Source organism: Oncorhynchus mykiss, chromosome 10 (genome assembly GCF_013265735.2).
Source record: "Oncorhynchus mykiss isolate Arlee chromosome 10, USDA_OmykA_1.1, whole genome shotgun sequence".
NCBI classification, from domain to species: Eukaryota; Metazoa; Chordata; class Actinopteri; order Salmoniformes; family Salmonidae; genus Oncorhynchus; species Oncorhynchus mykiss.
This window is the reverse complement of record NC_048574.1, coordinates 58292437-58363129: the sequence shown is the minus strand read 5'-3', so window position 1 is coordinate 58363129 and position 70693 is coordinate 58292437. Positions and strand designations below refer to the sequence as shown.

General features: G+C 41.9%; 6 protein-coding genes across 14 annotated transcripts in view; 2 read left to right on the top strand and 4 right to left on the bottom strand.

Annotated features, from left to right (window-relative positions):
• The window catches only part of LOC110534368 (butyrophilin subfamily 3 member A1), a 19281-nt gene extending 18732 nt beyond the window's left edge, over positions 1-549 (bottom strand). Inside the window, exon 1 of the mRNA XM_021619206.2 lies at positions 297-549. Within this exon, the coding sequence (XP_021474881.2) occupies positions 297-339 (43 nt within the window). The 5' untranslated portion in view covers positions 340-549. The remainder of the gene's footprint in view (positions 1-296) is intronic.
• Positions 550-24492: 23943 nt separating this feature from the next.
• On the bottom strand, positions 24493-41499 carry LOC110534364 (butyrophilin subfamily 3 member A1). 6 transcript variants are annotated; one of them, XM_036933464.1, is made up of 19 exons: positions 41236-41499; positions 40144-40206; positions 39589-39942; positions 38853-39017; positions 33333-33467; positions 33068-33157; positions 32864-32905; positions 32741-32770; positions 31951-31971; positions 31788-31853; positions 28808-28873; positions 28496-28561; positions 28173-28238; positions 27850-27915; positions 27540-27605; positions 27217-27282; positions 26893-26958; positions 26430-26456; positions 24493-25802 (listed from the first exon to the last, which is right to left on the bottom strand). In XM_036933464.1, the coding sequence occupies exons 1-19, from the start codon at positions 41273-41275 to the stop codon at positions 25282-25284; spliced, it is 2016 nt and encodes a 671-aa protein (XP_036789359.1). In that variant the 5' UTR covers positions 41276-41499; the 3' UTR covers positions 24493-25281. The 6 variants fall into 6 exon arrangements, with proteins under 6 accessions (XP_036789359.1, XP_036789362.1, XP_036789360.1 ...); XM_036933467.1 differs by lacking the exon at positions 26893-26958; XM_036933465.1 differs by lacking the exon at positions 28173-28238 and having other exon boundaries at positions 41236-41498.
• A 336-nt stretch (positions 41500-41835) lies between these two features.
• cdk2ap2 (cyclin-dependent kinase 2 associated protein 2) lies at positions 41836-47772 on the top strand. 2 transcript variants are annotated; one of them, XM_021619205.2, is made up of 5 exons: positions 41836-41979; positions 42767-42924; positions 44687-44778; positions 45120-45240; positions 46320-47772. In XM_021619205.2, exons 2-5 carry the CDS (start codon positions 42870-42872, stop codon positions 46385-46387), a joined length of 336 nt encoding a protein of 111 aa, XP_021474880.1. In that variant the 5' UTR covers positions 41836-41979; positions 42767-42869; the 3' UTR covers positions 46388-47772. The 2 variants fall into 2 exon arrangements, with proteins under 2 accessions (XP_021474880.1, XP_021474879.1); XM_021619204.2 differs by having other exon boundaries at positions 41922-42074.
• Positions 47773-49529: 1757 nt separating this feature from the next.
• On the bottom strand, positions 49530-56844 carry aip (aryl hydrocarbon receptor interacting protein). 2 transcript variants are annotated; one of them, XM_021619167.2, is made up of 8 exons: positions 56708-56844; positions 56063-56210; positions 53193-53375; positions 52763-52951; positions 52144-52320; positions 51762-51903; positions 51193-51425; positions 49530-50806 (listed from the first exon to the last, which is right to left on the bottom strand). In XM_021619167.2, the coding sequence occupies exons 2-8, from the start codon at positions 56159-56161 to the stop codon at positions 50801-50803; spliced, it is 1029 nt and encodes a 342-aa protein (XP_021474842.2). In that variant the 5' UTR covers positions 56162-56210; positions 56708-56844; the 3' UTR covers positions 49530-50800. The 2 variants fall into 2 exon arrangements, with proteins under 2 accessions (XP_021474842.2, XP_036789357.1); XM_036933462.1 differs by lacking the exon at positions 49530-50806 and having other exon boundaries at positions 51194-51425; positions 51758-51903.
• Positions 56649-59694, bottom strand: LOC110534363 (transmembrane protein 134). Its single transcript, XM_021619168.2, has 8 exons — positions 59507-59694; positions 58659-58910; positions 58497-58564; positions 58274-58360; positions 58048-58124; positions 57562-57606; positions 57405-57458; positions 56649-57019 (listed from the first exon to the last, which is right to left on the bottom strand). The coding sequence occupies exons 2-8, from the start codon at positions 58857-58859 to the stop codon at positions 56937-56939; spliced, it is 615 nt and encodes a 204-aa protein (XP_021474843.2). The 5' UTR covers positions 58860-58910; positions 59507-59694; the 3' UTR covers positions 56649-56936.
• Positions 59695-63590: 3896 nt separating this feature from the next.
• On the top strand, positions 63591-69924 carry LOC100135924 (complement C1 inhibitor). Of its 2 annotated transcripts, XM_036989316.1 has the most exons (10): positions 63591-63765; positions 64119-64148; positions 64539-64827; positions 65304-65627; positions 67384-67599; positions 67832-67975; positions 68125-68328; positions 68504-68643; positions 68745-68967; positions 69367-69924. In XM_036989316.1, exons 2-10 carry the CDS (start codon positions 64119-64121, stop codon positions 69612-69614), a joined length of 1818 nt encoding a protein of 605 aa, XP_036845211.1. In that variant the 5' UTR covers positions 63591-63765; the 3' UTR covers positions 69615-69924.
• The last annotated feature ends 769 nt before the right edge of the window (positions 69925-70693 follow it).

Below are 70693 nucleotides of genomic sequence, written 5' to 3'. Positions count from 1 at the left end.
CTGAAAATACAATATTTTTGGTTATGGAAAAGATTATTCACAGCTTTTTAGATGGTACAATGATTATATACACTATAATTGCTTGTTTGCTACATAAATTGTAATTTGGCAAAACTGTTAGAATTTTAGCAACCAGGAAATGGAGGAGTGATTTCTTCATAGTGCATCTTTAAACCAATGAAGCAGCATCTCTTTCTAAATACAACTAAACAAGGGGAGGAGATGAGAGAAAGTGAAGGGAGATACAACGTTCTTCAAACAACGGCAGCAGTTTATCTAGTGAAATTAATTTCTACCTGAATGCATGATTCCTCCTTCCATTTCCAGCTGTTGTAACATCAAAGTTATCTTCGGCTATGGAATCCTCAGATGACAATGTGACATATCCACAGTATATTTTAATTCTACTTTGTAATCAAAAATGAAGATGGAGCAGCTTCTCCTCTCTCCTGTATGTCCACTCCCTCTCCTTATCTCATTATATTCCCCTATAAAAAAAAAACTTTTGTGGTAGGTTCTCTTCAGGAAATGTGTAGGAGGAGTTAAGATGGAGTGTCTCCTTGTTAAAGCGAAATACCACTCAAAAACTCTTGGTATTTTTTTTCATTAGTCCACTTGTCACGTTCTGACCTTAGTTCCTTTATTATGTCTTTGTGCTAGTTTGGTCAGGACGTGAGTTGGGGTGGGTAGTCTATCTTCTTTTTTCTATGTAGTATTTATGTGTTTGGCCTGGTATGTTTCTCAATCAGTGCCAAGTGTCATTCGTTGTCTCTGATTGAGAATCAAACTTAGGTAGCCTGTTTTCCCAATTTTGGTTGTGGGTGTTTCTGTTTAGTGTTTTCTGCACCTTACAGGACTGTTTCATTTTTTTTCGTTTATTCACATTGTTGTTTTGTATTTCAGTGTTCAGTTAATGAAATCATGAACATGTACCACGCTGTGCTTTGATCCACACCTTCTTCCATCTACGAAAACCATTACACCACGGTTGATACAAAATGTTGCATCGTCATGTTCATGTGGCTGGAGACACTCTTCTTCTTAAAAGTCCAATATCTTGACAACTTGACTGCTGACATGCAAAATATGTTGGGACTGTATCAACAGTGGACAAAGGAAAAAATATAGTTTTTGAGTGAAATTCCCCTTTAACGTCCAAAAGCAGAAGTCATGTGACAGGCTCTCTCTTCTCCCCTGAAAAACAGAATTTCCGGTTTTTGGCAACTCTGCAAAAGCTCATGCCCCTGCTATCTGTAATCCATCTCTACCTTCCCGCTGTACAGACTAAAGCCATACACAAACATGAAAAGGGGTCAAACCTCCTTTAAAAAAATATATACATACAGAGTCATAGCTGTAGTATTGGCCTAATTTAAAATACATGTGTAATTACAGTATGTCTCATTTGACAGGTTTTCACCGTCATCTCCTAGGACTCAATCAACATATTATTTTTTTCCTTGAGTCACGTTGTCCAGAACTGAACACAGGAAGAAAGAGTGATGCTTTCACATCAGTAAAAGTCTAGTAAAATTATAAATAGACAGAGTGCGTCTGGTCCAGTCTAGAAACACTCCTACTGTAAATAAATAAAATCTAATTTTGTTGGTCACATACACGTGATTAGCAGATGTTATTGCGGGTGTAGCAAAATGCTTGTCCTTCTAGCTCCGACAGTGCAGTAATATCTAACAAGTAATATCTAACAAAGTGCTCAACATACACCCAATACACACAAATCTAAGAGGGAATGAATTAAGACCATACACATATGGGCGAGCGATGTCAGAGCGGGACAGACTAAGATACAGTAGAATAGTATAGAATACAGTATATACATATTAGATGAGTAATGCCACATATGTAAACATTATGAAAGTGACTATTGTTCCATTCCTTAATTCCTTAAAGTGATTTCTAGGCTATGCCTATAGGCATCAGCCTCTAATGTGCTAGTGATGGCTGTTTATCAGTCTGATGGCCTTGAGATAGAAGCTGTTTTTCAGTCTCTCGGTCCCAGCTTTGATGCACCTGTACTGACCTCGCCTTCTGGATGGTAACGGGGTGAACAGGCAGTGGCTCGGGTGGTTGTTGTCCTTGACGATCTTATAGCTCTTCTCTTACAGTTAGTGGTGTTGAAGGGTCAGTAACCACATGGAAACCTTGTATTTTATCGTAAACATTGACGTGAAGTTAGAACATGCAACATGCAAGTTATATTGAAAGGAAATACAGTGCACTAATTTATCTTGTCCACTAAGGACCTGGGTAAGCGTTGCATGGGAGAGAAGAGAAGTATGTAGCTCGCAACATTTTTTTTAAGTAGCTCTCATGGTAGCTCTCCCTGCCATACAGTTGAAAAAAATCGAGCCAATACAATTTCATTTGAATAACATTGTTTGTGAACTTCAGAGCTGTAATGCTTTGACACTTTAGCGTTGGTTGATGTCCATGCTATCGCAAAAATCTAATTAGCATAATAATTTTAAAAAGCCCCTTAAATCTGTCAGTTTAAGCTAGAGATATCTGTTTTTTAGCATTGGATATGTCTCAGTCCACCGCATCCGGCCTATGTCGCACTTCTGCATCTGCAGTGAAAGGTGACAGAGCTAGAGTGGTGTTTGTCAGACCATGACGCATCCTGAAAATCTATCTTTTCACAAAATTGTCTGTAGCGCACGAACGGTTTGTCCTATGGTTTGACTCTCACAAACACGGTGGTTATTATGGATGTATCCAAATAAATGTCACTAGAAAACAGCTTAAACAGATGAAAGTGTGTCTACTTTGCTGTCATTCGAACGACTGGGTCACGTCTCTAGCAACCGAATGACCAGCCGGCTTGGGTATCAACCCTAGATTTGTGTCGGGACTATATATTGTGGAAGGATGAAATAATATGAAAAAAAATTCATCAAAATAACATGTTGATAACCCGTTGTATAAACGCTGGAGCTCTGTCAGAGTGACCATCGGTTTCTAGGTCACCTCCCTGACCAAGGCCTTTCTCCACCGATTGCTCAGCTCTAGGAAGAGTCTTGGTGGTTCCAAACTTCTTCCATTTAAGAATGATGGAGGTCACTGTGTTCTTGGGGACCTTCGATGCAGCAGACATTTTTTGCTACGCCTCCCCAGATCTGTGCCTCGACACAATGCTGTCTCGGGGCTCTTCTGACATTTCCTTCAACCTCATGGCTTGTTTTTTTCTCTGACATGCCCTGTCAACTGTGGGACCTTATATAGACAGGTATGTGCCTTTCCAAATCCTGCCTGATCAATTGAATTTACCACACGTGGACTCCAATCGAGTTGTAGAAACATCTCATGGATGATCAATGGAAACAGAATGCACTTGAGCTCAATTTCTAGTCTCATAGCAAATGGTCTGAATACTTATGTAAATAAGGTATTTCTGTTGTTTTTTTCCATACATTTTCAAAAATATCAACCTGTTTTTGCTTTGTCATTCTGGGTTATTCTCTGTAGATTGCTGAGATTTGTTGTTCATTTAATCTGTTTTAGAATAAGGCTGTAACGTAATACAATTTGGAAAAAGTGAAGGGGTCTGAATACTTTCCAAGCCAGGACTTGAACATGATCGAACATCTCTGGAGAGACATGAAAATAGCTGTGCAGTGACGCTCCCCATCCAACCTGACAGAGAGGATCTGCAGAGATGAATGAGAGAAACTCCCCACACAGAGGTGTAGCAAGCTTTTCTATTTATTTAACCTTTATTTAACTAGGCAAATCAGTTAATTAAGAACAAATTCTTATCTACCCCGGCAAAACCCGGACGATGCTGGGCCAATTGTGCGCCGCCCTATGGGACTCCCAATCACGGCCGGATGTGTTGCAACCTCTTGCACTGGGAGCCCAAGCTTGTAGCGTCATACCCAAGAAGACTCTAATCGCTGCCAAAGGTGCTTCAACAAAGTACTGAGTAAAGGGTCTGAATACTAAATGTAAAAGTGATATTTTTGTTTTAAAAAATTGTTTTGATGCTAAAATGTCCAAAAACCTGTTTTTGCTTCGTCATTATGGGGCATTGTCTGTACATTGATGAGGGATGGAAACAATTTAATCCATTTTAGAATAAGGCTGTAACGTAGCAAAATATGAAAAAAGCCAAGTGGTCTGAGTACTTTCCGAATGCATTGTATGTATGTGTTGAACTGAGCATCCCTGAATAACATTTCAGTCAAAATGATACCCTAGTCATGGTTTTTCTACATCTGCCTCATGTTAAACATACCGTAGCTGTAGTGTTGGCCTAATTTAAAACACATTGTGTACAGCATGCCTCATTTGACGTGTTTTAACCTTCATCTCTTGGTATTTATTCAACATAACACGTTTATCACTTTTTCCAGGGCTGAACACAGGGAGAAAGTCATTTGATACCACATCAGTAAACGTGTAGAGATGTGACTGTGTCTCAACATGATAAAAAGACCAGAGTCTGTCTGTCACCGTCTAGAAACACTCCTACTATGGAAAGATATTCTGCCACAGCTACTTGTTTTGGAGGGTTAGTTTAGTTAAAGGAATGACAGAATGTTCTCTCAGCATTTTCTCTGGCCACACCGATATACCATGACATCGTTTCTGTAAAATGACCCCCCCCCACCTTCACTTCCCAGTAGTGCTGTCCAGAGTCAAAACGCTCTTTACCCAACACATGGGGATGCCTGTTTGAGTAATCTTTATCTTCCCCTGTGCTGTACTGAGCCTTTTTTCCCCCCTTTTTCACTTACTCTAAAAGCAAGGGAAGGAGTCTGGACATCCATGGTGACGTTCTCTGAGGGAATATGGTTTCATGAACTCAGACACAATGTTGACATGGGATAGTCTCGCAATTTAGGCTAATACAATAATAATTATCATCTAATAAACATCTGGTAAAAAAAATCTTACCTTTGAATCCTTTCACCTGGAGCCAGTCTGCATGAAAGCAAATACGAAGTCAATGGAAAACACTGAGATGATACAATTTAGATTCACATTGTTAGGAACATTAGATTCAAGTAAACTTTACTTAACTTTCGACTATTAACTTTTTCAACAGGTTGTTTCTCATCGATGTGTCCTGCCTCTACAAGCATAAATACCATGAACACACTTAGGTAATTCTACTGAAATGTATAAGAATATTAGTGACTCAAGGCAGACTTTTGGATATGAAGCGTGGTTATCAAACATAGGAATGTTATACATCCTAATCATGGCCAGTCATTGATTACCTTCAAATTAGGTGCCTTGTATCTGTTGAATGGGGAAGGTGGAAGGCAGTATAAAAAGGTGATATTTACTTGCGATGTGTGTGTATTTGCACAAACATTTGACTTAGTCACATGAACGGTATCTGTTATATCAACCAAATGCAATGGATTAAGAATGACAACGTCACCTGGCCTCTGCTCAAGCTCAACTTCTGCTGAAATGCAGAGAAAAACCACACATCCTATTTGATGACACAACATATCTGATATCTCATTAGATACACATCATATTTCTATTTATTGAATGTCACACAGATCACATAACAATGTACATTACCTGGGCTGCCTTTGCTTTTTTTGTGTGGTGACAGCCATGCCAGAGACTCTAAAATAAAACATAATGATTGTTGAAATGCTTTCTAAGATAAAAAAAATAAGCTATTGATAAATATTGATAGTAACAATTTACAGTATATACTTCATTGTTTGCCCAGTATGATGACCACAGATGCGAGAGCAGAGAGGAGGAGTAGAGACAGGACCAAATGTGCAATAAATGCTTCTCTCCAGGCTTCTGCACACAGGAAAATCAAATTCACAAGCGCTCATAAGGCGGAAAGATAGAACGATAGAGACACATCTTCAGCATGTTCACATTCCTCTTACAGCAGATCATTTCTGGGATGGGAAGTAAGTGGGATCTGAATGTGTGAATGCTGTTTGTAGGACACTCATTCACCAGGCTGGCATATCTGTGGCAGGATTCTGCTCTCTCTCTCTCCTCCTCAGACAGGGAGATTGTACAGGAGAGCCAATCGGAGAGCCAATCGGAGTCTGAGGGAGAATACAGCAGCCAACTACTGACACTCAACAAGCCCTGAGGATCTGATACAGTGGAGAGAGTCAGAGAGAGACAGAGAAAGAGAGATACAGAGACCGAGATAGATAGTTTTGATTTTGGTTTTGATTTTCACTATCAACATTTTACATCAATTTGTGTTTTATCATTGCAAGTAATGTTATTACCATGTGTGTAGAGTACTTCTTGTACATTTCTGAGCTCTGCGCCTTCTTTGTTTTTCCAGGTGAGTGTAGGTTGAGGTGACCAGCCCACTGATGAACAGGTGATGTTCACCTGGCCTCCTCCTCCTCTTGCTTCAGCAAGAGACAAAACTGGGATACCACCTAATACTATTGGAAAGATAGGCAGTTCAACCCCAAAAATAGATAGGACTGTTAGAAGTTTTGTTCCATTTTCCAGAAATGTTCACAAGTTCAACAAAATGAGCAATAGTAGTTTGATTCTGAACTAGATTCCCACCAAAAGCACAGTATCTCTCCCTAAATAAGTTTACATCATGTGTTATGTTTGTTTACAGGTTCATTGATTGCAGAAACATAGTCATCTGCTCCTTACCAATCAGTGTGAGGGACACACTGGCCTTTTCATACCACTGTTCGCTGCTGACACGGCACACATACTCCCCCCTGTCTTCCAGTGTGACCCTCTCCAGTGTCAGGGACACGTTCCCTCTCTCCAGACCCCCAGTTAGAGACACCCTGCTCCTGTAACGGGGGTCCATAGATGCCTGGATGCTGTGGTCCTTGTATAACAAGGCAGGTCGGTTGAAGTTACCAGGCCGGTACCAACGCACCTCCAACGGCTCTGCACTGAAGAGAGGTGAGAGTTCACAAGGTAGGGAGAGGGAGGTCGTTTATCCGGGTCAAGATCGGACCATGAGCGACCACCAAAGTGAAGACCTCTGGGGTAATGGGTAACAGAAAGAAGAATGTACAGTGAAGAATGATCATACTCTTTGCCCTGTTTATGTACTCGGTGTTGTTACATTGGACAAGGAAGAGTAGTTATTACTCAAAAATGCTTTGTAAACATTCTTACCAGGGTTTTGAGGTGGGATAGGATCAGTGACAACTGACAGTATCAGCACCATCATAAATACCACTGTGTTGAAGAGACAGGACAACACTGTTACATTACCCAGCTACAGTACATGTACAAATCAATCAAACGATCATGTGAACACAGTTTCATGTGTGTTGGGAAAATATCTCTAAAAAAAACAGGGCATTTACATTATGCACTTTGGAATTTCAGACAAAGGGACAGTGTGTCTGACAGTGTTATGTATTCATTGCCATTCACATGCCAACTTCAACCCACATAAAAGGCAATGAAATGACTACCGGACAATGTTGCAACGATCATGTGACTTTCACTGATCACAGTAGAGATTGAAACTAAAATTGGACTAAAAGTCTTGAACAAAACATAAAATGCTGTACGAACGAAATCCTTATTTTGTTAAATTGGTTAACAAACTACTAATTTAAACACCATCTCTACGCACATGATCTTTGATCAGAAACTAACCTGAAACTGGGAAACAAGCAAAACAATCATAATGACAAGATTGAAACAAGGAAAGAGGGGAGTAGGACACCATTCTTTCATGATACTGTAACGGTTCTCGTCCTCCTCTTCTGAGGAGGAGTAAGAAGGACCGGACCAATATGCATCGTGGTAAGTGTCCGTCATAATCTATTGACTGAACGCACAAAAACAAAATAACAAAGTGAAATGGAAGAAACGAAACAGTTCTGCAAGGTGACATACACTAAACAGAAAATAACCACCCACAAACAAGAGTGGGAAAACAGGCTACCTAAGTATGGTTCTCAATCAGAGGCAGGTGTCGTTCATTGTCTCGGATTGAGAATCATACTTAGGTAGCCTGTTTTCCCCATTTTGGTTGTGGGTGTTTAATTTACTGTTTAGTGTCTGTTCGCCTGGTATAATTGTTTCATTTTCTCTTCGTTATTATTTTGTGTAGTGTTCAGTTTGTTCAATTAAAACATGACGAACACTTTACCACGCTGCATTTTGGTCCTCCTCTCCTTCCACCAACGAGAAGCGTCACAGATACGTGAACTCTCAATTCTAGAGAACCATCATATTACTATATATTTTATATAGGAAGGCTGCAACTCATACAGTGTAATGGAATTCATTTGTACCCGAGTGCATGGTTCCTCTCCCTTGATTTCCTGTTATTGCAAAACCAAAACGCCTGGGATTTTCTGGTAATCCTGTAGATTCAAGACAATCCGAATATCACAATGTATTTGAATGATACTTTGAGTTCCACTTCGTAAATGAGAGAATAGACCAGTAAGAATAAGACGTAGGTTTTGCCTCTACAGCCTGTCCACTTGCATGACATCATCTGTGCGTTCACTTTCACCACCAAGGGTAACTGATTTACAAGTTAGCTGCCTACAGTTTCTACTAAGCATGAAGGGGACCCATTGTGGAGACCCATTGCCTTGACTGACCATGCTTATTTGATACCATCCATACAGTGTGTAACAAACAGTACAACATTTGTTTTATGAATAAATAATACATCAAATTACCAGCTCTATGACTTGATCAAAACCCCAGCGGTAATAAGGAGACAATCCAGAAAAATATGCATTTGTAAAAAAAAAAGAAGACAGACAAGGGGAGGAGAGAAAAAAGGAAAGTGAGAATCCCATTCTTTAAAGAGGGCAGAGTTGTTAATCATAGAGTGAAGTTTGTATGTACCTGAGTGCATGGTCCCTCTCCTTCGCTTTTCCAGCCTTCGTGACATCAAAACATTCTGTAGGTAATTGGAATGCTGTGGCAAAACGTATGACCACGGTGTATTAAAGCCCAAAATTATAATAGAAAAGAAAGTTCTCCCTCTCCTGTCTGTCCACTCCCTGCCTTTTAAGGTCGTGGACTTACCTTTCACATTCTCCGTGGTGCACTATAAAACCACGCCCAACACCTGTCATTCAGCAGTTTGACTGTTAATGAGGGATGCGAATAGTGTAGCTTGTCCCTGAGCTGGCCGACAAAAAATAGGTTTCTCACGTCTCTGCCTGCTGTAGGTACTGCAAGTTGGTTCTAACCTTACAAGTAACAACAAAGAATGTTATCAGGCCTGTTAGGAAATGCCTTTGTCACACCATCTGGATAAGGGCATGTCTGTGCTGCTCCAGAAATACTCTTAATGGGGAGATGGGAAACTCCTTTTAATTTGGACTATTAAATTCCTCTTTCATTTACAAATTCATCATTAGGCACACCTGGAGTCCATTACCTCACTCATTACCTCCCCTTTATCTGGCACTCCCTTGGGTGTTTTCCCCAGGCAGTATTGTTTCTGTTGTCTAGACTCTACTCCTACGTTGCATCGGTACATGTTATATTAAACTTACCACCTGCTTCAAGACTTACAGCGTCTCCCAGCGTCTACGTTACATTAAATTGTTTGAATTAACAGTTGAGGTGTTATGTTATCTAACTCAACGCTTAACTAAATCAAATGTATTTATACATCCCTTTTTACATCAGCAGGTGTCACAAAGTGCTGTACAGAAACCCAGCCTAAAACCCCAAACAGCAAGCAATGCAGATGCAGAAGCACAGTGGCTAGTAAAAACTCCCTAGAAAGGCAGAAACCTAGAGAGGAACCAGGCTCTGAGTGGCCAGTCGTCATCTGGCTGTGCTGGGTGGAGATTATAAGAGTACATGGCCAATAAGGCCAGATTGTTCTTCAACACATTAAAACGCTCATAGTTGACCAGCAGGGTCAACAGTGGTTGTAGAGGATGCAACAGGTCAGGAGTAAATGTCAGTTGGCTTTCATAGCTCAGCATTCAGAGGTTGAGACAAAAGGTGTGGTAGAGAGAAAGTCGGAAACAGCAGGTCGAGGGACAAGGTAGCACGTCAGGGTTCCATAGCCGCAGGCAGAACAGTTGAAATAGAGCAGCAACGCGACCAGGTGGACTCTGGACAGCCAGGAGTCATCAGGCCAGGAAGCCGTGAGGCATTGTCCTAGGGCTCAGGTCCTCCAAGAGGGAGAGAGAGAATGAGAGGGAGTATACTTAAATTCATACAGGACACCATATAAGACAGGAGAATTACACCAGAAATAACAGACTGACCCTAGCCCCCCGGCATATAGACTATTGCATCATAGATACTGGAGGCTGAGCTAAGGGGGGTTCAGGGGACACTGTGGCCATGTCCTACGATACCCCCGTACAGGGCCAACCAGGTAGGGTATAACTCCACCCACTTTGCCAAAGGACAGTCCCCACACAACTAGAGGGATATCAACAGACCACCAACTTACTACCTTGAGACAAGGCTGAGTATAACCCGTAAAGATCTCCTCCACCGCAAGAGCCCAAGGGGGTGCTCCAGTGCCTTGCCATTCACCTTCGCACCCCTGGGCCAGACTACACTCAATCATAGGACCTACTGAAGAGATGAGTCTTCAGTATACTCAAAGGTCGAGGCCGAATCTGAGTCTCTCACATGGATAGGCAGATCATTCCATGAAAAATTTAGCTTTATAGGAGAAAGCCCTGCCTCCAGCTGATTGCTTAGAGATTTTAGGGACAATAAGGAGGCCTGCATCTTGTGATCGTAGTGTACATGTAGGTATGTATGGCAGGACCAAATCGAAGAGAAATAGGTAGGAGCAAATCCATGTAAGGCTTGTACAATGCAAGGTCCCACAGTTCACAGTGCATGTGAGTAAAAACCAAACGAAGAGGTCAAAGGAATAGTACATAGAGCTCCGAGACAGGATTGTGTTGAGGTCTGAGGAAGGGTACCAAAACAACCGCAACATTGAAGGTCCACAAGAACACAGTGGTGTCACGACTTCCGCCGAAGTCATCTCCTCTCCTTGTTGGGCGTCGTTCGGCGGTTTTTAGCCATCGCCGATCAATTTTTTCATTGTTCCATTTGTTTTGTCTTGTTCCCTGCACACCTGGTTTACATTCCCTAATCACACTGCATGTATTTATCCCTCTGTTCCCCCCCATGTCTTTGTGTGAAATTATTTTTGTTGTGTTATGCGCCAGGCTGGGTTTCCCCCTGTATTTCCGTGGTATTTCATGAAGGATGTTTAAATTGTTTAACATCTGCTTATTTTTTGGGACTATTTCGCGCCTTGCACTTTTTACCTTTGACTGGAGGTTTTGACACAGTGGCGTCTGTCTGTTTTATTGCCTCTGCCTAAATAAAGTGTGCGCCTGTTCACAACTCTCTGCTCTCCTGCACCTGACTCACCTGACTCAGCACTCAACCAATTAATCCTTTCTGGTAGAGTGGCCAGACAAATCAAAATGTATTAGTCAAATGCTCAAAATACAACAGTGAAATGATTACTTATGAACCCCTAACCAACAGTGCAGTTTCAAAAATATATATGAATAAGATGAAGAGATAAATGTAACAAGTAATTAAAGACCAGCAGTAAAAAATAATAAAACAATAGGGGGTTGCCGGTAAGAGTCAATGTGTGGGGGCACCGGTTAGTTGAGGTAGTATGTACATGCAGGTAGAGTTATTAACGTGACTATGCATAGATGAGGGGGGGGGGGGGTCAATGCAAATAGTCTGGGTAGCCATTTGACTAGATGTTCAGTAGTCTTATGGCTTGGGGGTAGAAGCTGTTTAGAAGCATCTTGGACCTAGACCTGATGCTTCGGTACCGTTTGCCGGTAGCAGAGAGAACAGTCTAGGACTAGGGTGGCTGGAGTCTTTGACAATTTTAGGGCCTTCCTCTGACACCGCCTGGTATAGAGGTCCTGGGTGGCAGGAAGCTTGGCCCCAGTGATGTACTGGGCCATTCGCACTACCCACTGTAGTGCCTTGCGGTCAGAGGCCGAGCATTTTCCATACCAGGCAGTGATGCAACCAGTCAGGATGCTCTCGATGGTGCAGCTGTAGAAATTTTAGCGTATCTGAGGACCCATGCCACATCTTTTCAGTCTCCTGAGAGAGAATAGGTTTTGTCGTGCCCGCTTCACGACTGTCTTGGTGTGCTTGGACCATGTTAGTTTGTTGGTGATGTGGACACCAAGGAAATCGAAGATCTCAACCTGTTCCACTGCAGCGCCGTCGATGAGAATTGGGGCGTGCTCGGTCCTCCTTTCCCTGTAGTCCACAATAATTTCCTTTGTATTGATCATGTTGAGGGAGAGGTTGTTGTCCTATAGGCCTACTGCAGCTCTGACCAGGTCTCTGACCTCCTCCATGTAGGCCGTCTCGTTGTTGTCGGTGATCAGGCCTACCACTGTTGTGTCATCGGGAAATGTAATGATGGTGTTGGAGTCATGACTGGCCGTGCAGTCATGAGTGAACAGGGAATAAAGGAGGGGGCTGAGCATGCACCCCTAAGGGGCCCCTGTGTTGAGGATCAGTGTGGGGGATGTGTTGTTACCTACCCTTACCACCTGGGGGCAGCTGTAGTCAATGAATAGCATTCTCACATAGGTTTTCCATTTTCCAGGTGTGTAAGGGCAGTGTGGAGTGCAATAGAGAATGCGTCATCTTTGTGTCTGTTAGGCTGGTATGCAAATTGGAGTGGGTTTAGCGTTTCTGGGATGATGGTGTTGATGTGAGCCATGACCAGCCTTTCAAAGCACTTCATGGCGACAGACGTGAGTGCTACCGGTCGGTAGTCATTTAGGCAGGTTACCTAAGTGTTCTTGGGCACAGGTACTATGGTGGTCTGCTTTAAACATGTTGGTATTACAGACTCGGACAGGGAGAGGTTGAAAATGTCAGTGAAGACAATTGCTTGTTGGTCAGCGCATGCTCGCAGTACACGTCCTGGTAATCTGTCTGGCCCTGCGGCCTCGTGAATGTTGACCTGTCTAAAGGTCTTACTCACATTGGCCTCGGAGAGCGTGATCACACAGTCTTTCAGTACAGCTGGTGCTCTCATGCATGTTTCAGTGTTATTTGCCTCGAAGCGAGCATAGAAGTAGTTTAGCTTGTCTGGTAGGCTTGTGTCACTGGGCAGCTCTGGGTTGTGCTTCCCTTGTAGGCTGTAATAGTTTGCAAGCCCTGCCACATCCTGCAAGCCCTGCCACATCCTTAGTCCTGTATTGACGCTTTGCCTGTTTGATGGTTTGTCGGAGGGCATAGCGGGATTTCTTATAAGCTTCCGGGTTAGAGTCCCGCTCCTTGAAAGCGGCAGCTCTAGCCTTTAGCTCAGTGTGGATGCTTTTGTAATCCATGGTTTCTGGTTGGGTTATGTACATACTGTGAGGACGATGTAATTGATGCACTTATTGATGAAGTCAATGACTGATGTGGTGTACTCCTCAATGCCATTGGAGGAATCCCGGAACAGATTCCAGTCTGTGCTAGCAAAACAGTCCTGTAGCTTAGCATCTGCTTCATCTGACCACTTTTTTATTGATCTTTTCACTGGTGCTTCCTGCTTTAATTTGGAATTATGGAATTATGGTCAGATTTGCCAAACGGAGCATGATGGAGAGCTTTGTATGCATCTCTGTGTGTGGAATATAGGTGTTACAGAGTTCTTTTCCATCTGGTTGCACATTTAACATGCTGATACAAATTTGGTAAAACTGATTTAAGTTTCCCTGCATTAATGTCCCCGGCTACTAGGAGCGCCGCCTCTGGGTGACCGTTTTTTGTTTGCTTATGGCGGAATACAGCTCATTCAATGCTATCTTAGTGCCAACCTCTGGCTGAGGTGGTATGTAAACAGCTACGAAGAATACAGATGAGAACTCTCTCGGTAGGTAGTGTGGTCTACAGCTTATCATGAGATACTCTACCTCAGGCGAGCAATAGCTTGAGACTTCCTTAGATATAGTGCACCAGCTGTTATTTACAAAAATACATAGTCTGCCGCCCCTTGTCTTACCAGACGCTGCTGTTCTATCCTGCCGGTACATCGTAAAACCAGCCAGCTGTATGTTGATATTGTCGTCGTTCAGCCACAACTCCGTGAATCATAAGATGTTACCGTTTTTAATGTCCCGTTGGTAGTTTAATCTTCCCCATAACTCGTTACCAGAAGCCACTCCTCAATTAAAAGCACATGACAGCCCACTTGGAGTTTGCCAAAAGGCACGTAAATGACTTTCAGACCATGAGAAACAACATTCTCTGGTCTGATGAAACCAAGATTGAACTCTTTGGCCTAAATGTCAAGAGTCACGTCGGGAGGAAAAACATGGTGGTGGCAGAAGGGTGCTCAGGACCTCAGACTGGGGCGAAGGTTCACCTTCCAACAGGACAACAACCCTAAGCACACAGACAATGCAGGAGTGGCTTCGGGACAAGTCTCTGAATGTCCTTGAGTGGCCCAGCCAGAGCCCAGACTTGAAACCGATTGAATATCTCTGGAGAGACCTGAAAATAACTGTGCAGCGACGCTCCTAATACAACCTGACAGAGCTTGCCAGGATCTGCAGAGAAGAATGGGAGAAACTTCCCAAATACAGGCATGCCAAGCTTGTAGCGTCATACCCAAGAAGACTCAAGGCTGTAATCGCTGCCAAAGGTGCTTCAACAAAGTACTGAGTAAAGGGTCTGAACACTGAATACTTATGTAAATGTGATATTTCCGTTTTTTACCTGTTTTTAGTTTGTCAATATTGGGTATTGTGTATGGAATTACAACCAATGTTCCCTCTATGCTGTGCGAAGAACAAATATCAGCACGCGCAGAGAAGCACAAGATTGAGCTTCACTCAACTTTCTAGTTTTCACTTTCAATGTAACACACCGAAACAAAAACAACTATGAAAGAGATTTTCTTGTAGGCAGAGTGCATTGACTAGGATTTTCTATTAACCTCTACGGGATTGGTGTCGCTAAACCGGGATGGTTGTTGCTAACGTGCACTAATGTGATTAGAATGATGTAAGTAACCGGCAACTTTCCAGGACATAGACATGTCTTACATGGGCAAAAAGCTTAAATTCTTGTTAATCTAACTCATGTCAAATTTACAATAGCTATTACAGTGATACAAATACCATGCTATTGTTTGAAGAGAGTGCACAACAACAAAACACTTTTCACTCCAACTGGTTTGATACATTCACCTCTGAAGGTACAGTGCCTTGCGAAAGTATTCGGCCCCCTTGAACTTTGCGACCTTTTGCCACATTTCAGGCTTCAAACATAAAGATATAAAACTGTATTTTTTTGTGAAGAATCAACAACAAGTGGGACACAATCATGAAGTGGAACGACATTTATTGGATATTTCAAACTTTTTTAACAAATCAAAAACTGAAAAATTGGGCGTGCAAAATTATTCAGCCCCCTTAAGTTAATACTTTGTAGCGCCACCTTTTGCTGCGATCACAGCTGTAAGTCGCTTGGGGTATGTCTCCATCAGTTTTGCACATCGAGAGACTGACATTTTTTCCCATTCCTCCTTGCAAAACAGCTCGAGCTCAGTGAGGTTGGATGGAGAGCATTTGTGAACAGCAGTTTTCAGTTCTTTCCACAGATTCTCGATTGGATTCAGGTCTGTGGGGATGGTGGGGATGGTGTGTTCAGCTGTGTTGTTTTTACGCCAAACATAACGTTTTGCATTGTTGCCAAAAAGTTCAATTTTGGTTTCATCTGACCAGAGCACCTTCTTCCACATGTTTGGTGTGTCTCCCAGGTGGCTTGTGGCAAACTTTAAACGACACTTTTTATGGATATCTTTAAGAAATGGCTTTCTTCTTGCCACTCTTCCATAAAGGCCAGATTTGTGCAATATACGACTGATTGTTGTCCTATGGACAGAGTCTCCCACCTCAGCTGTAGATCTCTGCAGTTCATCCAGAGTGATCATGGGCCTCTTGGCTGCATCTCTGATCAGTCTTCTCCTTGTATGAGCTGAAAGTTTAGAGGACCGGCCAGGTCTTGGTAGATTTGCAGTGGTCTGATATTCCTTCCATTTCAATATTATCGCTTGCACAGTGCTACTTGGGATGTTTAAAGCTTGGGAAATCTTTTTGTATCCAAATCCGGCTTTAAACTTCTTCACAACAGTATCTCGGACCTGCCTGGTGTGTTCCTTGTTCTTCATGATGCTCTCTGCGCTTTTAACGGACCTCTGAGACTATCACAGTGCAGGTGCATTTATACGGAGACTTGATTACACACAGGTGGATTGTATTTATCATCATTAGTCATTTAGGTCAACATTGGATCATTCAGAGATCCTCACTGAACTTCTGGAAAGAGTTTGCTGCACTGAAAGTAAAGGGGCTGAATAATTTTGCACGCCCAATTTTTCAGTTTTTGATTTGTTAAAAAAAGTTTGAAATATCCAATAAATGTCGTTCCACTTCATGATTGTGTCCCACTTGTTGTTGATTCTTCAACAACAGTTTTATATCTTTATGTTTGAAGCCAGAAATGTGGCAAAAGGTCGCAAAGTTCAAGGGGGCCGAATACTTTCGCAAGGCACTGTAAATAATGTACTAACATTCAGTAACCTTGCTCTGATTTGTCATCCTGAGGGACGCTGAGATAAAATGTAGCATAGTTTTGTTTGATAAAATCTATTTTTATATTCAAATGTAGGAACTGGGTCCTACAGTTTGAACCCCTGCTGTCTCCCTCTCCTGTAAACTCCCTCTTTTAGTTTTTTTTTCACCAACATCAATCAATTGTGAGCTTCAAGCTATCTCTCGTAAAACCCATGTCCTCAACACCCAGACGAGCTACTAGAGTGGAGACCATAAAACACAGCATAAGACAGATATCTTACTGTAAAGTAAATAATTGTTACATATCCAACAAATAAGTTGAATACATCATTTTCTATCACAATGCACAACTGTATGGGTATGTCAGTCTGTTTCATTAGTGGCATCCTGGTCCAGTCTGTTCAATGCACTGAAAAGACCACTGAGTGGAGGTGTTGCACAGGAGTTTTTCAAACTACTAATATATTCATTAAATATCAGGTTATGTCAATACTCAATACAGAAATCAACAGTGTTGATATTCAAAACATTTATTACAGATTTACATCAATGATCTTGCTAAAGGTAATAAATATACATTTAAAGTAGGTGTCAACGCAGTTTAATTTCCTGTTAGTGTCTCATAGTGTTACAATGGTATTTGATTGAATATGTATTTCCACCTTTGTCATCCAGAGTCATTTAACTGTTAAGGGACAGGTGTCACGTAACCCAGGGCTGAATACAGCGAAGAATGTGTTAGATGACACAACGTTAAACAAACTGTAAAGATGTACCTTTGATTCAGCATCATAAAAGGAACGCATCTGTCTGTCGAAATCTAAGAACACTCCCAGTGTTGTAAGAAATGCTTTTCCAGATTCTTGTTGGCTTAGAAATAAATAAAGGGCTTTCATTTCCCAATTCTGGTATTTGAGGGTCATCAGGGACATGATAACCTTTTCCTTTTTCATATGTAAAAACCCAGAAACCATTAATAGGGGTTAAGAGCCCTTGTCAGAGTGGCTATGTCTGTGGCTACAATAACATACCATGACTGTTTCTCTTTGCTAAAAATGGAATCTTCCCTCACCTTCACTTCCCAGTATAACTGTCCGGAGCTGAATCTGTCCTCACTAAAGACATTAAGAGCTGTGGGAACATCAGTTACTTTTGTGTCCCTACAATAAACCTTTCTACCTGCATACACGTCTAGGTTAGGGTGAGCAGACGTTGGGTCCAGAGTGATGTCCACAAAAAAAGAGGGAACAAGTTTTGGTGAATTCATTCACTCACATGGTTTGCTGATATGGATGTAACTTGAAGGTACAGCCATGTAATGATACTATGTTAGTTATTTGTTCATGTGTCCTACCTTTGAATCGCTTCACTTCACCCCATGCAGCAAATGATCAAATCAGAGAAACATTTAACCACTAATATTATCAACAGAAAATAGATTTTGGGTTGTAACACCTTTTCTTCTTGTGGGTGTTCTTCAGTAAATGTTATTAACCCTGAATGACTGTTCTTGTGGGGTGAATAAGATCTAAGAACGTAGATTAAAAAATAATAATAATAATGAAAAGGTATGTCAATAGAAATGTACCATTAGGGACACATTTCTTCTGTGTAGTTGTATCCTTGGCAGTTTGCATACCACGTTCTGCATGAGATAAACATGTGATTATTGACATATCATGTATTAATAATAAATCAACCATATTGATCTCTCTATATGTTCAATGCATGATAAATTACTAATTGAGTTAAAGAGAATTCTTAGCTGCTACATCAACTTTTTACATATAAATTAATGATATACAGCACATTCGGAAAGTATTCAGATCCCTTCCCTTTTTCCACATTTAGTTACGTTACAGACTTATCCTAAAAATGAAATACTTTTTTCCCCTAATTCTTGACACAATACCCCATAATGATAAAGCGAAAACAGGTTTTCTGAAATTTTGGCAAATGTATTAAAAATAAAAAACTGATAACTTATTTCCGTAAGTTTTCAGACCCTTTGCTATGAGACTCGAAATTGAGCTCAGGTGCATCATGTTTCCATTGATCATCCTTGAGATGTTTCTACAACTTGATTGGACTCCACCTGTCATAAATTCAATTGACTGGACATGATTTGAACTGTCTATATGAGGTTCCACAGTTGACAGTGCATGTCCGAGCAAAAAGCAAGCCATGAGGTAGAAGGAATTGTCCATAGAGCTCCTAGACAGGATTGTTTCAAGGCACAGATCTGGGGAAGGGTCCCCAAGAACACAGTGGCCTCCATCATTCTTAAATGGAAGAAGTTTGGAACCATCAAGACTCTTCCTGGAGCTGGCCGGTCAGCCAAACTGAGCAATCGGGGGATAAGGCTTTGTTGAGGGAGGTGACCGAGATCCCGATGGTCCCGCTGACAGAGCTCCAGAGTTCCTCTGTAGAGATAGGAGAACCTTCCAGAAGGACAACCATCTCTGCAGCACTCCACCAATCAGGCCTTTATGGTAGAGTGGCCAGACAGAAGCCACACCTCAGTAAAAGGCTCTTAACAGCCTGCTTAGAGTTTGCCAAAAGACTCTCAGACCATGAGAAATAGTGCTCCAACTGTCTGCAATAGGCTGAGAGAGGCTGGACTGAGGGCTTGTAGACCTGTTGGAAGGCAAGTCCTCATCAGACATCACTGGTAACAACGTCGCCTATGGGCACAAACCCACCGTCGCTTTACCAGACAGGACTGACAAAAAGTGCTCTTCACTAACGAGTCACGGATTTGTCTCACCAGCGGTGATGGTTGGATTCGCGTTTATCGTTGAAGGAATGAGCGTTACACCGAGGCCTGTACTCTGGAGCGGTATTAATTTGGAGGTGGAGGGTCCGTAATGTTCTGGGGTGGTGTGTCACAGCATCCTCGGACTGAGCTTATAGTCATTGCAGGCAATCTCAACGCTGTGCGTTACAGGAAAGACATCCTCCTCCCTCATGTGGTACCCTTCCTGCAGGCTCATCCTGACATGACCCTCCAGTATGACAATGTCACCAGCCATACTGCTCATTCTGTGCATGATTTCCTGCAAGACAGGAACGTCAGTGTTCTGCCATGGCTAGCGAGGAGCCCGGATCTCAATCCCATTGAGCATGTCTGGGACCTGTTGGATTGGAGGGTGAGGGCTAGGGCCATTCCCCCCTGAAATGGGAACTTGTAGGTGCCTTGGTGGAAGAGTGGGGTAACATTTCACAGCAAGAACTGGAAAATCTGGTGCAGTCCATGAGAAGGAGAAACTGCAGTACTTAGTACAGCTGGTGGCCACACCAGATACTGACTGTTACTTTTGACCCCCCCCCCCCCCCCCCCCCATTGTTCAGGGACACAGTATTCCATGTTATTCCATGTTCAGTTTAAGTCTCAGTTGTTGAATCTTATATTCATACAAATATTTACACGTTAAGTTTGCTGAAAATAAACGCAGATGATAGTGTGAGGACATTTATTTTCTTGCTGAGTTTACAGTAAGGCAGGTCAGTTGAAGTCACCGGACCAGTACCAGTGCACCTCCAATCTCTCAGCATTAAAGAGAGGATAAAGATAGAGGACCGGGTCAAGACCGGACCATGAGGGAACCACAAGGTGAAGATGGCTGGGGTAGGAGGGAGAAGTATTGCTTGTAAGAGGAAGTGCAAATCAATTCATTAGGGCATTATAACACATTGCTTCACAAGGCTTTATAAAGCCTGATCTGAATCCTCTATGACTATTGTTATAGATGTTGATAAGCAGTTATTACTACCTGTGTGGTGCATTGTAATTCATTATGTATAGTTCATAAGGCATACATGTGCATGAAGAGGATAAGTGTTACTAAACAATATGTGTATGGAAGAAATAGGAGCTTTTGCAACTAGCAAACAGTTGATATGCTCACCAGGACTTTGAGCTGCCATGAGGACTGTGAGAGCTGCCAGTTTCAAACTCAGCCACACTCCTGTCGTAAAGATCAGAACATCACTGTGATGACGATATCATAATTGCAGGTATTAGAAGAAGTTTAATCAATTGCGCCATTAAACACAGGGTGTGATTTTCACTATGTTACACATCCCTAAATGTGACCCTGGTCATTTCATTCAATTCCACCTTCTGTCTCAAAGCTAAAACCAGTAGGTCATACAACCAATGTGTAGGAACCCTTGAACAAATAGACTGTGTTATACTGAACTTTGAACTTTCAGCTGTTGGATAAGTTTTATCTTATAACTGCTATTATTACTGCTATAAAAACATACACAATGGGAGCCATTGTGGAAATATACAGTCGATAGTGAAAGTCTACACACCCCTTGCACAGTGTCGTGTCTTTGGCTATGCTGGATTAAGTAGTAGGACATGCTATTCTATAAAATAATTAGTCCGTAATTAATATTTCCTGATTGAGCTAATCATGTAAATGTAATTAACTAGAGAGTCCGGGACCACAAAATATTATTTATAGAGATGTTATCTTCCGAATAAACTCTTAAAGACCTAGTAATATTTTATATCAATAGCAGTCAATAATAATCGTCACCTTAATTCAGTCTCATCTGAAATGTGTAAATTCTTCATGAACCCTGGCTATCGTAAATACAGTATTTTCTGCATTCTAAATTACCGCCCATTTGGAAAAGGAAAATGCAATACATATTTACTCCGAGCTGCGCTTCGGTAGGTTGGTGGTAGATGGAAGGCCGTGTTGCCAAACCAAGTCCTTTGCCCTTTGAAGAATGTCTCTGGTGGTCAATTGGATACGTTGTAGTAACGTCGTTGTGTGATAGATGGGATACTTTGTCTGTTCCTTCCTGACCCTCGTTTGCAGCTGCTGTTGCTAACTCAACGGCTAGGAGGTATCACTTCTGTAGTGAATAAGAGTTCAAAGTTCATACCATTCGCAACCGAACCTCATGCTGATGTTGGCTTCGTTCTGTAGTTATTATCTGAACCATTCTGACATCGGACCGTTGTCCTCACATCCTCGGAACAGGTTACATTTTCGTCAAGGCTTTATATAGTGGAGCGAGAAGGGTGTGTCTGAAAAGTTGTATAACCCATGACTCTTCACAGGGGCGGGTCACTGATTGAGCAGAGCCCTAACCTTATGAAAACCCAATTCTCACATATTAGAAGCTAAAATCACATTTCATCCCATCGCGAATAATTTCATAATCAAACGTTTAAATTGAACAACAATTCCAGGTGAATCCGATAACTCTGATGTGTAGACTTTCCACTGTAGAGTTTGTCATCTTATCATTGATGAGAATGTCTCAGATGACAACCGAACTGACATCATATTCATTAAGTACTACCGCATATGTTCCATTGTTAGGATTACCAGAATATAGTTCATTTCCCCCCACCTTCTGATGTTCCCAGAATCTCTATGTTAACCAAGGGGTTTGCAAATGTAACATCAGTAGGGTAGAGAGAGGAAAAAGGGTGGAAGAGGTATTTATGACTGTCATAAACCCATCCCCAGGCCTACGTCATGACAAGTCTTCACATTTTTCTGCCTTAAAATTCTACGTACAAAGTGATTGAATTAGATGTTTTCCTACCCATCTACACAACCTACTCCACATTTTTACAGTGAAGAAAAGTTATAGAAAATGTTCCGAATGAATGAAAAATGAAAATGTATTGACACCCAGAGTTAATCCTTGGTGGAAGGACTTTAGGCAGCCATTACAGCTGTGAATCGTTTTGAATAAGAAGTTACTAACCTTGTAAAACTCTTAGGGCAAAATACAGTATATCCATTGTTTTTATCAAAATTGGTCTTTGGGCCAATAACCCTAAAGGTTGCTGGTTCGAATCCTGAGCCGACTAGGTAAAACATCTATCGATATGCCCTTCAGCAAGGTACTTAATTTCTCCTGTAAGTCACTCTGGATAAGAGCATCTACTAAAATATCAAATCTAATTCTCAAGCTCAGTCAATTTGGTTGGGAATTATTGATGACAGCAACATTCAAACTTAGTCTCTTATTGTCAAGCATTAAGTCAGGAATGACAACATCTCCAGTCCCTACCGGTGACAAGCATAGCCATAACATGATGCTGCCACCATTTACTCCACATTACTGGCCTGTATAACACAATGAACAGGAAGCCTGTGTTACAAAATCCACTCCAAAGGCCATGTAAACAGTGAAAACCTGACCCTGGGAAAGTTGTATTTTTAGCAGGACAATTAGACAAAGGTTAATGCCAAAGACAGACCATAGTGACTTAGTGTTCCTCAGTGGTCTAGTCTCTCATTAGGTGCAAAAACTTGCCTAATACGGCCCACTTCTTGGAGGCAGGCCACTCGATTTCGCCTATGTGTTATATTGGCATTGAACATGTCACCCTCCCTAGGAGAGGGGGTGACCTTGATAATTTATAGTTAAAACGAGAGGCTGCCTGGATCTTTAACTTAAAGACCCTTGTTCCCTTAGGTCTCAATGTAGACTGATCTGAAGCCATTCTTGTGATTATTGTGACTTTGCCATTGTAATTGTTTGTAAGCTTGTGTAGTCTAAAATGAATTTATGATCGTATGCTATCCATTTGTTGTTTGTATGCTGTTCTTTGTAGGCCATTTTAATTTTTGAGAATTAACCAATGATATTAGGCCATTCTTGGCCATGATTACAGACACCTGTGCCTTTTGACACTATATAAACAAGTCATCCCGCAGTGTTTGTGATTATACCCTGACTTGGCTGTCGAAACGTTGGTAATTACATTTTTGCATCTGAGCTCCTAGAGTGTGCTTTTATTTTCTAGTCTCAGTCCTGACATAAATTTGCTTAAAAATCCACGTTTAAATATTGCTGTCCATGAATGACTCCCAACCAAATTTACTGAGCTTGAGCAATTTTGACTAAAACAAAGGATATATGCTTCCCTGAGTTGTGCTGAGTATAATTTTATTCTAAATGATTCACTGCTGTGATGGATGTCAATGGTGCTTCCACCAAGTATTCGCCACTGGCGCCCTGTGCTCTTCACAGATGAAAGCTGGTTCACACTGAGCACATGTGACCGACGTGACAGAGTCTGGAGACGCCGTGGAGAACGTTCTGCTGCCTGCAACATCCTCCAGCATGACCGGTTTGGCAGTGGGTCAGTCATGGTGTGGGGTGGCATTTCTTTGTGGGGCCGCACAGCCCTCCATGTGCTCGCCAGAGGTAGCCTGACTGCCATTAGGTACCGAGATGAGATCCTCAAACCCCTTGTGAGACCATATGCTGGTGCGGTTGGCCCTGGGTTCCTCCTAATGCAAGACAATGCTAGACCTCATGTGGCTGGAGTGTGTCAGCAGTTCCTGCAAGAGGAAGGCATTGATGCTATGGACTGGCCCGCCCGTTCCCCAGACCTGAATCCAATTGAGCACATCTGGGACATCATGTCTCGCTCCATCCACCAACGCCACGTTGCACCACAGACTGTCCAGGACTTGGCGGATGCTTTAGTCCAGGTCTGGGAGGAGATCCCTCAGGAGACCATCTGCCACCTCATCAGGAGCATGCCCAGGCGTTGTAGGGAGCTCATACAGGCACGTGGAGGCCACACACACTACTGAGCCTCATTTTGACTTGTTTTAAGGACATTACATCAAAGTTGGATCAGCCTGTAGTGTGGTTTTCCACTTTTAATTTTGAGTGTGACTCCAAATCCAGACCTCCATGGGTTGAATTTGATTTCCATTGATAATTTGTGTGATTTTGTTGTCAGCACATTCAACTATGTAAAGAAAAAAGTATTTCATAAGAATATTTCATTCATTCAGATCTAGAATATGTTATTTTAGTGTTCCCTTTATTTTTTGGAGCAGTGTATTTCAATTGACTAATTTCCTTATATGAACTGTAACTAAGTACAATCTTTAAAATTGTTGCATTTTATATTTTTGCTCAGTACATTCAAATGTTAAACTTTATCAACAGATTTATTTTATTTATTAATTGGGACAACATTTTAACAGAACTGAAGAATGCAAAGTATATTGCTAACTTGTACTAAGAGTAGCTTCACAGTATACATTCATAATCTAGCTACAGATAGAAAAAAGTCAAAGATATTTGGTTGATTATATAAAACTGCAATTTTTAGTCGTAAAAGATTTGTTTGAGTAAGCTTTGGTTCATTCAGCCATTCTTAGGGGGAAAGAATAGGGTTTTTGGGAAAAATGCAAAATAGCATCTGAGGTTAACACAGGCTTAGGGGATGTTATACATTTTGATCTGAGATAATATCCAACAGTTAATAGGAACGTTATGAATGTAGCCTTTTGTGTTTTTTCTAATTACATAAATGCTTTCAAAAAAATCTAAGTGACGTTAGCTGATGACGATTAGCTCCTAAGCCTGTGTTTACCACAGACCCTATTTTCAACATTTATCCCAAAAACATATCAAAACTCCATTCATTTTCCAATTGGGTTTGTTCAACTATCCATGGGGAAAAAAATACACACATTTACAACTGAGAATCACTGAACACAAAATGTGCTCAATGCATGTCTCATTTGACATGAATTTCACCTCCATCTCAGACCCTTTTCACACTATCGTGCTGACCCAACCGACACTGTGCAGCCCCTGATATTTTCCTTTCACATTGTCCTTTCCAGCACAGCCACCGCAACTACACTGGATGCTTAACCAGGCCAGCGCAGTACAGCTCAACTTGACTCAGTGGTGTGAAAGGGGTTTGGGTATGCTTTCAAATTATTCTTATTGTGTATTTGTCACGCTGTCCCGGGCTGAACACAGGAAAGTAGTTGGATGTCTTCACATCAGTAAAAGTGTAAAGAAGTGACTTTGTATCAACATTATAAAAAGACAGAGTGTGTCTGTCACAGTCTAGAAACACTCCCACAATAGTGAGCTCTGCCACAGTTATTGGTGGTTGAGGGTCGGTATTGACTTGGAAACCTTTTTCTTTATCATAAGAAAGAATCCAAAATCCATTCTGTGGAGTTAAAGGAACAGTAGGTCTTCTCTCAACATTTTCTCTGGCCACACCAACATACCATGACAGTTTTTCTGTTGATGAATCCTTTACCTTCACTTCCCAATAGTGTTGTCCTGAACTGAAACTCTCTTTAGAAAACACATGGAGATGCGTTCTAACAGAGGGTTTCTCCGTATCTTTTTCTTTAATGTAACAAGCCCGCTTTCCTTGATTGACTCTAATAGCAGGGTGCGCAGTCTTTTCATCCAGAATGATGTTCTCTGGGGGAACTAGAAAGACAATATTTATTTCATTCACACAATATGATGGGATGGATTGGTAAAGATTTCAGATAATGTGGACCTATAGGTAACTACCAAAATAAAGGAAACACTTGAGTAATTTAAGTTTCTGGTTATCTGTTATGGTGTGGGGTGCTTTTTCCTGGCATGGTTTAGGTCCACTCAACCCCTGAGAGGGCCAGGTAAACGTCAATAACTACTATCCATTCTGAGTGATCACATTCAACCTATTCTGACACATTTTTATCCTGAAGGGAGAGGTCTCTAATAGAATGACACTTCCCCCACAGGACACGAGTGGTCACAATGGTTTGATGATCATGAACACAATGTAAACCATATGCCATGGCCATCTCACTCACCAGATCTCAACTCAATTTAACAATAATGGGTGATTCTGGAGCAGAGCCTGAGACAGCGTTTTCAACCATCAACAAGAGCTCCAGACACTTGTAGAATCTATGCCAATGCGTAATGAAGCTGTCCTGGTAGCTGGTGGAGGCCCAACACCCTATTAAGACACTTTGATGGTTTCCTTTATTTAGGTTGTTACCTGTATAAAGTAATAATCTAATGAACAAACAGATTTCCTGTCCTACTGAGATTTTATTTTACCTTTGAATCCTTTCACCTGGTGCCAATCTGCATTTAAAAAAGTAAATTGTGAGTGTCCAGTATTTCAATTCTTCCAAAAATTATATCAACTATAAATGGTTTAATGCGCTCCAACATGTCAGCAGACTTAGTTTAATGAAAATGCAAACACTGTAAATTATACAATGTAAAGGGTAATACATTTTTTCCCCCCAGTCTTCACTGTGTTGTCTGCCACTAACGGAGCGCATTTAGGTAATATTGAAATTCATCAGGTTACTACTACATTATCAAAGTTATAATATATCATATTCAGTATATAATGAGTGAACATTACATTCAATTATGTTTTTTGTCTCTTGAATGGAAAAGGTGAACGTTATTGTAAAAAGGTGAATGTGGAAAAGGGACAGTCAAATCCTATCGCGATTATGTCAAAGTATACAATTAAAGGGGTTATATATTTGTTCTCCTATTACTTTACCTTTCAGATTAACTTCTTTTCCAGCTGCTCTCTGTTCAGTAGGTGTCTGCACTGTGTTCTCTGCCCCTAACGGAGCACATTTAGGTAATTAAAAAATCCATCAGGTTACCACATTACCAACGTTATATTATATCATATATACAGTATATCATGAGTGAAAATTAATTTCAATTAGGTTTTTGCTTCTGTTGAATGGAAAAGGTGAAAGTTATTGTAAAAAGGTGAATGTGGAACTGGGACAGTCAAATCCTATTGGAATTATGTCAAATTATCATCAAAATAAAAACCTTAAAGGGACATATATTTTTTCTCCTATTACTTCACCTTCCAGATGAACATCATTTCCAGCTGCTCTCTGTTCAGTAGGTGTCAGCAAAGTGTTTTCTGCCCCTAACGGAGCACAATTAGGTAATGTAAAAATGCATCAGGTTACCACATTATCAACGTTATATTTGATAATTTACAGTATTTCATGAGTGAACGTTAATTTCAAATTAGGTTTTTTGCTTCTGTTGAATGGAAAAGGTGAAAGTTATTGGAAAAAGATCAGGTGGAACTGGGACAGTCAAATCCTACTGCGATTATGTCAAATTATCATGAAATTATACAATTAAAAGGGACATATATTTGTTCTCCTATTACTTTACCTTTCAGATGAACATCTTTTCCAGCTGCTCTCTGTTCAGTAGGTGTCTGCACTGTGTTTACTGCCCCTAACGGAGCACATTTAGGTAATATTGAAATTCATTAGGTTACAACATTATTATATATACAGTATATCACGAGTGAACATTACATTCAAATTAGGTTCTTTGTCTCTGTTGAATGGAAAAGGTGAAAGTGGTTGTAAAAAGGTGGATGTGGAACTGGGACAGTCAAATCCAATTGTGATAATGACAAATGATCATCAAATTATACAATTATGAAGGAAATTAATTTCTTATCCTGTTACTTTACCTTCCAAATTGAATTCTTTTCCAGCTGCTCTCTGTTCAGTAGGTGTCAGCACTGTGTTTTCTGCCCCTAACGGAGCACATTTAGGTAATATTGGTATTTGTCAGTTTACTACATTATCAAAGTTATATTATATCATATACAGTATATCATCAGTGAACATTACATCCAATTAGGTTTTTTGCTCCTGTTGAATGGAAAAGGTGAAAGTTATTGGAAAAAGGTGAATGTGGAACTGGGACAGTCAAATCCAATAGTGATAATGACAAATTATCATCAAATTATACAATTATGAAGGAAATTAATTTCTTATCCTGTTACTTTACCTTCCAGATTCAAATCTTTTCCAGCAGCTGCCTGTTCAGTAGGTGTCAGCACTGCGTTTTCTGCCCCTAACCGAGCACATTTAGGTAATGTAACAATTCATCAGTTTATTACATTATCAAAGTTATATTGTATCATATACAGTATATCATGAGTGAACATTAATTTCAATTAGCTTTTTTTCATCTGTTGAATGGAAAAGGTGAAAGCTATTTTAAAAAGGTGAATGTGGAACTGGGACAGTCAAATCCTATTGTGATAATGACAAATTATAATCAAATTATACAACTAAAAGGGACATATATTTGTTCTCCTATTACTTTACCTTCCAGATGAACATCATTTCCAGCTGCTCTCTGTTCAGCAGGTGTCTGCACTGTGTTTACTGCCCCTAACGGAGCACATTTAGGTGATATTGAAATTCATTAGGTTACAACATTATTATATATACAGTATATCACGAGTGAACATTACATTCAAATTAGGTTCTTTGTCTCTGTTGAATGGAAAAGGTGAAAGTGGTTGTAAAAAGGTGGATGTGGAACTGGGACAGTCAAATCCAATTGTGATAATGACAAATGATCATCAAATTATACAATTATAAAGGAAATTATAATTTCTTATCCCGTTACTTTACCTTCCAAATTGAATTCTTTTCCAGCTGCCCTCTGTTCAGTAGGTGTCAGGACTGTGTTTTCTGCCCCTAACGGAGCACATTTAGGTAATATTGGTATTCATCAGTTACTACATTATCAAAGTTATGTTATATCATATACAGCAGGGGTGTCAAAGTCAAATGGACGGAGGGCCAAATAAAAAAATCAGCTACAAGACGAGGGCCGGACTGTTCGAATGTTAATTGAAAATTTTTTAAATGACGCATATAGTCTAGTGAACCTAATTGAACCTACTGAAAACCTAACAAATATATTACAATATGATCAGATAAATAAAGCAATATTTTCTTATGGCTCTGTCAGTAATCTTTAATTTTCAACAGACACAAAAGACAAATTTCCTTTATATAAATATCCCCATAACATGAACATTAAATGAAAGAAACCGGTATTCAAGGCACCATCAGTAGACTATATTTTCTATTTTAGCAAAAGTGGGCTAAATTTACTTCAAAGAAAAAACAATAATAGCAATTTTCTATCATCCACTCAACTGAAATATTTTTAAAATATAATTGGATTGAAATACAAAAAAATAAAGTGCAAAAATCTATTAATCAAAAACAACACTTTGTTTAAGGAGAAGTAACATGCAGTGAAAACAAATATTAAATTTTAACTTTTAAACTTGAACTGAGTAAAAACTCTAAATATGTGATTGCACAGTAATGTTCACTTGTTTGAGGTTGAGGGTGATACTTGGTGGTGTCCCATCTTTTCCACAAGTTCATCAATGTTCGGGGTAAGGCTCTGAGCTGAAGAAATCCTCAGAATTGAGTGGAGGTGTTCAGCAGTAAGTCGACTTCTGTGTGATGTTTTGTTCAGGTTCATCAAAGAAAACAGTTGTTCACACAGGTATGTGCTGCCAAACATAGACAACGTTTGAGCAGCCTGGATGCGCAGCTGGGGCATTGTGCCGGGGAGGAAACGGGCAAACTCCGCAGCACCCACTGCCGCATATTTTTCCCTCAGTGCATCATTGCATTGGAGGTCAATCAACTCCATTTGGAGGTTTGGTGGTGAGCTTTCCACGTCAACAGCAAATGGGTTACCGAGCAGTTCCAACCTGCTTTTTTGTGCTTCAAAGTCAGCAAATCGGCGTCGAAAGTCAGTGGTAAGCATACCTATTTTATCAGCCAACTGTGTGCTCGGGAACGCACTGGTAGAGAGCTTCTCTTTCATGGTCTGGCAGCTGGGAAAGTGGCTCAAATTTTCTTTCCGCATCTGCGTCTCCCACAGAGTCAGTTTGGTTTTAAATGCCTTCACTGTACTGTACATATCAGAGATGACACGATCCCGACCCTGCAGCTGCAAGTTTATTGCATTCAGATGACTCGTAATGTCACACAGAAAAGCCATTTCACACAGAAACATTTCGTCTCGGAGTTGTGTTGTGTCTTTCCCTTTGCTGTCCAAGAATAGACAAATCTCCTCACGAAGCTCGAAACATCTTTGAAGCACCTTTCCCTGGCTTAGCCATCGCACCTCTGTGTGATAAGGCAAATCACCATGCTCCGTTTCTAACTCCGTCAGAAATGCCTTGAACTGGCGGTGATTCAAACCTTTGGCTCTGATAAAGTTAACTGTGCGCGTGATGATGCTCATTACATGCTCCATTTTCAAGGCTTTACCGCACAACGCTTCCTGGTGTATGATACAATGATAAGCTGTCAGCTCACCTGTCGCGTTTTCCTCTTGCATCTTTTCCCGTATCTTCGCCACCAGTCCGCTCCTGTGTCCACACATCGCAGGTGCTCCGTCGGTTGTCAAACCCACGAGTTTTTCCCAAGGCAGCTCCATCTCATTTACACATCTTGACACCTCTTCATACAAATCATGCCCCGTAGTTGTGCCATGCATAGGACGTAAAGCCAAAAACTCCTCTGTCACGCTTAGGCTGGAGTCCACTCCGCGGATGAAAATTGACAACTGGGCAATGTCAGAAATGTCGGTGCTCTCATCCACAGCCAAGGAATATGCAATAAAATCTTTTCCCTTTTTCACAAGCTGCTCTTTTAGATTGATGGACAACTGGTCTACTCTCTCGGCAATGGTGTTTCTGCTCAGACTCACATTTAAAAAGAGTTGCCTTTTTTCTGGGCAAACTTCGTCACAAACTTTAATCATGCAGTTTTTGATGAAATCCCCCTCCGTAAATGGCCGGGCTGATTTAGCGATCTCTTCTGCCAAAATAAAACTGGCCTTGACAGCAGCCTGGCCTTGTGATTTGGCTTTTTTGAACAGAGCCTGTCGAGATTTGAGGCCTCATTTTAATTCCTCTGCCTTTTGTAGCCTTTGTTCCATGTCCATATTCTTGTTTTTGTCCGCGTGTTTCGTTTCATAATGTCGTCTCAGATTATACTCTTTCAGTACCGCCACACTTTCTCCACACAGAAGACACACAGGTTTTCCAGCTACCTTCGTGAACATATACTCCGACTCCCACCTTGTTTGAAACCCCCGGTTCTCAGTATCCACCTTCCGTTTTGCCATTTTTGATGGGTATCTGAAAGTTAATTTTACTGTGATGCTGACGACTGCTGTGCCAATAAATATTGAAATGAAGCAGCCTACTGCTCGGTGCGTCACCTTTGCATTGTGGGAAATGTAGTATTGGTGCGTGTAAAAGATCTGCGGGCTGCCGGCTTGCTGCGGGCCGGTTCTAATAATAAATCAAGATCATCCCAGGGGCCGTAAAAAACCTTCTTGCGGGCCGGATGTGGCCCGCGGGCCTTGACTCTGACATATGTGATATACAGTATATCATCAGTGAACATTACATTCAATTAGGTTTCTTGCTTCTGTTGAATGGAAAAGGTGAAAGTTATTGGAAAAAGGTGAATGTGGAACTGGGACAGTCAAATCCTATTGTGATAATGACAAATTATAATCAAATTATACAACTAAAAGGGACATATATCTGTTCTCCTATTACTTTACCTTCCAGATTAACATCATTTCCAGATGGTCTCTGTTCAGTAGGTGTCTGCACTGTGTTTACTGCCCCTAACGGAGCACATTTAGGTAATATTGGTATTCGTCAGTTTACTACATTATCAAAGTTATGTAATATCATATACAGTATATTATAAGTGAACATTACCTTCAATTAGGTGTTCTGTCTCTGTTGAATGGAAAAGGTGAAAGTTATTGTAAAAAGGTGAATTGTGGAACAGGGAGAGTCAATCCCTATTGAGATATGTGCATATTATGCTTGGTGTCAATGGAATGTTTCCTCAAAACTAAGTTATTAGCATGTACTAGCATTTCACCGTGAGACCCGAATAAAACAGTTACCTGCCGGCCCATGTCCTAGCTCAGTTTGATTTGAAATATAGAGACACAATCATGTCAACATGAAATCCGTCAGGGTTTATGTTGTCATAACTCATCTCACACTTAGTTTATTTATCACACAGATCAGATGAGATACTGTTTCTGCACTTTTGGCATGACACATTTTAGAGGGTAAAGAAATGTTTTTCCCTATTACTTAATACCTTCCAGATTAATTTCAACACCAGCTGCTATCTCTTCTGTATTTGGTATCTGTTCTTTGCTTTCTGCCCCTACCAGAGCGCATTTAGGTAATTATCCTGCAATTTACTAATCATAAATATTTAATTCATACAAAACTAGGCTACTAATGATTATCAAAGTTATACAATTCTATCATCATGATAGTGAACAACCCGCAATAGTTTTATTTTTCTCTATTGAATGGAAAAGGTCAAAGTTACTGTAAAAAGGTCAATTGTGGAACAAGTAGAGTCAAATCCTATTGAGATATGTGCATATCAGGCTTCGTTTCAATGGAAAGGTTTTCTCAAAAATAAGTTAGTTACATGTATCTTATCAAAGCCTTCACCCAGAGATCAAAATGAAACAATTACCTGCCGGCCTCTGTCCCAGCTCAGTTTGATCTGAAATAGAGACACATTTGTCAAAATATTGTCAAAATTATGTCATAACTCATAACTTCATTCTTAGTTTATTTATCAGATGAAATACACTACCTGAACGGTTTCTGGACTTTTGGGATGAAGACCACATGGACCCTAAAAGATTAAACAAATATTATTGTTTCAATATTGACTTTTTTTTATTATTGTTTCAATAATGACTTTTGTCAAAATCATTTCTCTATAGGGTCATTATTACTGATATAACTTGCTCTTATAATTAAATCACAAACACTAATATGACTGAATTCCAGATACCTCTTCGTTTGCACAGGATGACAGAGCACAGAGCACAGATGATGACCAGAGACAGGATCAGAGTCACAATGAAGGCCTCTTTGTAGACTCCTGCACATATAACATGGATCAAATGCCTCTAAAGCTCTCAAGACAGAACATCATCACAGTGAAATTAAGTGAAACACCTCTTCAACATGTTCATCCTCCTCTAAACTAGTGTCTGTGGGATGGGGAGAGAGGGATCTGATCGTTGGTAGGATGTTTGTGTAGGAGACTAACTCACCAGGTACAGCTGTATGTGGCAGAATTCTGCCCTCTCTCTTCGCCTCCTCAGACAGAGAGACTGTACAGGCGAGCCAATCGGAGTATGAGGAAGCATACAGCAGCCAACTACTGACACTCACCAAGCCATGGGGATCTGATACAGAAAGATAGGGAGGGGAAATCAAAATATTCACATTGACTTTGTTGGGTTCTAAATATCAAGAGTAAGAAAATGACGGACTCTATGAAAGCTCCAACCAAGTTGATTCAGCCCAAAGGATCGAACATCTGAACAGACAAAAACATATTTCCACCAGTGGTAATATACTGTATACACCCCAATTTAGGTGGAGTCTCCTGCTTCTCTCTAAACATTACATGTTTATTGCTAGGCAGGAAGTTAAGGGATACGGGCAATAAACTGTTCCTTCTCCCTTATTGTGACCTGAACTGACCTCAACCCCCTTCCTCAGTAATGCACAGCTCACCATTATCAGTCCCTGCCAACATATGATCATCTGTCCCTGTACTCAGTACATTCCAAGCTTAACATCATCTACCATTTTGGGGTGACAGATAGCCTAGTGGTTAGAGCGTTGGGCCAGTAACCGAAAGGTTGCTTGATCAAATCCCTGAGCTGACAAGGTAAAAATCTGTCGTTCTGAACAAGGCAGTTAACCCACTGTTCCTAGGCCGTCATTGTAAATAAGAATAGGTTCTTAAACTCTGGGATAGGGTATGCATGTAATTAGTAGCATTGGATATAAAACACTTTGATGTTTCTAAAACTGTTAAAATAATGTCTGTGAGTATAACGGAATTAATATAGCAGGTGAAAAGCCAATATTTTTATATTTTTAGCTCCCAGGCTCTTCCAATGCAAACCTATTGCTCATATGTATTTCCGTCTCGAAGAGTGCATTACCTATGGCTTCCACTAGATGTCAACAGTCTTTATGCAAGACTTCAGGCTTGTTTTTTTGAAAAAAGAACAAGAAATTGTAGTTTCTCTGAAGAGAGCTACAAAAAAAAGTAGTGTTTTGGCGAGCGTGAATGAGGGCGCGCTTTTCGTTATTTTCCTTTCCAACTTAACATACTACTTTCCGTATGAATTATAATTTATTTAGATATGAGAGTATCTGAGGATTAATTAGAAACGTTGTTTGACTGGTTTCGACAAAGTTTACCGGTAGCTTTTGGGATTCCTTTGTCTGCATGTTGAACGAGTGGATTACTGAAATCAATGGCGCCAACTAAACAGACCTTTTAGGATAAAATGAAGGACTTTAACAAAATGACCATTCATTGTGTAGCTGGGACCCTTGGGATTGCAAACAGAGGAAGATCTTCAAAAGTAAGTGATTTATTTTATCGCTATTTGTGATTTTGTGACGCCTGTGCTGGTTGACAAATATGTTCCTGTGGGGTGCTATCAGCAGACAATCACACGCTATGCTTTCGCTGTAAAGCCTATTATGAATCGGAAAACAACGTTTGATTAACAAGATTCTAAGCTTTTGAATGATGTAAGACACTTGTATTTTCATGAATGTTTAATATTACAACTTTTATTCGAATTGAGCGCCCTCCAATTTCACCAGATGTTGTCGACTGGTGTCCCGCTTTTTACATTTTTTTAAACGTTTATTTTGGGGTGGTAGGTAGCCTAGTGGTTAGTTTGTTGGGCCAGTAACCGAAAGGTTGCTACATCCCCGAGCTGACAAGGTAAAAATCTGTATTCTGTCCCTGAACAAGGCAGTTAATCCACTGTTCCTAGCCAGTCATCGTAAATAAGACTTTGCTCTTAACTGACTTACCTAGTAAAATGTAAAAAATACATTCCTCCTACAGATAACCATTAACTTCTGGTGTAGACCCAAGACTGCGGCACCCCACATTTCTCTTACTTCCGGCGCCGACAGAGATGGCCGCCTCGCTTCGCGTTCCTAGGAAACTATACAGTTTTTTGTTTTTTTACGTGTTATTTCTTACATTAGTACCCCAGGTCGTCTTAGGTTTCATTACATACAGTCGAGAAGAACTACTGAATATAAGATCAGCGTCAACTCACCATCAGTACGACCAAGAATATGTTTTTCGCGACGCAGATCCTGTGTTCTGCCTTACAAACAGGACAACGGAGCGGATCCCATGCAGCGACCCAAAAAAACGACTCCGAAAAAGAGGGAAACGAGGCGGTCTTCTGGTCAGACTCCGGAGACGGGCACACCGTGCACCATTCCCTAGCATTCTTCTTGCCAATGTCCAGTCTCTTGACAACAAGGTTGATGAAATCTGAGCAAGGGTAGCATTCCAGAGGGACATCAGAGACTGTAACGTTCTTTGCTTCACGGAAACGTGGCTTACTGGAGAGACGCTATCCGAGGCGGTGCAGCCAACAGGTTTCTCCACGCATCGCGCAGACAGAAACAAACATCTTTCTGGTAAGAAGAGGGGCGGGGGCGTATGCCTTATGACTAACGTGACATGGTGTGATAAAAGAAACATACAGGAACTCAAATCCTTCTGTTCACCTGACTTAGAATTCCTCACAATCAAATGTAGACCGCATTATCTACCAAGAGAATTCTCTTCGATTATAATCACAGCCGTATATATCCCCCCCCAAGCAGACACATCGTTGGCTCTGAATGAACTTTATTTGACTCTTTGCAAACTGGAAACCATTTATCCGGAGGCTGCATTCATTGTAGCTGGGGATTTTAACAAGGCTAATCTGAAAACAAGACTCCCTAAATTTTATCAGCATATCGATTGCACAACCAGGGGTGGAAAGACCTTGGATCATTGTTACTCTAACTTCCGCGACGCATATAAGGCCCTGCCCCGCCCCCCTTTCGGAAAAGCTGACCACGACTCCATTTTGTTGATCCCTGCCTACAGACAGAAACTAAAACAAGAGGCTCCCACGCTGAGGTCTGTCCAACGCTGGTCCGACCAAGCTGACTCCACACTCCAAGACTGCTTCCATCACGTGGACTGGGACATGTTTCGTATTGCGTCAGACAACAACATTGACAAATACGCTGATTCGGTGTGCGAGTTCATTAGAACGTGCGTTGAAGATGTCGTTCCCATAGCAACGATTAAAACATTCCCTAACCAGAAACCGTGGATTGATGGCAGCATTCGCGTGAAACTGAAAGCGCGAACCACTGCTTTTAATCAGGGCAAGGTGTCTGGTAACATGACCGAATACAAACAGTGCAGCTATTCCCTCCGCAAGGCTATCAAACAAGCTAAGCGTCAGTACAGAGACAAAGTAGAATCTCAATTCAACGGCTCAGACACAAGAGGCATGTGGCAGGGTCTACAGTCAATCACGGACTACAGGAAGAAATCCAGCCCAGTCACGGACCAGCATGTCCTGCTCCCAGGCAGACTAAATAACTTTTTTGCCCGCTTTGAGGACAATACAGTGCCACTGACACGGCCTGCAACGAAAACTTGCGGTCTCTCCTTCACTGCAGCCGAGGTGAGTAAGACATTTAAACGTGTTAACCCTCGCAAGGCTGCAGGCCCAGACGGCATCCCCAGCCGCGCCCTCAGAGCATGCGCAGACCAGCTGGCCGGTGTGTTTACGGACATATTCAATCAATCCCTATACCAGTCTGCTGTTCCCACATGCTTCAAGAGGGCCACCATTGTTCCTGTTCCCAAGAAAGCTAACTGAGCTAAACGACTACCGCCCCGTAGCACTCATTTCCATCATCATGAAGTGCTTTGAGAGACTAGTCAAGGACCATATCACCTCCACCCTACCTGACACCCTAGACCCACTCCAATTTGCTTACCGCCCAAATAGGTCCACAGAAGATGCAATCTCAACCACACTGCACACTGCCCTAACCCATCTGGACAAGAGGAATACCTATGTGAGAATGCTGTTCATCGACTACAGCTCAGCATTTAACACCATAGTACCCTCCAAACTCGTCATCAAGCTCGAGACCCTGGGTCTCGACCCCGCCCTGTGCAACTGGGTACCCGACTTCCTGACGGGCCACCCCCAGGTGGTGAGGGTAGGTAACAACATCTCCACCCCGCTGATCCTCAACACTGGGGCCCCAAAGGGGGTGCGTTCTGAGCCCTCTCCTGTACTCCCTGTTCACCCACGACTGCGTGGCCACGCACGCCTCCAACTCAATCATCAAGTTTGCGGACGACACAACAGTGGTAGGCTTGATTACCAACAACGACGAGACGGCCTACAGGGAGGAGGTGAGGGCCCTCGGAGTGTGGTGTCAGGAAAATAACCTCACACTCAACGTCAACAAAACTAAGGAGATGATTGTGGACTTCAGGAAACAGCAGAGGGAACACCCCCCTATCCACATCGATGGAACAGTAGTGGAGAGGGTAGCAAGTTTTAAGTTCCTCGGCATACACATCACAGACAAACTGAATTGGTCCACTCACACAGACAGCATTGTGAAGAAGGCGCAGCAGCGCCTCTTCAACCTCAGGAGGCTGAAGAAATTTGGCTTGTCACCAAAAGCACTCACAAACTTCTACAGATGCACAATCGAGAGCATCCTGGCGGGCTGTATCACCGGCAACTGCTCCGCCCTCAACCGTAAGGCTCTCCAGAGGGTAGTGAGGTCTGCACAACGCATCACCGGGGGCAAACTACCTGCCCTCCAGGACACCTACACCACCCGATGTCACAGGAAGGCCATAAAGATCATCAAGGACATCAACCACCCGAGCCACTGCCTGTTCACCCCGCTATCATCCAGAAGGCGAGGTCAGTACAGGTGCATCAAAGCTGGGACCGAGAGACTGAAAAACAGCTTCTATCTCAAGGCCATCAGACTGTTAAACAGCCACCACTAACATTGAGTGGCTGCTGCCAACACACTGACACTGACTCAACTCCAGCCACTTTAATAACGGGAATTGATGGGAAATGATGTAAATATATCACTAGCCACTTTAAACAATGCTACCTTATATAATGTTACTTACCCTACATTATTCATCTCATATGCATACGTATATACTGTACTCTATATCATCGACTGTATCCTTATGTAATACATGTATCACTAGCCACTTTAACTATGCCACTTTGTTTACATACTCATTTCATATGTATATACTGTACTCGATACCATCTACTGTATCTTGCCTATGCTGCTCTGTACCATCACTCATTCATATATCCTTATGTACATATTCTTTATCCCCTCACACTGTGTACAAGACAGTAGTTTTGGAATTGTTAGTTAGATTACTTGTTGGTTATTACTGCATTGTCGGAACTAGAAGCACAAGCATTTCGCTACACTCGCATTAACATCTGCTAACCATGTGTATGTGACAAATAACATTTGATTTGATTTAGCATGATTATTAATATTCAAAGTTCAGAAATCCGAACCCATCAATTTACACAAAGTAGTGTAACTGAAAGTACACCACAACCCAGGTTAGATTTTTAACCCAAACCACAGGTACTAGAACATTTGTGTCAGCAGAGCAGAGACAGTGTGAGGAAGTATCCAAATGTAATCACCAGAAGTGTTGAGCACTTCTTGTTCATTTCTGATCTCTGTCCCCTCTTTGTTTCTCCAGGTGAGTTTAGGTTGTGGTGACCATCCCTCTGATGAACAGGTAACGTTCATCTGACCTCCTCCTCCTCTTGCTTCAGCAACAGAGAGAACTGGTTCACTACCTGTTACTAATGGACAGATGAAAGGGGATAAGCCACAACTATTAGGACACAGATTGAATGACAGAATAAATTGGAAGAATGCCAGATATGTATTTTACAATGTATTGTTAGATGGTTCCTCGCAAGGTAGTCTATGGGCCAGGAGAAACTGTATTCTATGGTTTGGTTTTCTTTTAAACAACCATTTCAAACTCCAGCTATATTTAGCCACTGCTAGCTCAAATGCAATGGGAGTGATAGGGGCATCAAGGCATTTTTCTAAAAGTCATGGCCAAACAACTCAAATCACTTAAAGGATGGTTTGCCCATTATTTTACATTACATGGATGCCCCTATGACTTCCATACATATTTTCTGGGGGTTATATAAGGCTAAAGTAGTGGCTGTACCCCTAATGCAATTGTAAACTGAGAGGTGGCAAATGTAACTGCCATTTTGTTTTTACTCTGTGGTACCAAAGACTACTAGGCCTCTATTCAGAAGTATATCAGAGTAGGAGTGCTGATCTAGGATCAGGTGCTTTGGGGGTGACACCACAATACACAGTTTCACCATCAATTTGAGCGATAACCCTTACCATTCACTGTGAGGAAGACACTGGCCTTTTCATACCACTGTTCACTGCTGACTTGGCACACATACTCCCCCCTGTCTTCCAGTGTGACCCTCTCCAGTGTCAGGGAAACATTCCCTCTCTCCATCCCCCCAGTTAGAGACACCCTGCCCCTGTACTGAGGGTCCATCGGGGCCTCCTGGATCTTGTGATCTTTGTACAACAAGGCAGGACTGTGGGAGTTACTGGAACGGTACCAGCGCACCTCCATTGGCTCCACATTGAAGATAGGTGAGAGTTCACAGAGTAGAGAGACAGAGGAGCCAGACAGGGTTGAAGTTGGACCATCAGGGACAGTTAAGGTGAATGTCTCCTGGGCTGGAGAAGGAGAGACACGGGGGGGGGGGGAGGGTGACTTATTTGTGCCAGACTCCCACGGACAGTTTCCTGGACACAGATTCAGCTTGGCCTAACCTGGATCTCCATTAAAATGACTTTAATCCCAGACTAAGATTAATCTGTGTCCCGGAAACCATTTATTTGAGTTACTGATGAAATTAACAGTGTAAACATTCTCACCAGGTTGAGCAGCTCTGATGGGAACTGTGAGAGTAGCCAGTATCAGCACCCTCAGACACAACCCTGTATAAAATATAAAGGACATCAAAATGACATTATCACGATTTAGGTGTGCGGTAGCCTGAGAGAGAGAAACATTGTAGGTACATACAAAGTATCAAAATACTTTACCAATAAAGTTTAAAAAATTGTCATAATGATTATGCCCATGTTGACTCCAATGCTTCCCACAGTTGTGTCAAGTTAGCTGTATGTCCTTCGGGTGGTGGACCATTCTTCATACATACAGGAAACGGTTGAGCGTGAAAAAAACAGCAGCGTTGCAGTTCTTGACACACTTAAACCGGTGCGCCTGGCACCGACTACCATACCCCGTTCAAAGGCACCTAAAATATTTTGTGTTGCCCATTCACCCTCTGAATGGCACACATACACAATCCATGTCTCAAGGTGTAAAAATCCATCTAATTTACTTCATCTATACTGACATCAATAAAATATCATAACTTTCACCTGGATTCACTTGGTCAGTCAATCATGAAAAGAGCAGATGTTCCTAATGTTTTGTACACTCATGGTCAAATCAGATCCCGCCTTTTGTCTCAGAAGTGAAGCTATTGGGTTCATTAGCAACCAGGTGAAGGTGAATGATCAGATGGAGCCTGTGAGGCTGAACTTTGGACTTTCAGACATTGGTTTTTATATTTTTACTACTGCTACAGTATATTGGTTAAATAGCCACACTAGCACTAGCAGCCATTTTAGGAAAGTACACGCACAGTAGTCATTTTAACGAAGTTGAATGTAATAATACAGAATCGATTCCTAATAGTAATTACTAGAAATAATACACAGAGAATAAATCGAACAAATTGTCCTATCACTTGTGAAAGGAAAACAACAAATGCAACAAATCCAAGGGGCATTTATGTTACATAAATAACATTTCTTAATAGACAAAAGCAAGTGAAGAGTTGTGAGAAGGGGGAATAGAAGAAGCATAACTTTTTTCAATTAAGAGGTAACTGATAACCTTTCATTTAAATGTTAACTAATCTTTTACTAGAGAAGTCATAGAAAATGGATTTGTACCTAAGTGCATGGTGCCTCGATTTCCAACGGTCGTAAACATCAAATGTATCCTCACTTTAGGGATCCTCCGATGATCCTATAGATTCATGACCATCCAACATACATCCCGTGCATTTAAATTCTACCGTAAAATGAGAAAGCAAATAGAATAGTTAGTCAACACGAAAGTCATTTTTCTTGCCCACTCCCTATATATTTCATTGTGCTTTCACTTTCCCGTTTCTTGCAGTAACATGGGTTAATGGTTGACAAAAGGTGACTTTGACACTACGCATCTCAGAAGATTGCTATACCATATTGATGTGATTCCGGAAATGTTAAACCCTTATCCAGGTGTTGTGAGATCTGATAATATGTGTAAGGTGACTGTGAAAAGACGACCTGGAAAGCCATCAAATCGACATGTTCACAAATCATGTAACCACAGGGGAAATAAATCATTGGGGTGTGCCCCATTACATAATCCCCATCCCTGATTTTTTCTTTACACTCAAACTCTGAATACCAAAGAGATTATGAAAAAATACACACCAATGTAGAAAGCTCTAAATAAATAGAAGGGAAAGTGCTGATAAGTAGACAGTTCTACTCACCTGCCTTTGATTTTTTTTCAGCCTCATTCAGCCAATGACAACGCGCCACCTTATGAATATTCAATATATCTTTGCATCAACAGCCACGCCCCTTTCAGCAGGAGAAAGGAAGCTGCTTTTTCGACCTGGCTGAAAATCTTCCCCTAGAAAGGTACATTTCGAAAGCCGTTCCCCTTTAGTTTTGTTTTCTATTACATTTTGAATGGCAACTTAGATACTTAAACCTATGGAACGCAAATTCATTCGGTAACTAGAACGTTATAACTATGTACCTTGTTGTGCACCTAGCTAGATAATGTTAGCTAGCAAGCCTGTTTCATACCGAATGCGAACCTGTCAGCAAACAGCTAGTTAATGTAACTAGCTAGCTTCCTTGCTAAGTAACTAGCTATGACATGCGCAGGGGTGAACAAAGTCATTTCAATTACAAGTTAGATCACCCCATAACCAGTTTTGTTTCTATTCATTTAACTTCATCTGAAGCAAGATGTCATCTCTACGACCTTTGGTCCGGTAACTTGTTAGCGAGCTACAGTTAGCTTGGCTACCTAGCTAACGTTAGTTAGTGCAATAGGCTACGACCAGATGAGGTACTGACTTGCTGTGAAAAGTTGCCCGCTAAGCTGATGTAGCGAGAGGAAACAGGCACTGTTGTGTCTAATGTTTGAAACCAGTTGGGGTTGTTGGATTACTCGCTAGCTAGGTAACCTAAGGTCTGGGTCTGGGTCTGTTTGCAAACGTCAATAATCCACTGACAAGGTCATGACAGCCTGGTCCAAATCTGTATGAATTAAACAGCATTGCTCAATCATTGTCATGCTGTACAGAACATTCAACAATACTTGCATAGCACACAGTTTATTCTGGACCAGGCTAGACTGACAGTATAGTTATTGAATGTCATACATGAATTTAAGACCACGACTTTCTCTTCCTAGCTCCCAGGGGCCCAGCCCACCAGTAAAGCTGTATCAGCACCGGGTCGACGGGACAGACGGAAGCGGCGCGTCGTCGTACGGGGAGGTCCGCAGTGACATCACGATGAGCTACAAACCCATCGCCCCTGCCCCGTCCGGCTCCAACCACACCCCGCCAGGTTTCTGCCGACTTTCAATCTGTTATTTTGTATCCACTATAATTTCTATAGATGCACCCTCTACACTACCCATCTTTGGTTTGGTCTCCACCCATCTCACTGAACTCTCTACCCTTCCACAGTGCAGTGGTTTCCATTCAATAGATAAGACTAGCAGTCCTATACCTGCACCTGCCCAGGGAGCACACTGCACGAAAGAAATGTCCCTTTTTCAGGACCCTGTCTTTCAAAGATAACTCGTAAACTTCACAGATCTTCATTGTAAACATTTTAAACACTGTTTCCCATGCTTGTTCAATGAACCATAAACAATTAATGAACATTCACCTGTGGAACGGTCGTTAAGACACTAACAGCAATTAAGGTCACAGTTATGAAAACTTAGGACACTAAAGAGGCCTTTCTGCTGACTCTGGAAAAACACCAAAAGAAAGATGCCCAGGGTCCCTGCTCATCTGCGTGAACGTGCCTTAGGCATGATGCAAGGAGACATGAGAACTGCAGATGTGGCCAGGACAATACATTTCAATGTCCGTACTGTGAGACACCTAAGACAGCGCTACAGGACGGACAGCTGATCGTCCTCGCAGTGGCAGACCACGTGTAACAACACCTGCATAGGATTGGTACATCCGAACATCACATCTGCGGGACAGGTACAGGATGGCAATAACAACTGCCTGAGTTACACCAGGAACGAACAATCCCTCAATCAGTGCTCAGACTGTCCGCAATAGGCTGAGGGAGGCTGAACTGAGGGCTTGTAGTTCTGTTATAAAGCAGGTCCTCACCAGACATCACTGGCAACAACATCGCCTGTGGGCACAAACCCACTGTCGCTGGACCAGACAGGACTGGCAAAAAGTTGAGAAGTTGTGGTTTTGTCTCACCAGCGGTGACGGTTGGAGTCGCGTTTATCGTCAAAGGAATGAGCGTTACACAGAGGCCGAGATTGAGGTGGAGGGTCCATCATGGTCTGGGATGGTGTGTCTCAGCATCATCGGACTGAGCTTGTTGTCATTGCATGCAATCTCAACGCTGTGCTTTACAGGGAAGACATCCTCCTCCCTCATGTGGTACCCTTCCTGCAGGCTCATTTTGACATGACCCTCCAGCATGACAATGCCACCAGCGATACTGCTCGTCCTGTGCGTGATTTCCTGCAAGACAGGAATGTCAGTGTTTTTCAATGGCCAGTGAAGAGCCCGGATCTCAATCCCATTGAGCACGTCTGGGACCCGTTGGATCGGAGGGTGAAGGCTAGGGCCATTCCACCCTGAAATGTCCAGGATCTTGCAGGTGCCTTCGTGGAAGAGTGTGCTAACATCTCAAAGCAAGAACTGGCAAATCGGGTGCAGTCCAGGAGGAGGAGATGCACTGCAGTGCATAATGCAGCTTGTGGCCACACCAGATACTGATTGTTACTTTTGATTTTGACCCCCCCCCCCTTTGTTCAGGGACACATTATTCAATGTCTGTTAGTCACATGTCTGTGGACCTTGTTCAGTTTCTCAGTTGTTGAAACTTATGTTCATACAAATATTTACACGTTAAATTTGCTGAAAATAAACGCAGTTGTCAGTGAGTGGACGTTTCTTTTTTTGCTGAGTTTACTACCAACCATAATGTAACAATCCCTCTCACCTGAGAATGAATACACCACGATGCCACGCAGCCTTTCTGCCCCTGCCTCCCATTTTAAAGATGTTAACCAGTCATAGGGCGCTTCAGTGCGTCTGAATTCTCTCTTTCCTCTGCCTAGGCTCCAGTGTGCCTTCCCCCTCACTCCCCTCCTCCTCCAACTTCAGACCGGCGTTCAGTGATTTCGGCCCGCCGTCGATGGGCTTTGTTCAGGTAGGACTGAACAGCCTGATCCTCATCTCCAACTACGTTAACTAGTGCCTATGCTATTTTAGAAAGTCATGTTAAATATCATGTGTTATTCAGGGTATTATATCAATAGGGTCCATGTATCACTAACAACAAATACAAAGCAGATGGTCATTACTGGTCAATTTAATTGTATGTTTATTTGCATTTCTGTCAATTTGTCATGGTAATTATCCCCGTATCTCTACTCTGTATAAAATGATTATATCTTGTTCAGGGTCAATTCGGAGTTCTAGTTGTTTTTGCTCTCTACCAGCATATGACCTTTGTCTCGTATCCCCCTCCCTCCTCTCTCTCATACACAGCCAGTGAAAGTGTCTCAGGGCTCAACCTACAGCGAGCTGCTGTCAGTCATCGAGGAGATGAGTCGCGAGATCCGCCCCACCTACGCCGGGAGCAAGAGCGCCATGGAGAGGCTAAAGAGAGGTACTGCAGCCTGCCTGGCTAAACGCCTAGGCCACAAATATCCTCCCGAAGCTTGGAGCAAAGGTTGTGGTTGTATTGACATAGGGTGTTTATCAGTACTCCATAGAGGTTACTTTCCTTTTCCCTAACCACAGTGCACAAGCAGACAGTAAGCACATTAATATTATTGGCATAAACACAGCCATAAGAAATTAACATAAGGCAGTGGGTGAAAGCAATCAGCAGCATTGCATGGCAGCAGCAGCACACCTAAATCATTGAAATAAGCCAAATAGTATGTTCCAATGCTTCCTGCATTCAATAAAACCATCAACAAGCTCAGTCATCCAGTCAATCAATCATCAAAGTTTAAATCCACCAAGTTCAATTACCAAAAGAATAGCCAGTCCAATCTGACATTGTCCTTTAAATCCAAAGATGCCTAAATTATGTTAAATTCATGAAACGCAAATGTTATGCACAAAATCAAAATGGGAAATTCCATGGTAACGGAATTACGCTGCGACTAGGATTCACTTTAACATGGATACCAAACAAAAACCATCATTTTGTAAGGTTTGTTAAACTTTGAAATCAGTGTTTTTTGTTTGGCATACATTTTAAAGTGAAATATCGGAGTCTCGTCGTAATTCCGTTACCGTGGAATTGCCCAAATGCAGGACACATCAAAAAATAATGAATTAACCACTACTTGGTGATGAAAGGTAGTCATAGTATTTGAGATGGTCGGTCCAGAAATCCAAGGCTTGTAATCCCAAAGAAAATGTTTATCTTATGAATAATTACTGAAGTAAATACTTTTCAATGAAACAAACATTTCACCCATGCTTCTCACACGACGGCCATTTTGTTCTCTACTCACATGGTTATTTGGGCTCCTTGGGACGTCCCAACCATAAACCCTAACCTTAACACATTTCAACTTCAATGAGGTGACAGTTAATACCAATACTTTGTCCATATGTGTTTACCTGGAAATACCTGCATTTCAATTCACATTCAGGTTAAATGTGGAAATCTCCACACATGAAGTAAAAGTTATAAATCCCAACTTGTGATGTTGTTGATCTGTCTTCTAGGTATCATTCACGCGAGGGCGCTGGTCAGGGAGTGTCTGGCAGAGACGGAGAGGAGCGCTCGCACATAACCCTTTGCAGAATCCCCCCGTCCCTCGTCTCTGTACAGGCCTCATCTATGTCTCACGTCTTCGTTATCCTGACTGAACTTGTAACCTTCCCTTGTTCCATTCCCTCTTCCATGTAGTCTCACATCACCTACGGGGTGTGTTCAGAGTGTATAACACATTTTGCAGTTGTAGGGACAGTTTGCTCTCAGAACATTCTGTAACTTATCGGTTTCATAGGCACCACAAGGACCTGGTAAATATTGTCTGATCCTGGTTGTCCAGTTCAGTGGGGGTGATGGTGATGTAAAATATTTCTAATAGATTATTGAAAACTACACCATAATGAAATGTTTATCTGATGAGTTTGATACTCAATCTTTCTCTTAGCTGCTATACTGACACCACTCAACAACCAAAGGTTCAATTACACATTGTTTTACAGTAAGCAACACTTAAGCCTTGTTCACACTGCAGGCCTTAATGCTCAAATCAGTTTTGCAATACTGTCCAAACAGCAAGTTAAGTGACCAAATCAGATTTGTGTGTTCAGACAGCAGTCATTTACTGACATGGCTATGCTAGTTGTCATAGTAACAAGGGGGGGTGCACATTGGTGTTCGTGCTTGTTATCACTCAGAAGTCATGTAGCAAGCAAAGGTGACAATGCCTGCAATGGACATTTCCCAGTTGCTTTGAATGTTCAAAATCATAGTTTAAGAACACTTTAAAAGCTTCAGGATAAGATACTCCAACTTTCAAAACAAGTGTTTGGCTAGACACAGCAGTCAACTAACTAGGTAGCTGTTTCTTTCTAGCACATTCACTCTTATTTGTAAACGATTGATAAGCTAGTTAGTTGGCACATTCTTGTCAAGTGTAGCTAGTAAGTAACAAGATATGCCAAATACGTTTTTAAAAACACTTGATGGCAAATCAATCAGATTTGACCATTCAGACAAGTCGCATGGCCAGGAATCAGATTTGTATCTGACTTCAAACCACCTACGAAGGTGGCTTAAAATATCCTATTCCATGTACTATTTGACTGTTCAGACTGCAGGAAAAATAGGTTTTGAATCGGATATGCAAAAAAAAAAAAATGGATTTGATGTGAACAAGGCTTGACAGCATCTTGAAATACCCAGTGCTCTGTTCCACATGCTACCACCCTACACAGTACACACATCAAATCAAACTTTGTCACATGCGCTGAATACAACAAGTGTAGACCTTACCGTGAAATGCTTACATTTTCTACTGTCATTTCTGCTCCATCCTCCTCCCAATGAACTATTACCTCACTACACACCTGAAATCAGTTTTGTTAGTATGGCAATTTTGTAAACCCAATTTTTGCAGTTCTGTACTTCAAAAATTGAATAAAATAAAGTTTTCCAATTAAAAAACGAGTTTCATTTGTATGTAGTGCACCAGGAGGTTGGTAGCACCTTAATTGGGGAGGTAATGTCTGGAGTGCAATGCGTGGGATGGTAAACACATGATTAACATGTTTGATGCTTGCTCTGTCGTTTGCTCTGTTCCAGCCATTATTATGACCCGTCCTCCCCTCAGCAGCCTCCTGTGATGTAGTGCCTGTAGAAAGTCTACACGCCCTTGAACTTTTCACATTTTGTTGACAGTGCCTCAGTTTCATGCATTTAAAATAAGCATTTTCCCCACATTTTAAGGAAGAATTTTGTGTTTCAAAAAATATAATTGGATAAGTCTCCACCCCTGAGTTAACTTGGTGGAAGCACCTTTGGAAGCAATTACAGCTGTGAGTCAGTTGGGATAGTTCTCTACAAACTTTGCACACCTAAATTTGTAAAACCTAAAACTGTACAAGCTCTGTCAAGTTCTCTGGGGAGCGTTGGACAGAACTCTTAGTCATGCCACAAATTTTTGATTGGATTTAGGTTTGGGCTCTGACTGAGCCACTTAAGGACTTGACCTTTTTATTCTTCGGTCCCAGTTTAAGCTTTCTGGCAGAGGGCAGCAGGTTTTCCTCAAGGACTTTTCTGTGCTTTTATTTTCTGTTCTGTCCCGATAGGTCCCTGACGATGAGAAACATCCCCATAACATGATGCTGCCACCACCATATGTGTTTGGTCTGCGACAAATGTAACACTGCATTTAGGCCTAAAAGTTACATTTTAGTCAGACCACAAAAACCTTTGCCACAGCTACAATCTCCAAAGTGTTTTTTTTTTTGCATATGATTCAAGGTGGGCTTCTTTGAGTAATGGCTTCCTTCTTGCCACCATACATTACATATTTGTGGGGTGCTTGGGATATTGTCACATGCACACTGACCAGTCTTGGCCATAAAAGCCTGTTGCTCTTTCAAAGTTTCCATCGGACTCTAGGTAGCCTCGCTGATCAGTCTCCTATTTATTTTTACCTTTATTTAACTAGGCAAGTCAGTTAAGAACAAATTCTTATTTTCAATGACGGCCTAGTGAGTTAACTGCCTTGTTCAGGGGCAGAACAACAGATTTGTACCTTGTCAGCTCGGGGATTCGATCTTGCAACCTTTCGGTTACTAGTCCAACGCTCTAACCACTAGGCTATGCTGCCATCCAGATTGGAGGGCAGCCTGATCTAGGCAGGGTCTTGGTGGTGCCATACACCTTTCACTTATTAATAATCGTCTTGACCGTGCTCCAAGGGATATTCAAGGCCTTTGAAATATTGTTATACCCATCCTCTGTTCTGTCTAGGAGTTAATTTGAAAGCTCACGGTTGGGTGTTTGCTTTGCAATTCACCACTCATCAGAGGAAGCCTACAGGAACGGCAAAATGTATCCTGAAATCATGTGAATCACTACAATTTAACACAGGTGGAGGCCAATTAATTTGGTGTGTGATTTTGAAGGTGATTTAGGATCGCTAGTACAAGGGAGGTGGACACTTGTCCAACCAAGCCAACAGTTCACAATTTCCACTTGGAAGTTGTGGGGAAGGATGTGAGGATCAGTGGATACAAAAAAAATAATTTTAATTCCATTTAATTCTATAAAGCAACAAAAGGTGAACATTTTAAAAGGGGATGTAGATTTTCTATAGGGACTATGTGTGTGTGTGTGGAGATCTTGATGAAGGGGGTGAGCGTGCTCACACGCAAGCATGGGTTCACGGGTGGGTACCACTACAAACACACTAGTAAGAGTTGCACCTCTTTATTTGGCTTCTCAGTCATAACATAACAGCAAAAGACGGCTGCAAAAAGCACTCCTGGCTGTCCCGGCGTAGACATTATATAGAATGCATGATAAGTAGCCTGGTTAAATCAGATTGAACACTGCTCACCAATGAAAACAATGTTGAGTGTAGCATTTACTCTGCTTCAACCAGGCTAGATAAGAACACCCATTTCATACAACTGACACTTGAGTCAAGTCATGGTGACCCTTAGATACAATTTTCACAAATACAAGGGACAAATTAGTTAAATGCTGGTATGACGAGCTGTGTCATTTGTTTGATGTGCAAGCCTATGAAAATGGACCCTACAGAAGAGGCTCTCGACCTTCTAGTTGATGCTTGCCAGTGAGACATCGCCCCGGTTTCATTACCATCTCTAACCCTTCAGTGACTATTGGAGGCCTGGAAGGAGTAGTCTAAATCAAGCCTCCGCCTTCCCGTATCTATATTGCCTTCCCCTATCCAGTCGTTTCAGTTCGTTGAACACAGGAATGAGCTAGGGGCCAAAATGATGGCCACTATCCCAACTACACTCACTGATGCCAATGACTTGGCAAATCATTAGCTCTGTTCGACTGACCAAAAGGCAAGTGGCGTTGGGGTGATGGTTGAGTTGAGGGCAATACAGTCCCTTACAAAATGTCCTATCTTAAAATATACAGGACTCCAAAGACACAGATTAGCAAATTAAATGTAATACAGTAATAATAACATAACAATAATAGATACAAGTGAAGATAAGAGTAAATAACTTGGATAGTCATATATAGAACATTAATAGGGGTAAATGAGAAAGGGGTGAACAAGAGGGATATGGTGGAGACTGCTCTAGTGTCCATACATATCATATATCTTATGATTGTCTCCGAAGTTGATGTCCCAGTCATACTGCCAGAAGTGGAGGATCTCCTGCGTATTCCTGTGCTTTCGCAGCGTGTGTGATGTAAATGGCTGTTTGCAGTAGGGGGAAAGCTGAACATTGAAAGTCTGTTGGTGTGGAGGGTACATTTGTGTGGGTGTGTAATGTCATTCTACAAATGATAAGTGAATCTAGATGGAGAATATGTGCCATGCGAGTGGCGTGTGGGTTTTGTGAGGGCATCCCGAAAGTGATGTTTCATGGGGAAACTGAATATGGCTTTGATGTGTGGATAAAACTAAACGTGTCAGCAATGTGTCCACAAATGCTCCTCCTCTCTTCTTTATAACAAAAATAAACATCTTCTTAATTCAACCCTAAAAGAGGGCATAACAGTTTTAGACATTCAAAAAGTATAACATTACATAATTAGTAATTCAACACTAATAAGGGATGAAATAATGCCAATTTAAAAATACATCAATTAGTGTAAAGACAGATGGATTTTTAATTTCACTAGTAAAAGAAAGGGTAGATATTTTCCTCACACCGGTAATCTGATTCTAGATCTGGGAAAAGCACTCAAATAGCATTCATGTATGACTGCTGATATAGATTAGTTTGGCCTTTTAGATTATAATCAATATAGATTATATGGACAGGGGGAGGGCCTGATCCTACATAAGCACTCCTACTCTAAGATGCTGTTTTAATATGGGCCCAGATTCTAAGAGAAACTTCTAGAAGGTACTCGGCTACTCACCGTGGTAGCGGTGGCCGGGGCGTTGCTGTCGTAGCTGAACAGACTCTTGTAGCGGCCCTTCTCCTCCTTCTCCTTGGAGCGGATCCTCTCCTCCATGGCCCTCAGCTCCTTAGCCACCGAGGGCCCCAGCAACGGGTCCAGCTCCACCACCTTGGCAAAGTCGGCCCGCGCCTCCGTCTCGTTCCACACCGCCGCGTGGGCCTTGGCCCGCTTGAAGTAGGCCTTCACGTTGTCTGTGGGGGTGGGAGGCAAGAGTGTGTCAATGGGAAAGAGACTGGTGTGTTCAAATGTTAAGTTTACACACATTTAAGTTGAGCAGCTGGTATTAAGCAATAACAGATCAAAAGGACTTGTCATTCACTAGCAACAAGCCTGCTGTAGACCGATAAAACAGAACAGCAAAAGTAACAAATGTTTATTTTTAAAGGGATTGCCTTAAGTAATGACAGTGCGGCAACAAATTACACATTCGCTTTCAGAGCATAGCTTATTGTTATGTGAATTCAGCATATTCACTTGATCCTAGGGCAGGGCTACACCTTGAATGTATTCATAAGTTTGTGACTCACCCTCATATTTGGAGAGGATGGAGGAGCAGTGGTCCAGCACCTCGTAGTACTGACCCAGGATCAGCTGACACTGGCAGTAGTTCAGCATCAGGGGCGTGATCATGAGGTCCAGCTTGATCCACCCCTCATCGCCTGGACGCTCCTGATTGGAGGGGCCAAGGATTGGGAGGAGTTAGAAGACTAGCCACTTATTTAGTGGGGTTAAGATAGGGAATGTTCTATAGACAGGGAATGCATAGATCTGCTTGTCATGTCAAATGAGAATGGCTAGTTATCTCAACTAAATGAAAAGTATTTGTCTGAAGTGCTCTAAATGTTACCCTATTAAATAAAAATACCCCCAAAAAGCATGGGGACCAGGTTTGAAGTCAGAAAGGTTTACCTTCATCTGCAGGTTCTTCAGACAGGCGATGGCGTTGTGGTACTTCTCGGCCGCCTCCTTCACGTCGCCCTTCTTGTACAGGGCGTTACCCTCCACGTGGATCTGAGGCACCACCTCCAGCTTCTCGTCGTCCGTCATCGCCCAGATGTCCAGTCTGAACGAGCCGGGCGTCAAAACCTGGGAGAGAGGCGTCAATCAACATGTATTTATGCAGTGAAATGACAGAGGCATGAGTGCTGCTTGGGTGATAAAAGGGTTAGAAAACATTTTGATGTAGTGCTTTTAACAAAAACTGTTGTCACAAAATGCTTTTACAGTAACCAGGCTTTGAGCCCCAAAGAGCAAGCAGTAGCACAGTGGCAAAGGAAAAACTCTCAAGGACATAAACGTTGAAAGGAAGGGTGCCATCCTCCTCGATGTCGTGGTCGAAGGTCAGAGTTCATTTAACCATCTAGGTGAGACAGATGTCCATTTACTTAATGCCCCAAGCAAGGATGATGCTTTGCTCTAAGAAATACACAGTAGCACCGTGGCAAGGAAAATTCCCTGGATGGAAATATAGAAACCTTGAGAGGAACCAGACTCAGCACATGGAGAAGAAATAAGCCCCCCCCCTCACCTCCATGAGCTCCAGGGTGAAGACCAGGGGCTGAGGGTTGGCCTGGAGCTTGTCGAGGTCACAGTGGCCCAGGGAGTGGTGTGAGTGGATCTGAGCAATGCCACAGCAGTGTCTCTGGCCCTCCAGGGGGTCCTTCCCTGCACTGATGTTCCTCAGGGACTGGGACACCAGCGGGTATAGGGCTGTGTGCTGCAGGGAGAGAAAGAGAAGGAAAGAGGATGGTTACATTACATTCACTGGGACAAATTGAGGGACTGGTGGTTATGAAAGTACAATTAAGGCAGTTCTCTGAAACAATGAACAAAACATATTGACAAACCCTGTCAAATTCCATAACGGTCAATGTTTTGCCACGAATTGTATGTGTGGGTGTACAGATGTAACGGTCTCTAATCCATCCAAGTCAACCATATTAAGTTGGGCGACCCACCTTGACGTCACATGTGAAATCTGCCACCTCTCCCTCCCTCATGGTGGCAATGACTCGCTCCCACACGGCCAGCTTGAACTTCTTCCCCAAGATGAGTTCCATGGGCTTGCTCCGGCCCCCCATGGTCCTGGAGTCATCCAGCACTGTGCCATCACACAAGCTGGAGCGGTAGTGAAATATCACCTGTTAGAAAATTGAGGGGATAGAATGGAGAAAGGGTATTACACAAGTGGATAAATCATGTAATACACTGAACAAAAATGCAACATGTAAAGTGTCCCATGTTTCATGAGCTGAAATAAAAGATCCCAGAAATTGTCCATATGCACAAAACGTGTTTTTCAAATGTGTTTACATCCCTGTTAGTGAGCATTTCTCCTTTGTCAAGATAATCCACCCCCCTGAGAGGTGGGGCATATCAAGGAGCTGATTAAACAGCATGATCATTATACAGGTGCACCTTGTGCTGGGGACAATACAAGGACACTAAAATGTGCAGTTTTGTCACACAACAATGCCAAAGATGTCAAGTTCTGAGAGTGAGTATGATATTGGCATGCTGACTGCAGGAATATCCTCTGGAGCTGTTGCCAGAGAGTTGAATGTTAATTTCTCTACCATAAGCCGTCTCCAACGTTGTTTTAGAGAATTTGGCAGTACTTCCAACCGGCCTCAACTGCAGACCACGTGTAACCACGCCAGCCAAGGACCACCACATCTGGCTTCTTCACCTGCGGGATCGTCCGAGACCCGCCATCCGGACAGCTGATGAAACTGTGGGTTTGCACAACCGATGAATTTCTGCACAAATGTCAGAAACCGTCTCAGGGAAGTGGATCTACATGCTTGTGGTCCTCACCAAGGTCTTGACCGGACTGCAGTTCGGCTTCGGAACCGACTTCAGTGGGCAAATGCTCACCTTCGATGTCCACTGGCACGCTAGAGAAGCGAGCTCTTCGCGCTGAATCCCAGTTTCAACTGTAGCGTGCAGATGGCAGACGTCGTGTGACGTCGTGTGGGCGAGGGGAATGCTGATGTCAACGATGTGAACACAGGGGCCCATAGTGGTGGTGGGGTTATGGTATGGGGCAGGCATAAGCTACAGACATTGAATACAATTGCATTTTATTGATGGCAATTTGAATACACAGAGATACAGTGACAAGATCCTGATGCCCATTGTCGTGCCATTCATCCACCGCCATCACCTCATGTTTCAGCATGATAATGTACAGGCCCATGTGCCAAGGATCTGTACACAATTCCTGGAAGTTGAAAATCAAATCAAACTTTATTTGTCACATGTGCCGAATACAACAGATGCAAATAGTCTGGGTGGCCATTTTATTAATTGCTCAGCAGTCTTATGGCTTGGGGGTAGAAGCTGTTAAGGAGCCTCTTGGTCCTAGACGCTTGCGGAGAGAACAGTGTATGACTTGGGTGACTGGAGTTTGACAATATTGTTTTTTTTCTTCTCTGACACGCCTAGTATATAGGTCCTGGATGGTAGGAAGCGTGGCTCCAGTGATGTACTGGGCCGTACGCACTACCCTCTGTAGTGCCTTACAGTCAGATGCCGAGCAGTTGCCATACCAGGCGGTGATGCAACCGGTCAGGATGTTCTCGACGGTGCAGCTGTAGAAATTGAGGATCTGGGGACCCATGCCAAATCTTTTCAGTCTCCTGAGGAAAAGGTGTTGTTGTGCCCTCTTCACAACTGTCTTGGTGTGTTTGGACCATGATAGTTTGTTGGTGATGTGGACACGAAGGAATTTGAAACTCGTGACCCGCTCCACTACAGCCCCGTCAATGTTAATGGGGGCCTGTTCGGCCTGCCTTTTCCCGTAGTCCACGATGTCCCAGTTCTTCCATGGCCTGCATACTCACCAGACATTTCACTCATTGAGCATGTTTTGGATGCTCTGGATTGATGTGTACGACAGCGTTTTCCAGTTCCCACCAATATCCAGCAACTTCGCACAGCCATTGAAGAGTGGGTCAACATTCTACAGGCCACAATCAACAGCCTATATGCAAAGGAGATGTGTCGTGCTGCATGAGGCAAATGGTGGTCACACCAAATACTAAATGGTTTTTCTAAAAAAAAAAGTAATGTTATCAGTGCCCAACATACGCATATCTATATTCCCAGTCATGTGAAATCCATAGATTCGGGCCAAATTCATGTATTTCAATTGACTGGATTTCCTTATATGAACATGACATTTTTTGTTCAGTGTACATGACATGCATTGTATTGATGAAACAGGGTTTTTTCTGTTTTGTAACAGTAAAATGTGTAGTCTCTACATAATCACTTCCCAGCAGGCCGAACATTATTATATACAAACGTTGGACAATAAATGCTGATAAGAGTGAGCTGGTGAAAGGTTTATAATGCATGTCTTTCACAGATTAAAAAACTCCACATAAAAAAAAAATCGAGATTTTATCAACAGGAAAAGAGGCAGAAATTCACACTGATTATCCAACAATACTGTCGATCATGCCGAATATCCAATTAAAACGTATAACTAATGTTTACCGACCAATAAGAGACGAACATCAATGAAAATGTGTCCATCCTGTAAAAGCCCCGCCCTCTTACAGTTTCACCAAGACAATTATCGTTTTTGCTCCAACAATTACTTGTTAGCTGATAATTTCTGTAAATAACAAACTATAACTCTGTCTACCAGAATTAACTAAAATAAGGTAATGTATGCGTCACCTCTGAACATGTAAAACCTCAATAATTACGCTCCATGCTAACGTTAGCAGCTAGCTAATAATGCTAACCAATTTAGCCAGCCATACGCATACAAAGCTACTCTTTGAACGTGGATTAAATGCAGTATTTTATAACTCACCTTGGTCCCATCAGGAAACGTTGACAGATCTCCTTTGCCAGGACTGATCACTTTCTTCTGAATGCCTTCTGCGAGTAGCTTGGTAGCCAGTTCCTCCATCCTTGTTTCCCCGAGTGTCAAAAAGCAGCCGATTGCCTATCTTCGGGAGCTCGAGAGAAACCAACACATAAATTGACGTCACTGCTGACGGCTAGGGACTTCAAGCAGTTTTGTGATTAGATTACCTTCTACCAGTTGAATGTGATTGTCCATTGATTATTTTTCACCACTCTTCTCCAACATTGATGTTGTTAAATTTGTCCTACATACCAACATAATGCTTTTCAAAAGCTTATTGTAGCCAAAAATCTGATTACTGGATACTCTTGCACTCAGATTTGATGAGCTACACACAAGCGCAAATACTCATCCCATTCATTAAAATATGGGATATGCGGCCCCACCAACTACATCAGAAAAATACCTAATACTTGATCGATAAGTTTGGCACCAAGAGCATAACAGCCATCCTAAAATGCCCATACTGTTCGCATTGCATTACTGCAACACCAGCACTACTAACAAACACTGACTCATGGAGACCTTCTAAAAGTAATATACAAAAAAAAAAAGTTTATTGTAGTTTCACAGTCATTATTTACTCACGAGACATGACAAACAGGGCAAATCAGACTCCCTTCTCTTCCATACAGGATGTGCAGGAAGCTTATTGAGGCACAAAGTGGTTGAGTCCGTAGTAGTGGTCAGTATAAAGACAGGGTAAAAAGGTTTTACAAAATAAGAAAAAACATCCATGGAACAATATCTTTCTGTTACATAATTGAAAAAAGTATGATTCTGGAAATTGGACAAAAAAAAGGTGTAGTGCAATAGGTCATTTTTCAAAATAGGGCAAGTAGAAGAACTTGAAGCCTCTTCTTCCCCGAACCGCACAGCTGATGTAAATCACATGGTACACTGAGGGAGAAGGAGAGAAAACAATAACCACACTGTTTTAATCATTTCTGTAGTAAATATATGAAGGTATAGTAGGCCGTCATTGTAAAATAATAATGTGTTCTTAGCTGACATGCCTAGTTAAATAAAGGTCAAATGAAAATAGTAATGCACATGTTGCCTGTACGTTATTTAATCTGCAGATTACTTGTATCAACATACAAGTGACAAGTATGTGACAGTGGGGACTCCCTACAGACCATTACAGGAATGTTTAAGTTAACATTCCTCCCAAATGCACAGTCTAGACATTATGATTAAAAACACAGGTGAAAAGCATGAAAGACGTGTGAAACATAAAATACATTGGACAACACAACCAAGTCAAGGTAAAGTAGCTATATACCCCCAGGAATGAAGAGAAGAAATCCAGGGACGAAGAAAATGGCACTTGAGACCCCTGTGGAAAAGGTCAAAGATCAAGTTGTCAAAGCCCACAGGAAAAGCAACAGACATCTTCACTGATTTGTGACAACACACCCCACATTAACTGAGTCTCTTACCTGCATCCGGATTCAATTGTATTACGACACCAGTGAAAATGAGAGCTGAGAGAAAGAAAACATGGAAATTGAATGAAAAGGCAATATCTCATGATAACTAACAACAGATATGAGAAGACAATGAGGAATTAATCTGAGGAAAAATTCAGGGCCAATGAAAACATTACAATGGCTGACAATCAGTGGTAAAAAAAACAAGACATATCTATAAAATATAAAGCGCCGTACACAAACTAAATGTTCGACTGCAGCGTTCCCCAACCCATTCCTGGGCTCCGCACATTTTTGTTGTTGTAGCCTAGTAATAACACACACAATTCAATGTATCAGCAAACCTTTGGTTAGTTGAATCAAGTGTGTTAGTGCTGGGCTGATACAAAAGTGTGCACACCTTGCGCGTTCCCCCAGGAATGGATTGGTGAAAAACACTGTTGCAGGAGAATCATGGGAGGTGTCATTTCTTTCAGCAGAGGTGGTGTGACTTACCGACTCCAGTGACGAGGAGAAGGAATGAAGCGAGGACCACTCTTCTGTTCTTCTTCACCAGAGGATGAGACGTCCATCTGAGGAAAACGTCAGGGTTTTTGTCAGTCGTTGTGGGTGATTGAGAGTGTTGGTGTGTGAGTACATCCTTGATCTTATACATTATTGTGGGCATGGTTCAGTGTAAATGCCTTCTTGTGAATTACTGTTTGTGTGCGTAGTTAAATACCCGCAGCACTGTGCAGAGAGCTGGGTGACAGAACTCAAGGTGCTGAATGACCACTGGGAGCTGCAGTAAGACAGAGTAGCAGGATCACTGAGGGGGAAAAAAATGGAATGTTGTACATCTTTATTGATAACATAGAAAACAAGGAACACACATTTACATTTGAGTATGCCATTCTCATCTAGGTAATACCAGATACAATCACAACACGCCAATGAAGACACACCTGATTTTGAACAAGTTATTGAAAGAGGAATTGCCATTGCTGCCTAAGACTTCTTCATTTTCCAGATTCTGTGCGAGCAGAGAGAGTAAAATGTTAGGTCACCACCACACATTACACCCTGGTATCACTTTGTGTGTGTGTGTGTGTATGATGGGGCATCACCTGGTACTTCAGACTGCTGCTGTGGTCGGGGGAGCCAACAACAGTGGAGGCCGGGTGAGTCTGGGGTTTGGCAAAGGACAGGGTACCGAACGTCATCTCTCCCCCCTCTCGGTCTTTCCATCCTTCTTTCTCTCCATCGGACACCCCTTCGTCCTCTCCCTCCAGCACAAACGCGTCATCGATACTGAACTGCGTTGCCATAGCTGGCGGTTGCCAGTACTCACACCTTGCTGCTGCTTTGGTTGATATACACTGGGTTGAGGGGGAAATTCAGCAAACAATCAAAATGTACAAAAGCAGATTTTCTACCCAAGGGCCATATATGTGGACGTCAACATAGGGCTCTGATCTAGGCTAAACTAAAGTTATGGGTTAAGTGGATTCGTCTTGTGTTAGCTGTTCGACATGTGTGAAATCGACATCATACAGACTTTGGATTAATGATTAGCCACATTGAAGTTTAGGCTGCATGTCGATTTCAACATAGAAAATTCTGCGATATTTTTTTTTTTTTTCATTCGTATGTGTAACGTTCATCTGAACTAAACAGGTCTTGCGTAAATCTTTGATAAACCAAATTGTTTACAACTCCATTCACTGTACCTCCAACCCTGCGTTACTAGTAACGTTATCCGTTTGAAAAACGTTATAAGTGGTAGAAATAACATAAACAAAAAACGTTGCTGACGAATAATCACAAATGCGTTTGTCGTTAACGTACATTATCTGAAGCTCTGATATAAATTATTGGAAACATTTAAAAGCAACTTTTAATAGCTACTTTAGCACTGTTGCTTTGTCTACATTGTTTGGTTGCACTGCTCCGCTAACGGCTAGCAAAAACTTACTCTTTTTCAGGCGATTTAACATTGACTTTCCGTTTTCAAATAATTACATTATTTACTGTAAGCTTTTGTTTGCAATATGTCATACAATCACAGCATAGGACAGCAAAAACTTCCCAAAACTTTAGGCTTCGTATTTGCATCCGGTTCCGGATTGAACATGACTGAGTGAAAAGTTTTGGGATTCTAATACGCCCAAATGAAAAGACTCTACTAATCGATCACTGACTTGCAATGTCGATATATCATGTACTTGGGGTAAAAAGGTATTATCCACAAAATAACACATGCATGTGTATTTTCATTCGTTCATGTTATGTTTATGGCATAACAATAAGCGTCACACGGAAATATTAGATTGATTTATATTTGTAAAAATAAAAATAATAAAAACCTGTATCGGTGCTAGTCAAGATGAATATACATAACTATACAAAAAAATACGAAGATAAACTTTAAATCATAAACAGTAATAATACTGGAAAAATATACTGAACAAAAAAAATAAATGCAACATGAAACAATTTCACAAATTTTACAGAGTTACAGTTCACATAAAGAAATCAGTAAATTGAAATAAATTCATTTTGACTTAATCTATGGATTTCACATGACTGGGAATACAGATATGAATCTGATGGTCATAGATACCTTCAAAAAAGGTAGGGGCGTGGATCAGTATTTGGTGTGACAACCACTTGCCTCAAGCATCTCCTTTGCATAGAGTTGATCAGGCTGTTGATTGTGGCCTGTGGAATGTTGTCCCACTCCTCTACAATGTCTGTGCGAAGTTGCTGGATGTTGGCGGGAATACACTGTCGTACGTGTTGGTCCAGAGCACCCCAAACATGGTCAATGGGTGACATGTCTGTTGAGTATGCAGGCCATGGAATAACTAGTAAGTTACTCTAGAAATGACATTTTCAGCTTGAAGGAATTCTGTACAGATCCATGCTACATGGGGCCGTGCATTATCATGCTGAAACATGAGGTGATGGCGGCGGAAGAACGACAATGGGCCTCTCATCTCTGTGCCTTAAAGTTACCCACATGACGCCACATACAGTTGAAGTCGGAAGTTTACATACACCTTAGCCAAATACAAGGCTAGGGGGCACTATTTTCACGTCAAGATGAAAAGTGTGCCCAAAGTAAACTGCCTGCTACTCAGGCCCAGAAGCTAGGATATGCATATAATTGGTAAATTTGGATAGAAAACACTCTAAAGTTTCTAAAACTGTTACAAATATGTCTGTGAGTCAAACAGAACTTATTTGCCAGGCGAAACCCCGAGGACAAATCATCCAGGAATTTTTTTTTTTGAGGTCACTCTCTTTTCAATGAGTTTTCTCTGTGGATCTAGATTTCTAAGGCACTTGCTTGCAGTTCCTATCGCTTCCACTGGATGTCAACAATCTTAAAAAATCGGTTGATGTTTTTCTTTTGAGTAATGAAGAAGTAGCCCTGTTCAGAACGAGGGTCAAGTTTAGTGTACTGTTGTGGTGCGCAACCTGAAAGCTCGCTCCACTTTGTTTTCGTCCTGTATTGAACACATATTATCTCGTCTTAAATTTGATTGATTATTTCCATTTAAAAATACCTAAAGTTGGATTAGGAAAGTTGTTTGAAATGTTTGGATCAAGTTCACAGTTCATTAGATACTTTGTAGTCATGTTGTGCGAGTTGGAACCGGTGTATTTTCTGATTCAAACGTGCCAATTAAATGGACATTTTGGAGATATAACGACGGAATTTCTCAAACAAAAGGACCATTTGTGATGTTTAATGGACATATTGGAGTGCCAACATTAGAAGATCTTCAAAGGTAAGGCATGAATTATATCTTTATTTCTGACTGTGGCTGGATTAATTAACAAGAAGTTAATCTTTAAACCGATGTATAACACTTGTATGATTCATGAATTATTATTATGAGTATTTCTGTTTTTGAATTTGGCGCTCTGCTATTTCACTGGGCGAAGGGATCACTAAGAAGTTAAAACTCAGTTTTTCACAATTCCTGACATTTAATCCAAGTAAAACAATCCCTGTTTAAAGTCAATTTGGATCACCACTCTATTTTAATAATGTGAAATGTCCGAATAAAAGTAGAGAGAATGATTTATTTCAGCTTTTGTTTATTTCTTCACATTCCCAGTGGGTCAGAAGTTTACATACACTCAATTAGTATTTGGTAGCATTGCCTTTAAACCGTTTAACTTGGGTCAAACATTTTGGATTGCCTTCCACAAGCTTCCCACAATAAATTGGATGAATTTTGGCCCTTTCCTCCTGACAGAGCTGGTGTAACTGAGTCAGGTTTGTTGGCCTCCTTGCACGCACATGCTTTTTCAGTTCTGCACACAAATGTTCTACAGGATTTGAGGTCAGGGCTTTGTGATGGCCACTCCAATACCTTGGCTTTGTTGTCCTTAAGACATTTTGCCACAACTTTGGAAGTATGCTTGGGGTCATTGTCCATTTGGAAGACCCATTTGCGACCAAGCTTTAACTTCCCGACTGATGTCTTGAGATGTTGCTTCAATATATTCACATAATTTTCATGCCTCATGATGCCATCTATTTTGTGAAGTGCACCAGTCCCGCCTGCAGCAAAGCACCCCCAAAACATGATGCTGCCAACCCTGTGCTTCACTGTTGGGATGGTGTTCTTCGGCCTTTGTCCTCCAAACATAACGATGGTCATTATGGCCAAACAGTTCTATTTTTGTTTCATCAGAGCAAAGGACATTTCTCCAAAAAGTATGATCTTTGTCCCCATGTGCAGTTGCAAAGCATAATATGTCATTTTTTACGGCGGTTTTGGAGCAGTGGTGTCTTCCTTGCTGAGCGGCCTTTCAGGTTGTGTCGATATAGGTCTCGTTTTACTGTGGATATAGATACTTTGTACCTGTTTCGTCCAGAATCTTCCCAAGGTCCTTTGCTGTTATTCTGGGATTGAATTGCACTTTTCTCACAAAAGCACGTTAATCTCTAGGAGACAGAACGCCTCTCCTTACAGGGTGGTATGACGGCTGCGTGGTCCCATGGTGTTTATACTTGCGAACTATTGTTTGTACAGATGAACGTGGTACCTTCAGGTGTTGGGAAATTGCTCCCAAGGATGAACCAGACTTGAGGAGGTCTGCAATATTTTATCTGAAGTCTTGGCTAATTTCTTTTGATTTTCCAATGATGTCAAGCAAAGAGGCACTTAGTTTGAAGGTAGGCCTAGAAATACATCCACAAGAACACCTCCAATTGACTCATATGTTGTCAAATAGCCTATCAGAAGCTTCTAAAGCCATGACATCATTTTCTGGACTTTTCCAAGCTGTTTAAAGGCACATTCAACTGAGTGTATGTAAACTTCTGACCCATTGGAATTGTGATGCAGTGAATTATAACTGACATAATATGTCAGTAATCAATTTTTGGAAAAATTACTTGTGTCATGCCCAAAGTAGATGTCCTAACTGACTTGCCAAAACTTTAGTTTGTTAACAAGAAATTTGTGGAGTGGTTGAAAAACGAGTTTTAATGACTCCAACCTAAGTGTTTGTAAATTTCCGACTTCAACTGTACGTGGTCTGCGGTTGAGGCCGGTTGGATGTACTGCCAAAATCTTTTAAATAATATTGGAGGTGGCTTATGGAAGAGAAATGCAAATAACATTATGGCAACAGCTCTGGTGGACATCAATACTTGACATCTGTGGCATTGTGTTGTGTGACAAAACTGCACATTTTAGAGTGTCCTTTTATTATCCCCAGCACAAGGTGCACCTGTGTAAAGATCATGCTGTTTAATCAGCTTCTTGATATGCCACATCTGTCAGGTGGATGGATTATCTTGGCAAAGGAGAAATGTTCACTAACAGGGATGTAAACAAATTTCTACAAAACATTTAAGAGAAATAAGCCTCTGCGTATGGAGCATTTCATTTTATTTTATTTCAGCTCGTGAAACATGCGTTTATATTTTTGTTCAGTATGTATGGGAGCTTTTGCCAAATAACCATGTGATTTTCGGTACATCAACCCGTACAAAGTGCAAACACACAAGACCACTAATCAAACAATAAATAGATAAGTCATTCGTTTTGGAGAGAGCAGGGAAGGGAAGGACACACACATGCTGAATAGAAGCAGTAGATGAACCCACGCATTAGGACGTGAACCCTTTTTTTCCCCCAGTAGAGAAAATATATCGTCCTCCTTAGCCTATTTCTGATGCCGTAATATTTGCAAGTGACCTGCAGTGTGAGTACACTTTTTTAGATGCCTTTCTAAAGATCTACCGATGACTCAATCATGATAGGCCTACTGTTATAAGGATATCATGGTTAGTTACTCTAGAAATAATATTTCTGATATTGTTTGTCTATGTTGTTATAACTGCAAATGCTATGTCTAATACTTTGCTTGTTGCACTGAGAAATAAGGCATGGGTGAATGGCCCACCGGATTAGGAAAGAATGTGTGAATATGTGCCAAACGAAGCTTGCTTTTGTGTTCTATTGATTTTTTCCATTTCCACTGCCCCTTTGCCCGCTATGTCCCGCCATCCCTTCCTACCTCTTCTCTCCCCCTCTATCTTTCTTCATCTTTCCTAGATGAAGATTTCCCTCCTGCTCGTCTTTGAGGTAAACACAAAGAGCCAGTTTCCTGGAGAATGATTAAACACACTCTTGGTCTGAAAAGCATGCTAAATGGAGAATATCTGTTGAAAAGGCTTTTTACTCCCGGGTCCGGGTTACAAAGAGTAGGATTTCTGTTTTACATCATAATGCATATGCTATGATAATATGGACAGGGCAGACCTGTCGCTAGATCAGCAGTTCTACTCTAAGACACTTTTTGAATTCGGTCCCAGGAGTGTAGGCGTAAATCTGGTTCTGGGAAAACTGGCCCATTTTGAATTGTAATATTAATCCCTGTTTTTTTAGGACAAATGCTAATGTAGCACAGACACCTCATGTACCTTACAGCCCCCACTTTCTTGTTTGGTTGTCCATCTCTGTCTCTCGATCCAGCTTTTCTCTTCCTCTGTTGGGGTCCTGCATGGTGTACCTGGCTCCACCCTGGTCATCCCATGTCTCCCTGGCCAAAAACAACAAAGCTTTGCTGGGGCTAAGATCACCTGGAAATACAATGACTCCCTGGTTCCAGACTACCCAGAATCCTCAGAGCAACTCAAGCTCTCCCCGGATGGCTTCTTTCTGGAAATCTCTCCTGTCAGTGTAGCCAACGAGGGGGAATATGAATGTGTGATCAAGCAGAATGATATGGAGTGGCAAAAAGTGCACATAGTCCAGGTTGATGGTGAGGACACATACTGCCACCTATTTTCATCACATCTGCCCGTGACGTGATGTAGGCCTTTCTTGAAATAGACACTCGGCTTGTGGTTTTTACACCCAACTTTATTTAAAAAAATAATGTTACAAGTTAAACTCAATCACCGGTTCACTTTGCATTATTTGTGTAAAGTGTACATACATTTTTATACTTAGGAATGAATCTTTGAGTCCATGTTGAGGAGAGAAACAGGACGACAACTTGAGCAGAGGGTTTAGATCACAATGAGTAAGGCATTTAGTCAATTTAAACATACAGCCCCAGAATTTCACTCTATTCAAAGATTGCAATTGTTAAAAACTGGTGAAATATGGGGCAATCGTTTTTGTTGCAGTTGAGCAAACTTTTCAGGTCAGCAAACATTGCATTCATTTTGAGGTTGGCTCCAGAAATCAACTCCACTGTTGTGCTGTCTTTCATCTTGGTGTCTATCCCTCCAGTGTCCAGCAGCTACATTCTCAAGGTAAACGAAGGGTCCACTGTGAATTTACCTTGTGAACGCCCACCATCCAGCAAAGACCAAGTCCATTGGTACAGATATGATAAAGTAATGATGAACTGCACACGGAAGCAGTTGAATCCTGCAGAGACTGGAGAAATGGAGGATGGTGACAGACTAGAATGGCTTTTTGGCCCCTTTGAAAAAGATGTGACAATAACACTTTATGGGGTCAAAATGGAGGATGCCGGCATGTACTACTGTGAGACAGCTGAGGAGGGCACAGACCGCAGCAACTTGAATACAATTGAGCTAATTGTGGAAGGTACGTTTAGCTAACCTTCTATTACGCGCTCAACCTTTTTCCTATATACAGTGCCTTGCGAAAGTATTCGGCCCCCTTGAACTTTGCGACCTTTTGCCACATTTCAGGCTTCAAACATAAAGATATAAAACTGTATTTTTTTGTGAAGAATCAACAACAAGTGGGACACAATCATGAAGTGGAATGACATTTATTGGATATTTCAAACTTTTTGAACAAATCAAAAACTGAAAAATTGGGCGTGCAAAATTATTCAGCCCCCTTAAGTAAATACTTTGTAGCGCCACCTTTTGCTGCGATTACAGCTGTAAGTCGCTTGGGGTATGTCTCTATCAGTTTTGCACATCGAGAGACTGACATTTTTTCCCATTCCTCCTTGCAAAACAGCTCGAGCTCAGTGAGGTTGGATGGAGAGCATTTGTGAACAGCAGTTTTCAGTTCTTTCCACAGATTCTCGATTGGATTCAGGTCTGGACTTTGACTTGGCCATTCTAACACCTGGATATGTTTATTTTTGAACCATTCCATTGTAGATGTTGCTTTATGTTTTGGATCATTGTCTTGTTGGAAGACAAATCTCCGTCCCAGTCTCAGGTCTTTTGCAGACTCCATCCGGTTTTCTTCCAGAATGGTCCTGTATTTGGCTCCATCCATCTTCCCATCAATTTTAACCATCTTCCCTGTCCCTGCTGAAGAAAAGCAGGCCCAAACCATGATGCTGCCACCACCATGTTTGACAGTGGGGATGGTGTGTTCAGGGTGATGAGCTGTGTTGCTTTTACGCCAAACATAACATTTTGACCAGAGCACCTTCTTCCACATGTTTGGTGTGTCTCCCAGGTGGCTTGTGGCAAACTTTAAACAACACTTTTTATGGATATCTTTAAGAAATGGCTTTCTTCTTGCCACTCTTCCATAAAGGCCAGATTTGTGCAATATACGACTGATTGTTGTCCTATGGAAAGAGTCTCCCACCTCAGCTGTAGATCTCTGCAGTTCATGTAGATCTGAGTGATCATGGGCCTCTTGGCTGCATCTCTGATCAGTCTTCTCCTTGTATGAGCTGAAAGTTTAGAGGGACGGCCAGGTCTTGGTAGATTTGCAGTGGTCTGATACTCCTTCCATTTCAATATTATCGCTTGCACAGTGCTCCTTGGGATGTTTAAAGCTTGGGAAATATTTTTGTATCCAAATCCGGCTTTAAACTTCTTCACAACAGTATCTCGGACCTGCCTGGTGTGTTCCTTGTTCTTCATGATGCTCTCTGCGCTTTTAACGGACCTCTGAGACTATCACAGTGCAGGTGCATTTATACGGAGACTTGATTACACACAGGTGGATTGTATTTATCATCATTAGTCATTTAGGTCAACATTGGATCATTCAGAGATCCTCACTGAACTTCCGGAGAGAGTTTGCTGCACTGAAAGTAAAGGGGCTGAATAATTTTGCACGCCCAATTTTTCAGTTTTTGATTTGTTAAAAAAGTTTGAAATATCCAATAAATGTCGTTCCACTTCATGATTGTGTCCCACTTGTTGTTAATTCTTCACAAAAAAATACAGTTTTATATCTTTATGTTTGAAGCCTGAAATGTGGCAAAAGGTCGCAAAGTTCAAGGGGGCCGAATACTTTCGCAAGGCACTGTATATATATACACACACACACGTTAGTTAAATTGGTGTAATTCACAAATGTAACATCAATTGGTTACGAATAGCCATAAATTATAATATTAGTTTGACATTTCTTTTAGCCGTGCCCACCGTTCTTCCTTACTCCTGCGCTGGGTTCATGACCCCCTGGGAATCGTGTCAAGACGAGACCAGCAGGTCGTGGGAGGCCATGCTAAAAGAATCCCTCAATGAGTTCTCCATGAAGCTTTATGCTCATCTCAGCCAATCGCAGCCCATGAAAAACCTGCTCTTCTCTCCAATCAGTATCAGCGGGGTGTTAACCCACCTGTTACTAGGTAAGAAAGAGAGGGTGGGGTTTCTTTAAACGGGAACATTGGGAGGGGTTGTCGAAGTGCACTCATACTCTAGACCTCAGTTTTTTCTTTTTAATAAAGCAACATTCTTGATATAAACTCTTACTGTGTGAATAATAGACTCATATGGAGCCAAGTAAAATACATACTGTATCATTCTCTCTCTCTCTCTCTCTCTCTCTCTCTCTCTCTCTCTCTCTCTCTCTCTCATTAGGTGCTCGTGGCAAGACAAGGAGAGACATGGAGACAGCTCTCTGTCTGTCTCACGACTTCTTCTGCGTTCATTCCGAGATGAAGAAACTGAAGCTGAAACTTCGGGACACACTGAAGATGGCCTCTCAGATCTATTACAACCCCAGTACTACCAGAGCACAATTAGTACTCATGATAATTATAACTTATTCTCCAGCTATAACTTCGAATTCTCATCGTATATTGTCAATTTAACCATGAGTCGCCGACACCCCTTAACTCACTCTCCCACATTCCCTCTCTCTCCCACCTCAGACATGAAGTTGAGTGAGTCCTTTACCAACCAATCCATGCAGTTCTACGGTGCGGATCCAGTCAAATTGACCAATAGTAGTGAGGTAAACGTGGAAATGATCAACAGTTGGGTGGCGAAGCAGACAAATAATAAAATAAAAGAGCTGGTCGACTCTGTTCCTGCCCACACCGAACTGGTACTCCTCAATGCTGTGTATTTCAATGGTCAGTATTGTGTGTGTGTGTGTGTCTGTGTGTGTGTGTGTGTGTGTGTGTGTGTGTGTGTGTGTGTTGTGTGTGATCAAAGCTCTTGGTAAGCACCGATGCTCTATCTATCTGATAGACTTCATCCTATCTTAGCTGATATGGAGTTTGTGGATTGAAAACATATCTGTTTTAGGTCAATGGAAGATGAAATTTGATGAAAACTCCAAGAAGTCTCCATTTGTGAAACTGAATGGTGATACTGTGAAGGTGCCTGTCCTCTACAGTGCCAAATACAAATTGGCTATGCAATACGTCCCAGCACTGATGGCACAGGTAACCATTTTGATTACACACACCCACACCTACATGCATAGATACACTATAGGCAGTCACACACAATCTACATAACGTTCTGACCTTGTCGTCACCCATAGGTGGCGATGTTCCCTCTCTCTGGTGAAAGTAGCCTGTTCATTCTGCTCCCGCCCACTGCCAAGCTCTCTGACCTGCAATTGGTGGAGGGGAAGATGACGGACAGGGCAGTGAGCCAGATGGTGGAGCAGATGAATCAGGTGTCTCCCCAGGCCACCGAGGTCACTCTGCCCAAAATCAAACTGGACGTCCGGACCGAGATGAACACCCTGCTAAGGAAAATAGGTCTGTCTGTATGGATGTCATGTCTGGGTCTATCTGTCTGTCTTTTAGCTTACCTGCTGCCTGACTGCAACACTTTTGTTGCCTTTTGTTGTAGCCACCTGATTCAATTCATCACCAAGCCCTTGATTGGTTGAACTAGGTGTTTGTGCTTGGCTACGACAAACATGTGCACGACCAGATGCAGGAATGGATTTCCCCAGTTCGTTCTAAGTCAACCTAAACCAACAAAACAAATTGAAATCATTTATATAACTCTGTTTTTTCTTGATTTGCCTCTCTCACTTCTCTCCCTCCCTTTCTTCGATCTCCCTCTATCCTTCCCCTTTCCCCTTCTGGCCCTCTTCACTCTCCTTCTCCATGTCCCCCTCCCCTTAATCCCCCACCTCGTTCTTCCCTTAGGTTTGTCAGAGCTTTTCGACAGCGCCAACCTGTGTGGCCTCTACCCCGACAACGAGTTGCTCCTGACGGACGCCCGCCACCGGGCCTTCCTCTCCCTGACGGAGCAAGGTGTGGAGGCTGGTGCGGCCACTTCCCTCTCTTTCTCCCGCTCCTTCTCTTCCTTCTCAGCCCTCAGGCCCTTCCTGATGATACTGTGGAGCGACCAGGCCAAGGCCCCACTGTTCGTGGGCCGAGTGACCGAGCCGTGAGAGGAGGAGGAAGAGAAAGGGAGCGAGAGTAGCATGCATATAGAAAAAGCCATGTTTGCAAAGGAAAGGACATTTGCAATAACATTAGCAGTATAATTTAATTGAGAGATTGTGCTTTTTCACGATACTGTACGGTTAATCATCAGTACGTTTCCACATGTAATATAAATCGATACAGACTCTATAATGACATGTTCATTGTAACTTCGTAGAATGACTATCAAAGTGTTTTAATATAAATGCTTGCGAGGGCCCGCTGTAGGTTGTCACAAAATGCATGACTTATCAAAGAATAAAAGGTAACATCTCTCCACGTGGTATGGAAATCTTTTTTGGACAAATGTGCCATTTAAATCACTCTTCTGTCCAACAACATACATACACAGTAAGCCACTCAAATGGGTTCAGTTTATTTTGAGAAGTAGTTCCACTAATTCACCACAGAATGGCAATCACACCGTATGTTCCACATAGAGATAGACAGTACAGGATGTCCGTGAGTACACAGGGATGCTGTAACAATAGTCCTTCCCCTCCACCCTGTCTCCCCATTCCATTAATGTCATTGAAGGAAGACAATGTCAATATCTATGACGATAAAGGTTTTAAAGCAACGGCAGAACCGAGAAAAGCATAAAATTTAGCAAGTTACCCTGAATAATCCCTTATTTCTTTCTGACAAACAGTAAATTACCAACCAACGAGTACACAGCAGCGATGATAGCTGTAACAGATTTGATTGATGATACCATGTCAATGATATCAACCAGAAAGAAATTGCCATTGATTAATGTTAGTTACAATGTTAGTTACATATGCATATACAGTGGGGAGAACAAGTATTTGATACACTGCCGATTTTGCAGGTTTTCCTACTTACAAAGCATGTAGAGGTCTGTACATCAATGATCATGAGGAAGGTGAGAGATCAGCCCAGATCTACACAGCAGGTCCTGGTCAATGACCTGAAGAGAGCTGGGACCACAGTCTCAAAGTAAATCATTATTTACACACTACGCCGCGATGGATTAAAATCCTGCAGCGCACGCAATGTCCCCCTGCTCAAGCCAGGGCATGTC

Coding starts and splice junctions, on each gene's coding strand:
- LOC110534364 (XM_036933464.1), bottom strand. CDS start 41,275: ATGTTTACGACCGTTGGAAATCGAGGCACCATGCACTTAG. Junction 39,018..39,588: donor TGTCTTCCTCACAGTGAATG/GTAAGGGTTATC, acceptor TCTGTCCATTAG/TAACAGGTAGTGAACCAGTT. Junction 32,771..32,863: donor AAAGTCCAGAAACCGTTCAG/GTAGTGTATTTC, acceptor TCTCTATTTCAG/ATCAAACTGAGCTGGGACAG.
- cdk2ap2 (XM_021619204.2), top strand. CDS start 42,055: ATGGAACGCAAATTCATTCG. Junction 42,075..42,766: donor ATGGAACGCAAATTCATTCG/GTAACTAGAACG, acceptor TTCTCTTCCTAG/CTCCCAGGGGCCCAGCCCAC. Junction 42,925..44,686: donor CTCCAACCACACCCCGCCAG/GTTTCTGCCGAC, acceptor TCCTCTGCCTAG/GCTCCAGTGTGCCTTCCCCC.
- aip (XM_021619167.2), bottom strand. CDS start 56,161: ATGGAGGAACTGGCTACCAAGCTACTCGCAGAAGGCATTCAGAAGAAA. Junction 53,376..56,062: donor CGTTTCCTGATGGGACCAAG/GTGAGTTATAAA, acceptor ATTTTCTAACAG/GTGATATTTCACTACCGCTC. Junction 51,426..51,761: donor CATCCTCTCCAAATATGAGG/GTGAGTCACAAA, acceptor CCACCCCCACAG/ACAACGTGAAGGCCTACTTC.
- LOC110534363 (XM_021619168.2), bottom strand. CDS start 58,859: ATGGCAACGCAGTTCAGTATCGATGACGCGTTTGTGCTGGAGGGAGAG. Junction 57,607..58,047: donor TCTCCTCGTCACTGGAGTCG/GTAAGTCACACC, acceptor TCTTTCTCTCAG/CTCTCATTTTCACTGGTGTC. Junction 57,020..57,404: donor TCTTCTCTTCATTCCTGGGG/GTATATAGCTAC, acceptor CTTCTCCCTCAG/TGTACCATGTGATTTACATC.
- LOC100135924 (XM_036989316.1), top strand. CDS start 64,119: ATGAAGATTTCCCTCCTGCTCGTCTTTGAG. Junction 67,976..68,124: donor TCAGATCTATTACAACCCCA/GTACTACCAGAG, acceptor CTCCCACCTCAG/ACATGAAGTTGAGTGAGTCC. Junction 68,644..68,744: donor TCCCAGCACTGATGGCACAG/GTAACCATTTTG, acceptor CGTCACCCATAG/GTGGCGATGTTCCCTCTCTC.